Consider the following 72,089-nt stretch of genomic DNA (forward strand, 5'->3'; position numbering starts at 1 on the left):
ATACTGTAAAAAGCTTTATAGTGGATAACAACTTTTTACAGTATAAAGAAGTTGTTATCCATAAAATTGTCTATACCTTGTAATTCTTTCCTCTTTGCAATATGTTTTGCATTTATATATTGATTGCTTTACTGTTTAATATATGACGCAGTTGGCTATATTGGTATTCAATGCATAATACTATTACGAAAAAACCGTATTAAATATATTTTATAGTTCACATTTTGAGGAGAGTGGATTATGCGGATCTGTAGGGAACGATCTGTACACTGACACTTCTCAAGCAGTAATCGTTAATCGAGCGAATCTTTTAGAGTTATCTTCCCAAAATGGCTGCGCCCATGGAGAAGCATGAAGACAGAGACGGGTCATGTGCTTGAAGCACTGCCTGCAATTTACTCGTTTAGAATTTATTTTGATGCACTGAATGTGTTCTACGATATTGATTGCATCAACGATATGTACATGTTGTTGACTGGACTATAGACTGTCATTCTTAATTTCATCGATAATAAGGTCCGTGCTCCCGTGAACAGCTGATCATGAGTACGACTTTAGTGAACATACTGGTCCGGCGTCGACCCGGGAAGTCGCTGACAAGGTTGTGTGTGCCGTGTTTTCGGAAGCTCGTCAGCTATAAACATACTACTCCCTGCTATGTGACGACACCCATCTTTTATGTAAATGCAGGTAATTAACTTTCAGTAATCTTATTTAATATACCGTATTCGACGTAATAAGCGCCCACAGCGAGTTTTGCTAATATATTGGCTAGTGAACAATCCCAATTAGCACCCCTTCCGATTGATCAATGTACACAAGAATGATTTGTTCGCGTATAATACGTACTCATGTGTTATATGCACCCTTAATTATGGGCAATTAAATTCTGGAAAAATATATCTGTCGTATATAAACATTTCAGGCTGTCTGCATAAACCACGAAATTTACCTTTCAACTTTGTTTTTTTTCCACCAAAATAATGTTCTAATAAGAGTCCCCTATTTCTAATTTTGAAAGCGCCCGGGCGCTTACGTCGAATACGGTAATGATCGATCAATTGAATAATGCTTGAAGCATAAATTGAGTTAATGTACAAAACCTTTTTATCGGGCGCAAGTTACAGTTAGTGGACATAAGAAATTGTCAATTTACAAAATGTTCAGCAAAGGGTACACTAGGCATCCTCTCCAATATTGTCAATCATCAATGTCCTTGAATGGCTGGTACAGTCTCCAGATCTCAATATCATAGAGAACAGTTAGCTAAAAATCAAAAGAGATCTTCTATCACAGGCCGAAACTATCAGTCACCCTTTATGATCCTTAGAGTTAGTTGTTAGGTAGGATATTGGTTAGCTGTCTCTTTAATTCAGTGTAATTTGAGGATGCTCCATAGTTAGATTACTTATTAGCCTAGCTTATAGGGCTGGGACGAGTCCAAATTTACTACCCGGGTACCTCGGTTCTTGGACGATTTTCATTCAAAACGAAATAATTACTATATACAATTACCTGTTTATACAGAAATTCAGTTTCAGAAACCGGATGGTCATTTTCATACACAAAACACTGAAATGCACACAAAATTGTCTCACTTACCTGGACAATATACACTTCCGCTGGTGGAAATCCTTTGATTCGTGAGAAGTCAATTAACCAAGTGACACTGAGTTACGTTTGAGACGAGCTTGTTTATTGTACATGTAATCCCATTCGATAAATATGGCATCTGTGGTCAAAGTTGTGACTTCAAACTGTGAGTATGGCCTGTCAACCAGCGAAACGTAAGCGACACGCAGTTACAGCACACGAAAAAAGGGAAATTTGTCTGTGTAAGGAAAAACACCCGTCAGCAAGTTTGGAAACCACCAGTAAGCATTATGGCACTGAATTTGGACATACCATAGGAAAATCGACAATTGGTGACATTTTAAAAGACAAACAGAAGTGGAATTATTGTTTAAAATTCAACCCTCAAAATGTGGTAAAGTTCAAACTTCCATGACAGATTTTTTTAAACGTGTTGAGTTGCATAATTGAAGGGAAGTAACTCTTCCAGTAAGAAGCTGGATTCAGTTATAGTACGGGAATTTGTTTATACAGATGAATTGTGAAATGACGCAAGTGTCCGTATAAACGAGGCACGACTGTACCCGACCCCTATTACCCGACCGTACCCGGGTACCCACTGTAGGCCTCAAGAGATAGGTACAAAATGTCCGATTGGGATTTTTTTTACCATAGCCCTGGCAAATCATATTTAGACACATGTATTAAACAATCTGGTCACGCATACACTGAAGTTTACTTAAGTTATATCTTTATTCAACCATATGAACAGGTCAGAAGGAATGGGTGCATAATTTTTGTCATTCAACAATATATCACGTAACTAACCACGGGTCAGGGTTGTCCTGTGGGTACCCGGGTTCTACTCAGTACCCACCCGACCCGGATACCCGAGTTACCCGTCCCAGCCCTAATAGCTTAGCTTCAAGCCGTTAATGAGAGTTCGATCCTCCAAGCCGTGCTTATTGAATCTGAAAACATGCAAACAAAAGTGCAATACTCACGATCCCTTACCATGATTACCTGGAAGAATTGCATGTCATAAATGAAAAAAGATGGTTTAAAATTCACACAGTATGTAGTAGCTGTGCCGACAACGAACCTAACAAATTATTGTGGATAGGGATGTATATACCATGTATACAATGTTTGAAAATCCTTGTATTAGAAAGTGCCGCAAATCATGATTGCAGTTAAAATATCCTCCCAGTGCCTTAAACATGAAAAGAGCGCTTTTAGCAATTTTAGCAATTACTTGCTTTAAAAATACCTCAATTTTTGTGAATGTTTGTCATATGAATTCATTTATGATTGTACTTTCGCTCACTAAAACTAGACAACATGGGAAAATTAATGAAAATTTGAACACGCCTACATGCTCATTTGCTGGTTGAACACAATTTTAAATAACATTCATTTCCTTTTGATTTGTTTGTTTATTGTTTAACACCGCACTCAGCAATATTCCAGCTATATGACCGCAGCCTGTAAATAATCGTGTCTGGACCAGACAATCCAGTAATTGCTAATGTGGGCAACAATCTGTGCATCAGTCTACGATGACTAGCAACCAACCAATTCACAATGTCGACCGCCTGATCCGTTTTGTCCCCTCTTACAACCAGCATAGTTTGCTGGGTATTGACTAATTCTAACCCGGAATCATCAAGTTTTTATCCAATTTTGTAAAAGTTGTCTTCTTGCACACTTAAGGTCTCTAATGAGTGGCCTGTGGCCAGCTTGAAAAATACAGCATTTCTACATGGTTTGAGCACCAGTGAAGATCGGGAAGAGAATAGGTCTTCAGCAACCCATGCCATAAAAGGCGACTTTGCTTGTCATAAGAGGCGACTAACAGGATCGGGTGGTTTATTTGATGCATGTCATCGATCCCAATTGCGTAGATCGATGCTCATGATGTCAATCACTGGATGGTCTGGTCTAGACTCTATTTTTTACATACCACCGCATATGACTGGAAATTGCTGAGTACAGTGTCAACAGGGATGAGAATCTTCCGCAGATCCTAATATTTCTGTGAATTTTAGTGACCAAATTTGTTAAAATCTCATTGTGTCCCCCTAACCACCCGAAATTATGGACCACGCTCCATTGCACAGATGTTTCAGTTGAAAAGGTAAATATCCATTCTCATCCCTATGTTAAGCAACAAACAAACAACGTAATTTGAGTAAATTAGGATGTGACTTCTTCTCTGTATGTTTGATGCAATGCAGCCCTGTGTTTCAGGCCCCCACATCGGCCACCTGTATACAGTTCTTCTGGCAGATGCTCATGCTAGATGGAACAGACTGAGTGGTCGAAATGTCCTACTCTCCACGGGGACAGATGAACATGGCCTCAAGGTAAAGCAAGCCTCTTTGGGCTCACCTTGACATTGTCAGTATCCACTCATCAACAACATGCTTGTCATATCTTATCATGTCTTATCTATCATATACACTATGCTACCTGTGACGATCCGGGGAAGAATAGGTCTTCAGCAACCCATTCTTGCCAAAAAAGGCGACTATGATTGTTGTAAGAGGCGACAAATGGGATCGGGTGGTCAGGCTCTCTTACTTGGTTGATGCATGTCATCATATCCCAATTGCTTAGATCGATGCTCATGATGTCGATCACTGGATTGTCTGGTCTAGACTTGATTGTTTACAGACTGCGGTCATATACAGCATTAGGAACTAACAGTTTTCTTCCACTAATCCTTATAATGATAACATATAGCAAAACCCTTAAAAATGGCAATTTTCTACTAGTCCTTGTGATACCTTTACCATTGGGCAGTTTTGCAAGGACTTTAGGACTAGTGCCAATTTCTAACCCTGCATACATGTGGAATATTGCTGAGTGCGGCGTTAAACAACAAAGAAACAAACTATGCTATGCTATGCTATGCTAAGTGAAAAAAGTAGGACATATTTTGTTTTGAGGTGAAACTACAGGAAAATACACAAATGTCTGGACATGAAAGTAAGTGATTGACTTGGCAAGAACGTTTCCGAAGACATCAAGCTCCCAAACACAACCTTGTGACAGGCATGAAGCATGTGACCTTGGTCAAGGGTTGCTACGCCACATTTACCATTGTCACTCCGATTCAGCTGTGAGCAGACGCATATTGTTTTCTTGGAACCAAACGCTCAAAGACACTTTATCAGACACATTTAATCATTTATGAAGCAACGGCATTGATCATGTGACGTTTGCAACTTGCTGAATCTTTAAGTGTGTGTCATAGGCATTTTCAGGTAGGCACACGTCCGAATATTGTTGCCAAAACACTGCATGTTTCTCATTCTGTCAGCAGCAGATTGTGGGCCCGATACCATTTAACTCATAACGTCGATGGTAAACACCGCTCTGCACACCCAAGGGCAACAACTCCAGCCCAGGACAGATTAGTCAGAACGATAGGATTAAAAAATCGATCACAAACTGCCACTCTGATGAGACCAGATTAGGGCCGTTACGATTCACTCACATATTTGGTGAATTGAACCGTATCCATTCATGAATTGAATTTGTTATTCGTTGCCACTAGAATCAAATATTTATGAATATGCAATCATGTGCATTTCATACCCTGTATCTAAAATGTCCATAAGAACATATGATATGCATACATTTCTTTAAAGACAACACTCTTATAATATTTAATTTGACAGGAATTTGCTAACTGGTCATTGTAGCATTTGAGCAGATACTAAGACTAAGTAACTTGACAATGTACCTGTAAATGTATGATATAGATAATTAATGTCAAATAATTTATGTTGTTGTTGCCTCACTGAACATGCTGAATATGACAAATAATACATCAACTGCTGACTTGTTATTGTATTCGTGAATTAATATTCGTATTCATTACCCTATATTCGTGATACAAATCGTATGCGCCTCATCGGTTATTCGTTGCAGCCCAAGACCAGATGCATGAGTACATGCCCAGACGGTGCACAGTCGTCTGCACGGATGGCATTTGAATGCACAACATCCATGCATCATCCTATCATCATTAGGCATTTAGAATGCAGATTACTTTGTAAATACATCTATATGTTTAAAAAACATAATATTAAGAGATGGTAGATCTGCAAGTGGTTTTCTGATCATTATTCACAAAATCGTTCTGTGATGTTCGACGCATGTTTTCACAATGTAAATTAGCAATGTTGTTATTACGTTGTGGAATAACGTTACAATGTAACGTAATACCAACGTTGTTATAGACAGATGCAATTATTTTGGAGATTTTAGTAATAAGAGAAAATATCCAAATGCTGAATATATAGGAAAGTACTGCATTGCTGCCTTGGTATTATAACAAAATCAAGTTGATTTTGTTGAAGCAATTCTATTCTTATATGACTATCAAGAAGCAAATTGTTACAGTTACAGAATGTTGTGTGATGTGCAATCTTCAACGTTTTTCTCGACGTAAATGTGCAACGTTGTTATTACGTTGTGAAAAAACATTAAACAGTCACGTAATAACATTGTGTGTTTGCTAGGTATACAACACAGACAAGAACTTAAGGGTTTATGGGTTTCAACACCTCCAGGGATGAGGCAACAGACTTTAAGGGTTTACTGGACAAATATGACAAGTCCTTCCTGAACTGAACTCGCCTTGACCTCTCAAACCTGGAGTTTGATGCATCACTTCCAAAATGACTTTATGACTGATGTGCCTTTGCATTAGATTGTTTAAATTACAGGACAAATTGCATTTTTATATCAACCATATTTCTCAGAAATAATTTTTATTTTTATTGACAACATAAAGTTCTGGGTAAGAGTTGAATATAAGATGCCAGGGATGTCGAGTACTGTAAAAAGGACTCTTGTGGCTATTGTGTCAGTGGGTCCTCCAGGGTCCACTTGCACAAGGCGATCTTAGTGCTGAGACTGTTGTAAGTCTATGTTAAAGTATGGGAGTTACAATCATCTTAGCGCTAAGACTATTGTAAGCCTATGTTAAAGTATCTGAGTTACAATCATCTTAGTGCTAAGACTATTGTAAGCCTATGTTAAAGTATCTACGTTACAATCATCTGAAGCTAAGATTGCCTTGTGCAAGTGGGCCCTGGTCAGTAGGGCTGTGGGTAGCCTTGTGGTCATTTTGAAAGACATAAAAAACGGTACTTGTTGTTACCCTGCCTTGGGCTCAGCATTGAGGGGCTAAAACGAGGACTGTTTGGCTCGGAGTCAGTATACTGTGTTTGAGTGGGGTATCCATGATACACTGTTACATGGTATGGTATCTCATCGGGCTATCACTTTCAACTGGCATTAGTCCGGACACACACACTGATTTTGAACAGCGCAGCACTGAACAAAACAGTAGGCTGCGCATCTGTCAGAAGCTAGAATCAAACATCTGTCCTGACACCAAGTGAGACGGGTCTGATAAAGTCTTATGACGTCATTCTTTTATCAATTGGCACCAATGACGTCATATTGCAAGGGGCATAAGCCATGGTGTGTTTATTATGGAAATAGAACTCTCAGTGAAAAAGGTCTAATAAAGTCTTATGACGTCATTAATTTATCAATTGGCACCAATGACGTCATATTGCAAGGGGCATAAGCCATGGTGTGTTTCTCATGGAAATAGAACTCTTTAATAATATGAATCAATTTAATGAATAAAATAAATTAGTTACTTTATATTTGAATTGTTTTGGCTGTGAAACTACTGGGTAAATACTCTCCATGTTGAAAGTGTACAAGAAAAATAGGTTCAGTTTCGTGTGAACTTTCCCTTCAATGATGATAAACCACATTCCACATCGCCTCACATGAAGGAAAAAGCATGTCTTAAAATATTAATATGTTTATGGTATTTATCCTTGCCTTCCTTTGTTTCATGGCTTGGTTAGTGTTCATCCAGGTGTGAATGTCATTGGAATTGATTGAGGGGAAGATGGATGGGATGGGGTCACTCTTGCAGAAACCTTGCTTCATTCCAAACACTGTAAAATTTATGAAGCCTTACTTGTGTGTGTCCCTGCTGTTGTCCTGGCCTTCTCACACTATCACTCCATCCCTACTCACACTATCACTCCATCCCTACTCACACTATCACTCCATCCCTACTCACACTATCACTCCATCCCTACTCACACTATCACTCCATCCAACCACACAGATTTACCTGCTTATCTAGTCACTAGTCCGGACAACTCTCGGTTATAAGTCTTGGTGAAGGCATGAACATTGGTTCCCAGAGTGACGACATGTAGCACGACCCGTGAAGATCTTGGCTGACAACATGTAGCACGACCTGTGAAGATCCTGGCTGACGACATGTAGCACGACCCATGAAGGTCCTGGCTGACGACATGTAGCACGACCTGTGAAGATCCTGGTTGACGACATGTAGCACGACCTGTGAAGGTCCTGGCTGACGACATGTAGCACGACCTGTGAAGGTCCTGGCTGACGACATGTAGCACGACCTGTGAAGATCTTGGCTGACGACATGTAGCACGACCTGTGAAGATCTTGGCTGACGACATGTAGCACAACATGTGAAGATCCTGGTTGATGACATATAGCACGACCTGTGAAGGTCCTGGCTAACGACATGTAGCACTACCCGTGAAGGTCCTGGCTGACGACATGTAGCACGACCTGTGAAGGTCCTGGCTAACGACATGTAGCACGACCTGTGAAGGCCCTGGCTGACGACATGTAGCACTACCTGTGAAGGTCCTGGCTGACGACATGTAGCACGACCTGTGAAGATCTTGGCTGACGACATGTAGCACGACCCGTGAAGATCTTGGCTGACGACATGTAGCACGACCTGTGAAGATCCTGGCTGACGACATGTAGCACGACCCGTGAAGGTCCTGGCTGATGACATGTAGCATGACCTGTGAAGATCTTGGCTGATGACATGTAGCACAACATGTGGAGATCCTGGTTGACGACATGTAGCACGACCTGTGAAGGTCCTGGTTGACGACATGTAGCACGACCTGTGAAGGTCCTGGTTGACGACATGTAGCACGACCTGTGAAGGTCCTGGCTGACGACATGTAGCACGGCCTGTGAAGATCTTGGCTGACGACATGTAGCACGACCTGTGAAGGTCCTGGCTGACAACATGTAGCACGACCTGTGAAGAACTTGGCTGACGACATGTAGCACGACCTGTGAAGAACTTGGCTGACGACATGTAGCACGACCTGTGAAGATCCTGGCTGACAACATGTAGCACGACCTGTGAAGAATTGGCTGACGACATGTAGCACGACCTGTGAAGATCTTGGCTGACGACATGTAGCACGACCTATGTAGCATGACCTGTGGAGATCCTGGTTGACGACATGTAGCACGACCTGTGAAGGTCCTGGTTGACGACATGTAGCACGACCTGTGAAGGGCCTGGCTGACGACATGTAGCACGGCCTGTGAAGATCTTGGCTGACGACATGTAGCACGACCTGTGAAGATCCTGGCTGACAACATGTAGCACGACCTGTGAAGAACTTGGCTGACGACATGTAGCACGACCTGTGAAGATCTTGGCTGATGACATGTAGCACGACCTATGTAGCATGACCTGTGAAGATCCTGGCTGACGACATGTAGCACGACACGTGAAGATCCTGGTTGACGACATGTAGTATGACCCGTGAAGATCCTGGTTGATGACATGTAGCATGACCCATGAAGATCCTGGTTGACGACATGTAGCACGACCCATGAAGATCCTGGTTGACGACATGTAGCACAACATCTGAAGATCCTGGCTGACGACATGCAGCACGACCCATGAAGATCCTGGCTGATGACATGTAGCACAACATGTGAAGATCCTGGCTGACGACATGTAGCACAACCCATGAAGATCCTGGCTGATGACATGTAGCACAACATGTGAAGATCCTGACTGACCACACGTAGCCTGTCCAATTTGACCATCTTTCCGACACAAGGGATGTAACTGACTATTAAAGTCCAGTTTCCACCCTTGCCAAACTAGGCTGGATTTTCCATGGCTCAATCGTAGCGCCACCAGTGGCTATTATGAGTTATGTCCCTTGTATGTCCCTTTTACCATGTTTACTGACCAATCAGATTCCACTTCTCTTATCACTTGCATTTGCTTCAAACAAAATGGCGGCACTCAGTCATGACTATCTGATCAATAATCAAGATGTATATTTTAATAAAACGGGTCTTAACGCCGATGTTTGAACAACAAAAAATATATAAGGTTCTTTTTTTGCCGGTCTACAGGGACTGACAGTCACATGAATTACCGGTCCAAGCCTAATTTTACCAGTGAAAAATATTGTAATTACCGGTAAACAAGAACACTTGTCACCTCACCTCACCTCACCTCACCTCACCTCACCTCACCTCACCTCACCTCACCCTCACCTCACAGAGCAACAATTCATCATCTCGGTTATTGTCATGTGACTGGCAGTTTATCAATTTATATGATTTTGGTTGTTTCTGTGGTTCTTGTTATTTATATTTTATTTTATTGGTATTATTATTTATATAGAAATTGTTATTATTATTGTTGTTGCTGTTGTTGTGATGATGATGATGATGATGATGATGACGATGATGAAGACGATGATGACGACGATGATGAAGATGTACTATGTTGTACTATATTTTCAGATTCAGCAAGCAGCATCCCGAAGTGAGCGCTCACCACCAGACTACTGTGATGAAGTGTCCCAGCAGTTTAAGGTGGAGTTGATGTTTAGGATAGTTATGGATGTTGTAATAATTTCCAGCTGCTGTGGAGATTCTGAGTTTGAATTGGGTCCCAGCAGCCTATGCTTGTCATCCATGAGGTGACTTCATGGATCTGGTGGTCAGGCTCTGTCACATGGCTTGTGGTGTGTCATTGTGCCTGACGGCACGGACCATGGCTCATAATGTCAAGCACTGTCAAGCACTGTCAAGCACTTAATCATTATAGGGGGGTCGGGTAGCCTAGTGGTTAAAGCGTTCGTTCGTCACGCCGAAGACCCGGGTTCGAATCCCGACATGGGTACAATGTGTGAAGCCCATTTCTGGTATCCCCCGCTGTGATATTGCTGGAATATTGCTAAAAGCAGCGTAAAACCAAACTCACTCACTCACTCACTTAATTATTATCAAGCCGAAGTCATATGGTCTGAATATTGCTGAGTTCAGCATTATACAAGAAACAAAACAATCTAAATACCAACAACTTTCAGAGTCTTAACTTCTTACAGTCCTTGATAGAGCGTCTGCCCAGAGAGCTGAAGGTCGTTTTTTTTACGACCCCCGTCCAAATCCTACCAAAAGACGTTAAAAGTTGGTACTTCTTGTTACTCTGCCTGGCACTCAGTAAGGCATTAAAGGCATTAAGTAAGGACTGATTTGCTCAGATTCGATAGGCAACTATGCTTGTCGTAAGAGGCGACTAACGGAATAGGGTGTCAGACTCACTGACTTGGTTGATGCATGTCATCGATCCCAATTGCATGGATCGATGCTCATGATGTCAATCACTGGATTGTCTGGTCCAGACTCGATTATTTACAGCCCACCATCACATATCTGGAATACTGCTTAGTACAGTGTTAAACAACAAACAAACAAGCTGTGTCTGAGTGGGGTATCTATGTTAAACTGTGGCATGGTATCTCAGTGGGCTAGCATTATAAAACCAGCATTAGTCTGGACAAGTACAAGCAGCCACACAGACACACACCCAGGGGGATTCTGGGCTAGAATTGCTTCCCAGTAACCTAATGTCATAAGGTCAAGCTCAGTGACTTGGTTGTTGGCCAATTAGGATTTAAACGAACAAAGGTTTTCAACATTGATAAGTTTGATTACCAGATTTGTTGATGTTCTTTACTATATTTCACAACAAGTTGTTGATTGGTAATATTGTACAGTGATCCAATTCACTGTGCAGAGTTGCCTCCCTTGGGCACGCCAGAAATCTATGATTGTGGGTTTGAATCCCGGTTCGCCCTAATTACGTTTCTGGGTTTGTCAGCACCATACCCGTGTTTGTGGGTTTCACCGAAGTGGTAAACGTCTGAGACCTGCATTACTGCTTTCCTCCCACATTAAGCTGACACGCTGTGATATAACTGGAATACTGTTTAAAACAGCATAAAACCCAACTCACTCACTCACTCCTGTCTATTATTACTCATGTTAACTGTTTATGCAATAATTATTAACATAGCTACACATCCAGTCCTGAGATCCTAGATGTTGTTTAAATGATGACCATGTTGGTTTGATGCAACTGCATGACACTTAGCTCACCTGACCATTGCAGGTTTTGTTTCAATCAGCCAACATCCAATACGACGACTTCATCAGAACTACCCAAGATAGACACCGGAGGGCAGTGCAGAGGTTCTGGGTAAGAGAAAAACTCACTATTAGGATATAAAAAATAATGCTCTTGGTTCTCAGCCACCGCCCGCTTCATCATAAAGTTTGCAGCGCGTTTTGTTTCTATTTCCATTTCTAAAAAAAACAAAAAAATCTTTAATAAGTCCAACTGTAGTCAAATACTGTATTCCAGTAATTTTTTTACTCCTAAATGCATTCACTGCTTACCTTACGACAACATGGGATGGTGCACGGTGATGGTTTTGGGTGAAGAGGGAGCACGAGTGGCCCAGTCGTCTAAGGCACCGCGATTCGCTGTGCAGAGTTGCCTCCCTTGGGCACGCCAGAAACCTATGATTGTGGGTTCGAATCCCGGTTCACCCCTATTATGTTTCTAGGTTTGTCAGCATCATACCCGTGCTGGTGAGTTTCACCGAACTGGTAAACGTCTGAGACCTGCATCACTTCGGGCTTTCCTCCCACATTAAGCTGACACACTGTGATATAACTGGAATACTGTTAAAAGCGGCGTTAAACCCAACTCACTCACTCACTCATCTTGGGTGAAGAAATAACGTTGTTTCACATTCCAATCCCTTTAATTTATACGGACCATCGTCGCTGTCATGTGACCTTGATAATAAGTCACCTTCCTCACATCACTGCCTGTGGCGATACAGCAAGGACATCTCTCAGCAGAGCTCTTCAAATGGGATAATTTTAGACCTTCAGTTTCGGCTGTAATTCTTAATTTTACCTGCAATGGGTGATGTATTCTCTTCATATTATTTTCACTAAGTTGTGTATTTTTGTGTGGGTTATTTAGACGTAAAAATAATTTGTCTTTTTTCCCGCCACGTGCTTGTTTCTCGCCATTTTGAATTTGTGTTACAATTGTTTGCCTGCAAGGGTAGTCAAATTGTTTACAATTCTCAGCTTCGTATGCATAACATATTCATGTGTTTTTAAATACTAGTAGCTTTGGCGTTACAAAGAGTTTGCGTGTATCAATATTTGTATACACTTTCAACTCATAAAAATATCTGCTGATAGAATATTGTTTAATTCTATGGCAATCTTCCAACTCCGTCTCATCAGCAGTTCTCTATTATGCTTGCACGTTGTGGAAAAAAATCTACCCAGGATCCTCAACCATGTTGTTTGGCATGCACGCAGATTTGCTCTCCAAACTTTAAATGTAACTTTTGTGCACCTCTCTCTCCAGCGAGACAGGTCATTCACAAACGTATTTTGCAGCAGTCCCGTCGAGTGGCGAGGAAGATGTCACAATCGCTAGAGGTAAGCGACAGACATTCTTCTGTCATTACTACGCAGCCGTTATTTTCAGTGGATAATATGGCTTCAATCATTGTGATTGCAGACGTTCATCCTCTGCCGATATCAACAGTACCTGGGGCTATTGTGAGTATCGTACTTGCTCCAAATTTTCAGGCGCCTCAGACATACAGTACTACTATCCCTGCGATGCCGGTGCGTGAGTTTCAAGACGCCTTGATGGTCGTAGCACAGGCTCAAGCCATGATCCAGTCATCACCGATTAGCATTGCATCTCAAAGGCCTGCAGGGTTGTCGGGGTTCGATTCTCGACATGGGTACAGTGTGTGAAGCCCATTTCTGGTGTCCCCCTAAAAGCGGCGTAAGACGATACTCACTCACTCAAAGGCCTGCACCAAGCGCAGCGCCTGTCTACGACCAAAGCACCTCTACAATTACATCAGCCCCAGGGCTTACAGTGTACCCTGTTATGCAGGCAACGCATGATCAGCTTAGAGCTGTTCCAACGACTTATCCAGCGCAGCAGATGTACACTCTGGTGTCAGCACCGTTCCAGAACACAAGGGGTCACGGGTGGCCCAGTCTTCTAAGGCGCCGCGATTCGCTGTGCAGAGTTGCGTCCCCTGGACACGCCAGAAACCTATGATTGTGGGTTCGAACCCCGGTGCGCCCCAATTATGTTTCTAGGTTTGTCAGCACCATACCCATGCTCGTGGGTTTCAACGAAGTTGTAAACGTGACCTGAGACCTGCATCACTTGGGGCTTTCCTCCTACATTAAGCTGACACGCCGTGATATAACTGGAATAATGTTAAAAGCAGCGTTAAACCCAACTCACACACTCCAGAACACAAATTGGATGCAAATCTTTATGCAGTCCATTTGGCAGCAGTCTATGGCACACATGTATCCTGGGCTTACACCTACACCTATCTAAGAGACGCCTGCGTCAGCTACAACTATGGCACAAGTGTTAGCGCCTACACCAGCGCCTAACGTATACCAAGTACCCCTAACAGACCGTCTTATGTCAGTGGCACCCTCCCCTGGTAACGGGTGGATCAGAGGGACACCATATGGTCACATCCTGAATTGATTCTGGTGGATCCGATGTTGACAGACATTATGCACTTGCTCCGTCATTTGAGCCTATCCAAGTTTTGGAATGATAATTTTCCTATCCATGCTTTGCGGTAGCAGACCAAGCTCATAGTTTGAATGAGGACATACAAAGGATGACAGGCTCGTCAAGGCCAACCACCCCCAAGGTACAAGATTCTAGATTTGCATTCATAGAAATGGAAGTCAGGCATGTACTGAAACCTTTTTCAGCACTAGCGTCGTCACCTCGTGCGGTGGATCAGGATCTATCAGAGATTACCGTCACATGCAGACTTGGTTATTTCGCGCTTTCCGACTGGGACTCTGAGTTCAAACACAGACTGCTACGTCAACCTTGGTCATCTACTTCTCTGTTCAATAAACAGATCGCAGACACGCACGCCAAAGTTACCAAATACGCTAGGGATGAGACCTTGCTCAAGGCTCTAGAGCACGTCTCTCACAGTTTATCCCAGCGGGCTGGGATCAGGCAATTATAAGCCTAGACGCGCATCTCTCAAGGAAGGCCAAGGCAGAGAAAAACCTCAAGGTTCTTAACAGTCGGGTCGTGGTAAATACCAAGGCAGGGGAGGTGATAAGAGGGGTTAACACTGAAGTGTTGGACAGTCACGTCTGGGAACTCCCGCCCCCAGTCGTCCCAATTGTCGATTACCCCATAGGCAGGACACTGAATCTGTTTTGGAATAACTGGACCATTCTCAAGGACGATTAGATACTCAACATACTACGTTAGACGTAGAGGTAACCCCATCGTTGACCATAGCTCCTCTGCCTTGGAAATATTCAAGGAAGCAACATCTGCTATTAAAATATTTTTCTATTAAAATCCAACATAGACATAACGTTGGAGAAAAGAGCTGTAGATATTGTACACCCCACAAAGTTAACACTGGGGTTTTATTCTCGCATCTTCCTGGTACACAAGAAGGACTCAGACCAGATGAGAATGATCCACAATCTCTCCGTGTTTAACGAACGTTATCTGAAGCATCCACCTTATTTGAGACTGCGCAGAACCAGCATCAATGCGTTAGATTCCTTGATCACTCTCGACTTGCAGGATGCTTACCTGCATATACCTATCCATCCCTCAGACCGCAGGTTCCTCGGGTTCCAGTTCAATGGAGTTCACTACCAGTGCTCCCATTTGGCATTTCAGTGGCCCCGTGGCTATTTAGTATTAACATGAATAATGAAGCTAATAACTGCGTTTCTGCACCTGAAGAACCTTTGGTTGGAGTCGTATATAGATGACTGTCTCCTGTGTCATCAACACATACCGACGTTAGTATGCCATCGGGTTATTGACATACCCGGTACATGTGTCGTTGTTTTGGGGTGTGAAATATTATGTGAATTATTATGTGAATTGTCTTTTTGTTGTCATAAGGTTAGCAGTGAATGCATGAAGGAGTAATGCAGGATAAGTATACAAATGTACAAAATATTTAGATTTTACAAATTTTTTGCCTGAGAACCAAGACTTTTATTTTTGTTAGCCTAACAAACACTGGCAAAAATGTCTGCCATGGCCAATAATGACTTTTGTACATGAACATTTATTTCCTCTTGACATATTTAATTTGTCTTTCATCCAAAATGTTTTGGTTAATGTTTAATGATGCACGAATGCTGTGTTGTTGTGGTGATTCTCATTTAATATACTATTGATCATTGGAGTGTGTGCTGCAATATGATTGGTTGATAAACATAGTTGAATACAATTGGATCCCAGAAATCTTTTAGAATTTTCAGTACAAATGAATACTTTGCTTGATGCATCCATATTTTTTCTCAATCGAAAATTTGGAAAAAGCAAGTACCATTTGGCTTGGCAATATGGATATGACACAAATACAATATTATTTTAACATTTGATACTGCTAGCTTAGGCCATTGGTTCTGGACATCGAATAGACAATAACACGTGAAAGTCTGAAAAGAAACATACCATAATTAAAACTAAAATGTTTTTGATAATAATTACTGGACAATTATTAGGGCTGTGTATTGACCAGGATTTTGTATTGCATAATATTGCCATACTTTAACCTGTATTGCGATACGTATTGCAATATCTTGCCGAAGAATCGCCAGACATCAGCCTTGGCTCGCTTATTTTGGACGATGTCGAAATTATCTGCCATTTTGTATCCCAGCAACAATCAAGGGAGATAATACTGTCACATGGGATCAAGCTCCTTCCCAGCACGTGACACCTTCGTTATACTCTCAGTATAGAGAGCTCCGCGAACGGGCAATCGCTGTGAGGAGCTTGAGGAGCAAATTGATAAAAAGATCGTCAGAGGCAAGTTGTATCAAAAAGATACTATTTTCCATCTCCATAATGATTAGGAACATATAAATATACCTATTTATATTTGCCCCAATATATTGCTACATTTACAAACGTATCGCAATACGCATTGCTGAAGATTTGCACCACAATATACCGGTGTACCGGTAATACCCCGCACCCTTTACAATTATATACACTTTAGGGGTGGAACAAGTCAAAATTTGCTACCCGGGTACCCACACTTCTATTGCCTGACCCAAGCCGGTTACCTGCTGTAGGTCCCTAGAGATAGGTACAAAATGTCCAATTGGGAAACGTTTGACCATACTCCTGTCCAAATGTATTTAGATACATGTATAAGCCGATCTGGTCATGCATACACAGAAGTTGACTGAAGTTTTATCTTTATGCAAACATATAAAGTCAGAAGGAATGTGTGCTTAGTCAGAAAGGCATTTGTCACTTATAGTGTAACCATAGAGTTCTAGGTTATTTTTGCCAGTAAACAATATTATCATGTGACTAACCACGGGTCAGGGTAGTCCAGTGGGTACCCGGGTCCTACTCAGTACCCACCCAACCCGAGTACCCAAGTACCCCGTCCCTACCCAATTACATATTCTACACTGCTGTTTCTGTGAAAAAAACAATCTGTAATAAACACAGGAAATTATGGATTGTCATTTAAAAATTTTTTAATTACAATTGGAGGGAGCGCTTATACAGATTAGGCCTTATATGTTTATTTTGTTTGTCTTCAAGAATGACAAACATAAAAAAAACCATGAAAATAGCAAAAAAATAAAATTATTTTGTAGGGTCTTAATACGGCAAATATTGTAATGTTTACCTCATTAGTCCTCTTCCTACAAAAACTCATCTGAAGGAATGAATCAGAAGTTGATTATTTGTTCACATTGTTTCAATAGACAAACTGTTCAACATAGTGACTCTGTCTTTCAAGTTTCCCCAATGCAAATCACAATAGTACTGAAATAGCTTTTTTGTAAATAAGGCTTAAGAAAATAAAAGAATTGGTTCTAAGGCAATGACTTTTGAAAATATAGTGTGGGCGGACAGTGTTATTATTAATTTTTTTTACCTTGTTTAAACTAGTATGTAACCAAATAAACAGATGTACCATCGACCTGGTAAAGGGCCTAAAAACAGATGTACCATCGACCTGGTAAAGGGCCTAAAAACAGATGTACCATCGACCTGATAAAGGGCCTAAAAACAGATGTACCATCGACCTGGTAAAGGGCCTCCCTACATAAACAAGCATACAAACTCCTATTGCCGCCATGACCATAACACGAGATGCGCAGTAAGGCAGTGTGCATGTAAGGGGAAGTAACTGTGTGCTACATTGGATCGCATTGTTTTTAAGTATTAGAATTTTTTATATTTCTTTTTAAAATGGAAAATATGATGAAAGGTGCGGCAGACTTTATGATGATGCGAGCGGTGCCTGATAACCAAGAATTGATTTTAGCCTAAACTTTATCCTAATATTTTCACAATCGAATCTCTCATACTTTCTGTTCAAGAATCTAAAATGGTAACAGAAAATGTTCACATTGTCGGCGCCAAAGTCTTGGATATTGTGGTTTACAGTAACACAGTGTGAAGTAAGGAGATTCCACTGTACCACTATATGCTTAGCGTTACACAGTTACGACCTAAGACTGCGAATATAACCACACAATGCCAATCAATACAGGCAGTTTACGCAAATATTTTCTGATAATCTAAAAATATTTGCTCACCTTTTGAAACACTGACATAAAAATGTCCTGACAATTTGTCATGTTTAAACAACCCTAATGCTCCTAATTAAGTTGCATATTCAACCATCCTCTGTATCTGGTGACTCCTCATAAATGTTTGCTGCCCGTTTGGGGCATGCTTCTGACTGTTTAATGTGTGGGTAGCCTTTAATTTGTGGTTAGGCAAATAGCATGTGACTGTTGACCCATTTGTTTTCCAAACTGACAGCAGTCACCTAAGATGAAAATTAAAGTCTGTTTACATTAGACAACATATGTTGTAATAATATGGCTATTTTACAATACAACACATGCTTTTTTTCATCAAAACATTGAACCTCATCAGAAATATGGAAGATATGTTGATAATTGGTGGCCATATTGGATTATGCAAATTAGACATATTTCCCAAACTGGGATTGCTTGGGACTTTTAGTATGTTGTTTTAGGGACCTTGTAGAAATGCATTGTGGTGAAATAAATTCTGTTGCAATTTTGTCCAAGTTTTTGTCTGGGCTATTGAGGTGTTCTGACAAATTAGGTTGGTTGGTTGGTTGGTTGGCTTGTTGTTTAACGCTGCACTCAGCAATATTCCAGCTATATGACGACGGTCTGTACATAATCGAGTCTGGACCAGACAATCCAGTGATTAATATCATGAGCATCGATCCATGCAATTGGGATCGAAGACATGCATCAACCAAGTCAGCGAGCCTGACCACCCGATCCCGTTAGTCGCCTTTTACGACAAGCATAGTCACCCTTTACGGCAAGCATGGGTTGCTGAAGACCTATTCTACACTGGAATCTTCACGGGGTCTGACAAATTAGGATAGATACAGAAACGCTTTATGTGTTGCAGGGTTTTGCTTAAAATAAATGCCAAGGGCCTGGTAATTTATTATTGGGTATTTTTATATGGGGTAGGGATATTCTCTCCTTTTACTTTGTCAGACAACTAATTCCTTGCTGATAAGGTTGATGGGGACATGGGTCATCTCCCTTAGTCATGCCAGGATCTGCTGCTGATGTGTGTGAATCCATGATTCACCCGGAATAAAATGCTTGGTCTGTCGGTACCATATCGTGTGTCATCAAATTTTGTATGTGTACACTCTGTGTCACTTTGGGCTTTCTACCAGCTTGAGTGAGTGAGTGAGTTGGATTTAACGCTGGTTTGAACATTATTCCAGTTATATCACTTCGTGTCAGCTTGATGTGGGAGGAAAGCCTGAAGTGATGCAGGTCTTAGACATTTACCACTTTGGTGAAACCCAGGAGCACGGGTATGGTGCTGACAAACCTAGAAACATAACTGGAGCAAACCGGGATTCGAACCCACAATCATAGGTGTCTGGAGTGCCCAAGAGAGGCAACTCTGCACAGAGAATTGCAGCACCTTAGATGACTGGGCCACCCGTGCCCCCCTGCCAGCTTGATCCTGAGGTGCTGAGTTAGTCTTCTCTCAGACCCCAGAGAATAAATTAGAAAAGGAGTACAACTCAAGTCCAGAATGATTTTGCAAGTCTAGATTGCCCCAGCTCTGAAATTAAACATTGTTCCGGACTCCATTTGAATTTTATTCTTTTTATTTTTAAGATATATATTTTTAGATGAGATAATTTTATTCTTGTGACTAATTGTGAGTCAACTGGTCAGTGGTTAAAAGCCCCTTGAAGATCCTGATTAGACTTGGTCTTCAGCAGCCCATGCTTGCTGTAAGAGTTGACTATGCTTGTCCTATGAGACGACTAATGGGATCAGGTGGTCAAGCACACTGACTCGGTTGATGCATGTCATCGATCCCAATTGAGTAGATCGATGCTCATGACATCAATCACTGGATTGTCTGGTCTCAACGCGATTATTTACAGGCCTTCTAGCATGGGTTGCTGAAGACCTCTTCTAATCCTGATCTACACTGGTTTGTAGGAAATACTACTGTCAGTATAGTTAATAAGTACCAATATGAGTGCAGCCTGGTTTAGTCTGGTGCAACAAGGTTTTGATGTCCATACTAGGTGCAAGCTATATCTAGTTCCCTACATAGATAGAAAGGATGGGACAGTGTTGTGCTCTTCGTAACATTCTATAGATCTAGTATTCCAAAATATTATTCAACTTTTGTTTCTCCTTTGTTGCTAAGAAATGGTGTTAAATTAGGCCACTCATATTATTTTATAGATCTGCAGATATATTTTGGAAAAAAACAACCTGTTTTTTTTTTTTTTCTTATCACCCTCAATGCACTGTGAAGGGATTTACCTGGGTATATATATTTTCAAATATAAGATAGCTACAATATATATAGAAAAGAACAATGAAGAACAAAGCATGGTTTATTTCACAATGTTCTGGAGATTTGAATAAACACTCGCAACTTGATGTCATTTTTGGACAACATTATTTTTGATAGGGAAGTGTCTTGTAAGTTGTTCCCCATGGATGTAGCTGAGCTACGCAGGTAAACGCAGTGGCTGAACGATCACATCCAAAAGTGGGAGAGATATGGTAGTCAGTATTAGGAGAAAAGGTACAGCTAATCAATGTGAGGATTGTACGTGAACTACCGGGTAACCCACCTGGACTTGTCTGACATTTCCAAGGTCGGATTCTATTCAGGGAGTCATCATTAATATAATCTGGGTATATATTTTTAAAACTTGTTCATTTTATCAACATTCTTAAAGAGGCAGTACATAATGTTCAAATCTGATATAAGAAATAAACGACTCATGGTCGTTGTTTATCGTACCAGAAAACACTGCAGGGGGAACAAACCACTTTGGGCTGCACCCCTCATGGTTTATTCTTTCTGCTGTGTTTTTTTTTGTATGATAAATAACTCCCACTCGTCGTTTATTTCTAAAAAACAGGGACTCTTTAGGGGATCCAAGACATAAGTATATGAATCCCAAACTAGCTCTATGGCACACTTAGGGGCGGTCGGGTAGCCTAGTGGTTAAAGCGTTCGCTCGTCACGACGAAGACCCCGGTTCGATTCCCGACATGGGTACAATGTGTGAAGCCCATTTCTGGTGTCCCCCGCCGGGATATTGCTGGAATATTGCTAAAAGCGGCGTAAAACCATACTCACTCACTCACTCACTATGGCACACTTCACTTGATTTCCAAGAATTTTGGGGGCGCAGGTGGCCCAGTCGTGTAAGGCGCTGCGATTCCCTGTGCAGAGTTGCGTCCTTTGGGCATACCAGAAACCTATGATAGTGGGTTCGAATCCCGGATCGCACAATTTATGTTTCTAGGTTTGTCAGCACCATACCCGTGCTCGTGGGTTTCACCGAAGTGGTAAACGTCCGAGACCTGCATCACTTCGGGCTTTCCTCCCACATTAAGCTGGCCGCCGTGATATAACTGGAATACTGTTAATAGCGGGGTTAAACCCAACTCACTGTAGGGGGAATAAAACACTTGGCGCTGCCCCTCATGGTTTATTCTTCCTGCAGTGTTTTTTTTTTGTATGATAAACAACTCCCACTCGTCATTTGTTTCTTAAGTACAGGAACTCTTTGGGGGATCCAAGACATATGCATATGAATTCCAGACTAACGCTATGGCACACTTCACTTGATTTCCAAAAGTTTTACTGATGTTCCATGCTGGCACAGAAGTTTAGAAGCCTTAAGTCTGCAATAGATGGGGATTTCAATTACAGATTCAAGAAATTCCTGAAATTTGTGAAGTACACACTAAAATTAGTAATTGGTTTAATAGCAAAAGGTTTTATCTTTATGATATTCTGTTTGCAGGAACAACTTGAATCGAACGGCCACATCTACCGCGGCAGTTACGAAGGGTGGTACTCTGTGTCTGATGAAGCATTCCTCACATCAGATGAAGTGAAGGATGTAACGACACCTGACGGAAGCACTGCCAAGGTAGATAACTCTTACAGGGCTGGTGATTTATATTCTGAAACGCAATCCAACACGGTGATTTCAAGTGAGGGAGTGTGTAAGGTTTGACGCCACTTTTAGCAATATTCCAGCAATATCATGGGTGAACTTCACCCAATGTGCCCAGACCCTTGAAGATTCCGGGATAGAATAGGTCTTCAGCAACCCATGCTTGCCGTAAAAGGTGACTATGCTTGTCGTAAAAGGCGACTAACGGGATCGGGTGGTCAGGCAGTGTAAATCTGCGGGTACAACAACGTAAGTCGCCTCACTGAAGCTGTGATGTTTGCGTTATAGCAGTGTAAATCTGCGGCTACAACAACACAAGACGCCTCACTGAAACTGTGATGCTTGTGTTGTAACAACGTAAGTCTGCAGGTACAACGATGTAAGGCGCCTCACTGTGGCTGTGATGCTTGTGTTGTAACAACGTAAGTCTGCAGGTACAACGATGTAAGACGCCTCACTGAAGCTGTGATGCTTGTGTTGTAACAACGTAAGTCTGCAGGTACAACAATGTAAGACGCCTCACTGAAGCTGTGATGCTTGTGTTGTAACAACGTAAGTCTGCAGGTACAACGATGTAAGACGCCTCACTGAAGCTGTGATGCTTGTGTTGTAACAACGTAAGTCTGCAGGTACAACGATGTAAGATGCCTCACTGAAGCTGTGATGCTTGTGTTGTAACAACGTAAGTTTGCAGGTACAACGATGTAAGACGCCTCACTGAAGCTGTGATGCTTGTGTTGTAACAACGTAAGTCTGCAGGTACAACGATGTAAGATGCCTCACTGAAGCTGTGATGCTTGTGTTGTAACAACGTAAGTCTGCAGGTACAACGATGTAAGACGCCTCACTGAAGCTGTGATGCTTGTGTTGTAACAACGTAAGTCTGCAGGTACAACGATGTAAGACGCCTCACTGAAGCTGTGATGCTTGTGTTGCAGGTGAGTGTGGAGAGCGAGCAGCCCGTCACCTGGATGAAGGAGGACAACTACATGTTCCGCCTCTCCACCTTCTCCCCCAGACTGGAGCAGTGGCTCGACACTGGAGGTAACGTGGGGGTAACTTGTGGTACTGGAGGTAACGTGGGGTACTGGAGGTAACGTGGGGTACAGGAGGTAACTTGTGGCACTGAAGGTAACATGGGGTACTTGAGGTAACGTGGGGTGCTGGAGGTAACGTGTGGTACTGGAGGTAACGTGGGGTACTTGAGGTAACGTGGGGTACTGGAGGTAACGTGGGGTACTGGAGGTAACGTGGGGTGCTTGAGGTAACATGGGGGTACTAGAAGTGACATCATCATGCTGTTTTTTTGGAAGACTTGACATACATCGGTAAAATGTGTTTTTTAGATAATTGCATTTTAATTTTCTGAGCTTGAGAGCATTATGTTCCTGTTTCAGACAACAAATCTTATGTGGAAACTAATCGAAAGTTTATAATTTGTTTGATTACAGCTGTGAAACCATCCAAGTTTGAGACTGTGATTAGACAGTACCTGCAGGACCTCCCGGACCTGTCAGTATCCAGGCAACGGGAGAGGTTGCCCTGGGGGGTGCCAGTTCCAGGAGATGAGGCTCAAACAGTAAGATCAGGGTTAGAATAAGTCTTGGCAACCCATGCTTGCTGTAAGAGGTGACTATGCTTGTCGTAAGAGGCATCTTAACTTGATCGGGTGGTAAGGCTTGCTTGACTTGTTTGATGCATGTCATTGTATCCCAGTTGTGTAGATCGATATCAGAACAGGTCACCAGTACCTCTCACTGGTTTTGTTTGTTTGTTTGTTTGTTCTTTGATGCCTCACTCAGCAACATTCCAGCTATATGAAAACAGGGGGCGGTCGGGAAGCCTAGTGGTTAAAGCCTTCGCTCGCCAAGCCGAAGAACCGGGTTCGATTCCCCATATGAGTACAATGTGTGAAGCACATTTTCTGCTGTTACCCGCCGTGATATTGCTTAAATATTGCTAAAAGCAGCGTAAAACCATACTCACTGGACCAGACAATCAGGATACACTGACACGCACGCCATCTACCAAATCACCAGACGTAATCCATCAAGTTGCACAACCAACATACTTTGTTTGGGACATATCATTATCTCACACTTTCATTAGAGCTGACTAAACGTCATCAGATGGTCAGATTCTGACTCTGTCCTGACCATGTGAATCTGACATCTGAGTATATGACCATTTGACTCTTGTCTGACCAACTAACTCAGATCTGACCATCTGACTCTGATCTAACATCTGACTCTGATCTAACATCTGACTCTGATCTAACATCTGACTCTGATCTAACATCTGACTCTGATCTAACATCTGACTGATCTGACATCTGACTTTGATATGACTGATCTGACCATCTAACACTGATCCGACCTGGCTAATTGCGTGTCACTGTCTGCGAGGATGTGAGACATTTCTCCTGCTGTCAATCTCTAGCTCACCTGGCCAAGGCTTCTGACCAAGTGACTGATCTGACCATCTGACTCTAATCTGATTGACCTGACATCTTACACTGATCTGACCATCTGAATGATCTGACATCTTACACTGATCTGACATCTTACACTGATCTGACATCTTACACTGATCTGACCATCTGAATGATCTGACATCTTACACTGATCTGACCATCTGAATGATCTGACATCTTACACTGATCTGACCATCTGACTGATCTGACATCTTACTCTGATCTGACCATCTGACTGATCTGACATCTTACACTGATCTGACCATCTGAATGATCCGATATCTTACTCTCATCTGACATCTTACTCTCATCTGACCATCTGAATGATCTGACCATCTGACTCTAATCTGATTGACCTGACATCTTACTCTGATCTGACCATCTGACTGATCTGACATCTTACTCTGATCTGACCATCTGACTGATCTGACATCTTACTCTGATCTGACCATCTGACTGATCTGACATCTTACTCTGATCTGACCATCTGACTGATCTGACATCTTACTCTGATCTGACCATCTGACTGATCTGACATCTTACACTGATCTGACCATCTGAATGATCCGATATCTTACTCTCATCTGACATCTTACTCTCATCTGACCATCTGACTGATCTGACCATGTGACTCTGACCATCTGACTGACCATCTGACTGACCATCTGACTGACCATCTGACTGATCTGACCAAGTGACTGATCTGACCATCTGACTGACCATCTGACTGACCATCTGACTGACCATCTGACTGATCTGACCAAGTGACTGATCTGACCATCTGACTCTAATCTGACATCTGACTGATCATCTGACTGATCTGACCATGTGACTCTGACCATCTGACTGACCATCTGACTGACCATCTGACTGATCTGACATCTTATACTGATCTGACCATCTGACTGATCTGACCATGTGACTCTGACCATCTGACTGACCATCTGACTGACCATCTGACTGACCATCTGACTGATCTGACCAAGTGACTGATCTGACCATCTGACTCTAATCTGACATCTGACTTTGATATGACTGATCTGACCATCTAACACTGATCCGACCTGGCTGAATGCGTGTCATTGTCTGCGAGGATGTGAGACATTTCTCCTGCTGTCAATCTCTAGCTCACCTGGCCAAGGCTTGATTGTATACAGGCTGCCATTAAATGCCTGGAATATTGTGCTGCAGCAGGTCAATGAATACCCAACTCTGCAACTATCATGTCTGTCTGCCTGTAGATCTATGTCTGGTTGGACGCCCTCATCAACTATCTGACCGTGGCTGGTTACCCTGACAACCTAACAACATGGCCACCTACGTCTCAGATCATTGGCAAGGATATTTTAAAGTAAGTGAGACTTGTATCCTTTCACTGTCCCAAATCATTGGCAAGGATATTTTAAAGTAAGTGAGACTTGTATCCTTTCACTGTCCCAAATCATTGGCAAGGATATTTTAAAGTAAGTGAGACTTGTATCCTTTCACTGTCCCAAATCATTGGCAAGGATATTTTAAAGTAAGTGAGACTTGTATCCTTCCACAGTCCCAAATCATTGGCAAGGATATTTTAAAGTAAGTGAGACTTGTATCCTTTCACTGTCCATAATCATTGGCAAGGATATTTTAAAGTAAGTGAGACTTGTATCCTTTCACTGTTCCAAATCATTGGCAAGGATATTTTAAAGTAAGTGAGACTTGTATCCTTTCACTGTCCCAAATCATTGGCAAGGATATTTTAAAGTAAGTGAGACTTGTATCCTTTCACTGTTCCAAATCATTGGCAAGGATATGTTAAAGTAAGTGAGACTTGTATCCTTCCACAGTCCCAAATCATTGGCAAGGATATTCTAATGTAAATAATTATGATTAGGTATCCATGGTAACAAGCTACTTCAAAATGGTATAACTTGTTGGAAAGGTAACAGGACAGTTGTGTATTGCAACACAGTTTTCTGTGACAAGTTGCCTCCCTGGGCTGTTTAAGGATCCACTGGTTTCACATTAAATCACATTCCTTTCCAATAAATATCCCTTCACAATAAAGCTTCACTGAAATCGTAAGTGTCTACACATGTGCCTGACCTGTGAAGATCCCGTCTTCAGCAACCCATGCTTGCCCTAAAAGGTGACTATGCTTGTCGTAAGAGGCGACTAACGGATCGGGTGGTCAGGCTCGCTGGATGATGCATGTCATCGTATCCGAATTGCGTGTATCGATGCTCATGATGTCAGTCACTGGATTGTCTGATCCAGACTTGAGTATTTACAGACCGCTGTCATATAGCTGGAATATTGCTGAGGGCGGTGTTAACAAACAAACAAAACACATGTGCCAAAAGTGAATATTTGGCATTACCTGCTACTTTTACTGACACACCAAGAACTAAATGAATTACACTTCAAATCACCCTGTGAAGATTCGGGTTAGAATTGGTCTTCAGAAACCCATGCTTGTCATATGAGGTGACTAACACGATCAGGTGGTCAGCCTCGCTGACTTGGATGAAGCATGTCATCGTATCCCAATTGTGTGGATCGATGCTCATAATGTCAATCACTGGATTGCTTGTTTTCTGTCTGCTTGTATTTCACCTTATGGGACAGCTGACACACATCAGGCAGCACATGAATAGAAGAATTTTATATATTACCTGGTTTAAAAAATACTCATAGACTGGGTGGAAGGGAATATATATGTATTTCATATGCAAAGAAAAGTCTCCAATATTAAGTGTATTGATAGCATCTAAATAAATAAACAGTGGTTTTAAAAATTATCTGGAGTGCTAAACCTTGGCTGTGCATGTGTACATCTTTCTCCGGTAGGTTCCATGCAGTGTACTGGCCTGCGTTCCTGATGGCCGCTGACCTGTCCCCTCCGACACGCCTGCTGTGTCACTCCCATTGGTTGGTAGATGGTAGAAAGGTAGGTACATGGTCAACCACAACTACCCTTGTCCAACGCAGAGATCCCACTGTCCTCCTTCCTAGAGATCCCACTGTCCTCCTTCCCACAGATCCCCCTGTCCTCCCTCCTAGAGATCCCAATGTTCACACTCTTTGAGATCCCCTTGTCCTCCCTCCAAGAGATCCCACTGTCCTCCCCAGAGATCCCACTGTCCTCCCTCCTAGAGATCCCACTGTCCTCCTTCCCAGAGATCCCACTATCCTCCCTCCCAGAGGTCCCACTGTCCTCCCTCCAAGAGATCCCTTGTCCACAATCCTAGAGACCCCCCTGTCCTCCCTCCTAGAGATCCCCCTGTCCTCCCTCCCAGAGATCCCTTGTCCACACTCCTAGAGATCCCACTGTCCTCCCTCCTAGAGATCCCACTGTCCTCCCTCTCAGAGATCCCTTGTCCACAATCGTGGAGACCCCCCTGTCCTCCCTCCTAGAGATCCCCCTGTCCTCCCTCCCAGAGATCCCACTGCCCTCCCTCCCAGAGATCCCTTTTCCACACTCCTAGAGATCCCACTGTCCTCCCTCCTAGAGATCAGACTGTCCTCCCTCCCAGAGATCCAACTGCCCTCCCTCCCAGAGATCCCACTGTCCTCCCTCCCAGAGATCCCACTGTCCTCCCTCCTAGAGATCCCACTGTCCTCCCTCCAAGAGATCCCACTGTCCTCCCTCCCAGAGATCCCACTGTCCTCCCTCCAAGAGATCCCACTGTCCTCCTTCCAGAGATCCCACTGTCCTCCCTCCTAGAGATCCCACTGTCCTCCCTCCCAGAGATCCCACTGTCCTCCCTCCCAGAGATCCCACTGTCCTCCCTCCTAGAGATCCCACTTTCCTCCCTCCCAGAGATCCCACTGTCCTCCCTCCCAGAGATCCCACTGTCCTCCCTCCTAGAGATCCCACTGTCCTCCTTCCTAGAGATCCCACTGTCCACACTCCAAGAGATCCCTCCTAAAGATCGAACCGTCCTCCCTCCTAGAGATCCCATCGTCCTCACTCCTAAAGCTCTTGTTTAAAATTAATATAAAGAGGTATCTACTCAACACTGGGACTACATCAAATTTCAAAACACAGTAGGTTTACCTCCTAATTACACACTGGGATATTAGCTGGCGTGTGGCATCACAGAACACACAAACAGAACATAAAATGATCGAGACTCCTTTGCACCCATTCTCAACTTTTATGCACTCTGTATGCAATATTTTTCAGGTTACAATATATTTGCTCCCATTAACAAATAGTGGTAAAAAGGATTGTAGTACATAATGGCACGGCAGGACATGGGGGCTGACCTTGTAGTGCTGGTCAGTGTTGACCGTGTGGGTTTGTGTTTCACAGATGTCCAAGAGCCTGGGGAATGTGGTGGACCCCAGTGACCGCATGGAGCGATACAGTGTGGATGGCCTGAGATACTTCCTGTTGAAGGAGGGGACTCCACACTCAGATGGAAGTATGTCCTGCTTCGTACACAATGATGGTGATGGATGATGATGATGGATGATGAATGATTATGATGGATGATGATGATGATGATGGATCATGATGTTATATGATGATAGATGATGATGATGGATGATGATGATGGATGATGATGATGGATGATGATGATGGATGGTGATGATGATGGATGATCATGATGATGGATGATGATGATGATGATGGATGATGATGATGGATGATGATGATGATGGATGATAATGGATGATGATGATGATGGATGATGATGATGATGGATGATGATGATGATGATGATGATGATGGATGATGATGATGATGATGGATGATGATGATGGATGATGATGATGATGGATGATCATGATGATGGATGATAATGGATGATGATGAAGATGATGATGGATGATAATGGATGATGATGAAGATGATGATGGATGATGATGATGATGGATGATGATGGATGATGATGATGATGGATGATGATGATGATGATGGATGATGATGATGATGGATGATAATGGATGATGATGAAGATGATGATGGATGATGATGATGATGGATGATGATGATGGATGATGATGATGATGATGGATGATGATGATGATGGATGATGATGATGATGGATGATGATGATGATGATGATGGATCATGATGATGGATGATGATGATGATGGATGATAATGGATGATGATGATGATGGATGATGATGATAATGATGATGATGATGATGGATGATGATGATGATGGATGATGATGATGGATGATGATGATGATAATGGATGATGATGGATGATGATGATGATGGATGATGATGATGATGGATAATGATGATGATGATGGATGATGATGGATGATGATGATGATGATGGATGATGATGATGATGATGATGATGGATGATGATGATGATGATGATGATGATGATGGAGATGGATGATGATGATGATGATGATGGATGATGATGATGGGTGATGATGATGATGATGATGATGATGGGTGATGATAAGGGATGATGATGATGGGTGATGATGATGGGTGATGATGATGGGTGATGATGATGGATGATGATGATGGGTGATGATAATGGATGATGATGATGGGTGATGATGATGGGTGATGATGATGGGTGATGATGATGGATGATGATGATGGGTGATGATAATGGGTGATGATGATGGATGATGATGATGGATGATGATGATGGGTGATGATAATGGATGATGATGATGGGTGATGATGATGGGTGATGATAATGGATGATGATGATGATGGGTGATGATGATGGGTGATGATGATGGATGATGATGATGGGTGATGATAATGGATGATGATGATGGGTGATGATGATGGGTGATGATAATGGATGATGATGATGGTGATGATGATTGGTGATGATGATGGGTGATGATGATGGATGATGATGATGGGTGATGATGATGGGTGATGATAATGGATGATGATGATGATTATGGATGATGATGATGGATGATGATGATGGATGATGATGATGGATGATGATGATGATGATAATGGATGATGATGATGATGATGATGATGATGGATGATGATGATGATGGATGATGATGATGATGATAATGGATGATGATGATGATGGATGATGATGGATGATGATGATGATGGATGATGATGATGATGATGGATGATGATGATGATGATGATGATAATGGATGATGATGATGGATGATGATGATAATGGATGATGATGATGGATGATGATGATAATGGATGATGATGATGGATGATGATGGATGATGATGATGATGATGATAATGGATGATGATGATGGATGATGATGATAATGGATGATGATGATGGATGATGATGATGATGGATGATGATGATGGATGATGATGATAATGGATGATAATGGATGATGATGATGGATGATGATGGATGATGATAATGGATGATGATGATGATGATGATGATAATGGATGATGATGATGATGGATGATGATGATGATGGATGATGATGATGATGGATGATGATGATGATGATGATGATGATGATGATGATGATAATGGATGATGATGGGTGATGATGATGATGATGGATGATGATGATGATGGATGATGATGATGATGGATGATGATGATGATGATGATGATGGATGATGATGATGATGGATGATGATGATGATGATGATGGATGATGATGATGATGATGATGGATGATGATGATGGGTGATGATGATGATGATGGATGATGATGATGATGATGGATGATGGATGATGATGATGATGGATGATGATGATGATGATGATGATGATGATGATGATGATGGATGATGATGATGGATGATGATGGATGATGATGATGATGATGGATGATGATGATGGATGATGATGATGATAATGGATGATGATGATGATGGATGATGATGATGATGATGATGATGGATGATGATGATGGGTGATGATGATGATGATGGATGATGATGATGATGATGGATGATGATGATGATGATGATGATGATGATGATGATGATGGATGATGATGATGGGTGATGATGATGGATGATGATGATGATGATGATGGATGATGATGATAATGGATGATGATGATAATGGATGATGATGATGATGGATGATGATGATGGATGATGATCATGATGATGATGATGATGGATGATGATGATGATAATGGATCATGATGATGGATCATGATGATGGATGATGATGATGGATGATAATGGATGATGATGATGATGATGGATGATGATGATGGATGATGATGATGATGATGATGGATGATGATGATGATGGATGATGTTGATAATGGATGATGATGATGATGATGATGATGATGAATCATGATGTTATATGATGATGATGATGGATAAAGATGATGCTGGATGATGATGGATGATGATGATGATGGATGATGATGGATGGTTATGATGGATGATGATGGATGATAAGGATGGATAAGGATGAATGATGATGGATGATGATATTATATGATGATGGATGATGATGATGATGATGGATGATGATTGATTATGATTGATTATGATGGATGATGATGATGATGATGATGGATGATGATGATGATGATGATGATGGCTCGGGTGCCAGCCTTGGGCATGGCCTAATAACAGTTTACCAGGACAAGGCTGGATTTTTATCATTATTAGGCTAAAAGAAATAATAGTCTTGGTGCTCAGGCACTGCCCACATCATCATAAAGGTCATTGCACATTTCGTTTTTGTTTCCATATTCATTTTTTTATTGTGCATTGTATTAAAGTATTAGCTAGCTTTGTGGAACAGTCCTGCATAATAAAGCTCAAACTTTGTTGACTGTGGCATAAAACAACATTGATTCACTCAATCACCGATCTGGAATTACGTTTTTCTCATTCACAAATTACTCCCCAGATTACACTGACCGGAAAGTGACGGAAACAATCAACAGCGGCCTTGTCAACACCCTGGGCAACCTACTCCACCGGTGTACGTCGACCAGCATCAACCACGCCCAGGTGTTCCCTCCCCTAGATCCCCAGGCCATGGACACCCACTTCTCTGCAGAGGAAATACACATGTACAGCACACTGAAGACCCTGCCTGGTAGGTCGGACATGTTCACTGCAGAGATCTGTGTTCTTAATTACAGGGTTGCTGGTCAAGTTTTACATAAGCTCTCATGTTATTTGTTTCTTGGAATTTGTTATTTAGAATGTGGCAGTCATCCTTAAAAAAAATAGACTTTTGAAAAAATATGCCAAGTGATCTATTTAATTTATCATATAATGGGTAGGTTTCTCTGCAGGATAAAGCCAACGGATAAAAATGATATCCGTGGGGGTCATATGCGGATAAAGATGCAAATATCAAATGTCAAGTAGGGACTTTCAGTGTTTACAAACAAACACGGCAACACCCTTGTCATTCAGCAATCGAGTCAGAATTAACCATCAGGAATCTGGTGAAACTCCTGGGATAATTGCTAACATTATCAAAAATATAGTCCAATATACTGAAACTCAGTGTCAAACTGTGACGTAGCTTAGGCATTTTAAGGAGTTACCTTGTTTTGTTTTCTCACTGTATGTACATCTGACGGCACTTTGTAAGGTTATGACAGGACAGCAGACTCTAAGCAAACGTGACGTCTCAAGGACTAGGGTTATAGTAGCTTCTCTTTGATAAAGGGCAGTTAATCTAGTGCTAAGGCTTGCTGAATACAATGTTTATTCCTAATACAGGATATATACCACCCCAAAAACACTCATTTGATAACTTCTATGTATTATCAATGAGGGGAAACAAAAAAAAGAAAAAATATCAAGACAAGGATTTTTAAAAAATAAATGTTCACCTATGCATTGGCCCCTTTTAAATATTGTTATTACTGAAACTGGTTGTTTTTTGTGTAGATAGACGCGGGTTAGAATAGGTCTTCAGCAACCCATTCTTGCCGTAAAAGGCGAATATGCTTGTCATAAGAGGCGACTAACGGAATCGGGTAGTCAGGCTCGCTGACTTGGTTGAAGCATGTCATCGATCCCAAATGTGTGGATCGATGCTCATGATATCAATCACAGGATTGTCTGGTCCAGACTTGATTATTTACAGACCGCCCTCATATAGCTGGAATATTGCTGAGTGCGGTGTTAAACAACAAAGAAACAAACCACCATGGCCTGCAAGGAATTGTGATTGAATTTCATGTCAATATCTGCTGTGGAGGTCAGTTTTGGATGATGAATAAATATTTTTGTGTCTTGTTTTCAGATTCGGTGGACGAACACTACCAGACTCTGACAATATACAAAGCTCTTGACCAGCTGATATCTGTGCTCCATCAGGCCAATGCAATGTTTGACCACCACAAGCCATGGCAACTGGCCAAACAGATGGACCAATCAGAACATCTGAACACTGTTTTACATGTTGCTATGGAAACACTGAGGACTTGTGGGATACTTATGCAACCTGTGATACCAAATATGGCCGACCAGCTTTTGACTAAACTTGGCATAGGTGCTGATAGAAGGACAATTGATTGTATTTATGAGGACTTTGTGAAAGACAAAGCAGTGAAACTTGGAACAGATACGTCTGTGTTGCTGAAAAGAGTAAAGTAATTTAGGAATTAGTGTTTTTGTATCAGGGCCCACTTGCACAAAGCAAACTTAGCACCACGATTATCATAAGGGACCAACTATTTGATATTCTGAGTGGGTGTGGGGGAACTAGGATTTTGTATTGAGACCACATATTTTCTCAGCTACAGCTTCAGATATTTTTTTTAATTTGCTGAAAAAAACATTGCAACAATGTAATTTTTGTGGCTGACAATTTCTATTCTGTTTTTTTTTCAAACAATTTGAATAATAATTAAAAAAATTCAAAGTGTGACAATATATTTTTGTCCATAAAATCCCAGCCCCACTTCCCAGAATTATCAAATGGTCAGCCCCTAAGCCAATGTAAAATTATTGTGTTTAGATCATTGTAGCTCCATGATCGCTTTGTGCAGGCGGACCTAGGACTGGTTTTATACAGACTGTGAAGTGTCATTTGAAATAAAATGTTTGTATACTGTCCCAGTTTGATTTGCTGTCTTTGTTGACCCCACTAGTATGACACAAAGAGAAACTCACCCAAGTGTCAGTTGATATCAAATATATCAACACTAGTCGATAAATGTTTAAAATACAAGGCTTGCTGAGGAGCTTTTATTATCCCACCAGAATATAAAGAGTTGGGATATACTGATATACTTCAGTCAATGCCTCGTCTGTCCGTCTGTCCCTCCGACCATCTCACCAGAGGGATATGTCATCTCCTGATGATGATTGTTGTTATTCCCCTGGCATATAATGTTGATATAGTGTTGGTGCCTCATCTGTCCATCATCCAAACAACTCATACACTCACTCACTCACCCACTCAACTATATACTCATCCACTCACTCACTCAACTATATACTCAACCACTCACTCAACCATACTCACTCACCCACTCAACTATATACTCATCCACTCACTCACTCAACTATATACTCAACCACTCACTCAACCATACACTCACTCACCCACTCAACTATATACTCATCCACTCACTCACTCAACTATATACTCAACCACTCACTCAACCTTACACTCACTCAACCACCCACTCACATAACCATACACTCACCCACTCACACAACTATATACTCAACCACTCACTCAACCATACACTCACTCACCCACTCAACTATATACTCATCCACTCACTCACTCAACTATATACTCAACCACTCACTCAACCAAACACTCACTCACCCACTCAACTATATACTCATCCACTCACTCACCGAACTATATACTCAACCACTCATTCAACCAAACACTCACTCACCCACTCAACTATATACTCATCCACTCACTCACTCAACTATATACTCAACCACTCACTCACCCACTCAACTATATACTCATCCACTCACTCACTTAACTATATACTCAACCACTCACTCAACCTTACACTCACTCAACCACCCACTCACATAACCATACACTCACCCACTCACTCAACTATATACTCAACCACTCACTCAACCATACACTCACTCACCCACTCAACTATATACTCATCCACTCACTCACTCAACTATATACTCAACCACTCATTCAACCAAACACTCACTCACCCACTCAACTATATACTCATCCACTCACTCACACAACTATATACTCAACCACTCACTCAACCATACACTCACTCACCCACTCAACTATATACTCATCCACTCACTCACTCTACTATATACTCAACCACTCACTCAACCATACACTCACTCACCCACTCAACTATATACTCATCCACTCACTCACTCAACTATATACTCAACCACTCATTCAACCAAACATTCACTCACCCACTCAACTATATACTCATCCACTCACTCACACAACTATATACTCAACCACTCACTCAACCATACACTCACTCACCCACTCAACTATATACTCATCCACTCACTCACTCTACTATATACTCAACCACTCACTCAACCATACACTCACTCACCCACTCAACTATATACTCATCCACTCACTCACTCAACTATATACTCAACCACTCATTCAACCAAACACTCACTCACCTACTCGACTATATACTCATCCACTCACTCACACAACTATATACTCAACCACTCACTCAACCATACACTCACTCACCCACTCAACTATATACTCATCCACTCACTCACTCAACTATATACTCAACCACTCACTCAACCATACACTCACTCACCCACTCAACTATATACTCATCCACTCACTGAACTATATACTCAACCACTCATTCAACCAAACACTCACTCACCCACTCAACTATATACTCATCCACTCACTCACACAACTATATATTCAACCACTCACTCAACCATACACTCACTCACCCACTCAACTATATACTCATCCACTCACTCACTCAACTATATACTCAACCACTCACTCAACCATAAACTCACTCACCCACTCAACTATATACTCATACACTCACTCACTTAACTATATACTCAACCACTCACTCAACCTTACACTCACTCAACCACCCACTCACATAACCATACACTCACCCACTCACTCAACTATATACTCAACTACTCACTCAACCATACACTCACTCACCCACTCAACTATATACTCATCCACTCACTCACTCAACTATATACTCAACCACTCATTCAACCAAACACTCACTCACCCACTCAACTATATACTCATCCACTCACTCACACAACTATATACTCAACCACTCACTCAACCATACACTCACTCACCCACTCAACTATATACTCATCCACTCACTCACTCTACTATATACTCAACCACTCACTCAACCATACATTCACTCACCCACTCAACTATATACTCATCCACTCACTCACTCAACTATATACTCAACCACTCATTCATTCAAACACTCACTCACCCACTCGACTATATACTCATCCACTCATTCACACAACTATATACTCAACCACTCACTCAACCATACACTCACTCACCCACTCAACTATATACTCATCCACTCACTCACTCAACTATATACTCAACCACTCACTCAACCATACACTCACTCAATCACTCATCTATATACTCATCCACTCACACAACTATATACTCAACCACTCATTCAACCAAACACTCACTCACCCACTCAACTATATACTCATCCACTCACTCACACAACTATATACTCAACCACTCACTCAACCATACACTCACTCACCCACTCAACTATATACTCATCCACTCACTCACTCAACTATATACTCAACCACTCACTCAACCATACACTCACTCACCCACTCAACTATATACTCATCCACTCACTCACTTAACTATATACTCAACCACTCACTCAACCTTACACTCACTCAACCACCCACTCACATAACCATACACTCACCCACTCACTCAACTATATACTCAACCACTCACTCAACCATACACTCACTCAACCACTCAACTATATACTCATCCACTCACTCACTCAACTATATACTAAACCACTCATTCAACCAAATACTCACTCAACCACTCAACTATATACTCATCCACTCACTCACACAACTATAAACTCAACCACTCACTCAACCATACACTCACTCACCCACTCAACTATATACTCATCCACTCACTCACTCAACTATATACTCAACCACTCACTCAACCATACACTCACTCACCCACTCAACTATATACTCATCCACTCACTCACTCAACTATATACTCAACCACTCATTCAACCATACACTCACTCACCCACTCAACTATATACTCATCCACTCACTCACTCAACTATATACTCAACCACTCACTCATCCATACACTCACTCACCCACTCAACTATATACTCATCCACTCACTCACTGAACTATATACTCAACCACTCTTAACCATACACTCACTCACCCACTCGACTATATACTCATCCACTCACTCACTCAACTATATACTCAACCACTCACTCAACCTTACACTCACTCAACCACCCACTCACATAACCATACAATCACCCACTCACTCATCCATACACTCACCCACTCACTCAACCATACACTCACCTACTCACTCAACAACTCACTCAACCATACACTCACTCACCCACTCAACTATATACTCATCCACTCACTCCCTCATCTATATACTCAACCACTCACTCAACCAAACACTCACTCAACCACTCAACTATATACTCATCCACTCACTCACTCAACTATATGCTCAACCACTCACTCAACATTACACTCACTCACCCACTCAACTATATACTCATCCACTCACTCACTCACTCAACTATATACTCATCCAGTCACTCACTCAACTGTATACTCAACCACTCACTCAACCGTACACTCACTCAACCACCCACTCACATAACCATACAATCACCCACTCACTCAAACACACACTCACCCACTCACTCAACCATACACTCACCCACTCACTCAACCATACACTCACCCACTCACTCAGCCATACACTCACTCATCCATACACTCACCTACACACTCAACCATACGCTCACTCAACCATACACTCACCCACTCACTCAACCATACACTCACTCAACCACACACTCACACACTCACATAACCATACACTCACCCACTCACTCATCCATACACTCACTCACTCATCCATACACTCACCTACTCACTCAACCATACACTCACCCACTCGCTCAGCCATACACTCACCCACTCACACAGCCATACACTCACCCACTCACTCATCCATACACTCACCCTCACATACCCATACACTCACCCACTCACTCAACCATACTCACCTATTCAACCATACACTCACCAACTTACTCAACCATACACTCACCCGGTAACTCAATCATACACTCACCCACTCACTCATCCATACACTCACCCACTCACTCAGCCATACACTCACCCACTCACTCACTCAACCATACAGTCACTCAACCACACATTTACCCACTCTCTCAACCATACTCACCTTCTTAACCATACCCTCATCCACTCACTCACTCACCCATGCATAGAGCTACAATGATTAACCTGTCCAACAGTTTTCAAGGTATATGTAATATGATTTATTTGTTTGTTGTTTAACGCCGCACTCAGCAATATTCCAGCTATATGTCGGCGGTCTGTAAATAATCGAGTCTGGACCAGACAATCCAGTGATTGACATCATGAGCATCGATCCACGCAATTGTGATACGATAAGATGCATCAACCAGGTCAGCGAGCCTGACCACCCGATCCCGTTAGTCGCCTTTTGATAAGCATAGTCGCCTTTTATATCAAGTAATATGAGACATGATCAAGCAAGCCTGTCAACCCCCCTCACCCATACTTGCCGTAATTTTTTTTAAAGGCAACTATGCTTGTCGTAAGAGGCGACTAACGAGATCGTGTTGTCCGGCTTGCTGACTGATGCATGTCATCGATCCCATTTGCGTGGATCGATGCTCATGATGTCAGTCACTGGATTGTCTAGCCCAGACTCGATTATTAACAGACCGCCGCCATATAGCTGCAATATTGCTGCATGAGCGTGGCGTTGAACAACAAACAAACAATACATTCATCGCGATAGCGTAGCTCGTTGGCTATTCTCTAGATGCTGCAGCTGTCGAATTGGGCTGGAGAGTGCGGCGTTAAACCAACAACCAAACAAACAAATCTTAAGACAAACATAGGCTGTAGGGACCCATTCAACAAAGTGATCATAGCTCCACGATGATCGCAAGCTTATGTTAATGTACGGGAACTAGATCACCTTAGTGCTGAGATCTCTTTGTGAAACGGGGGCACGGGTGGCCCAGTCGTCTAAGGCGCCGCAATTCGCTGTGCAGAGTTGCGTCCCTTGGGCACGCCAGAAATCTATGATTGTGGGTTCGAATCCCGGTTCGCCCCGATTATGTTTCTAGGTTTGTCAGCACCATACCCGTGCTCGTGGATTTCACCGAAGTGGTAAACGTCTGCGACCTGCGTCACTTCGGGCTTTCCTCCCATATTAAGCTGACACGCAGTGATGTAACTGGAATAATGTTAAAAGCGGCGTTAAACACAACTCACTCACTCACTCTTTGTGAAACGAGCCGTGCCAATTAAAAATCCCAAGGGGGGGATAATTTTCATGAACGGCTGTTGTTGAGATATTTTTCTGCCGCTTCAGTCAGTTTATCAGTCAGTGATATCACGAAAACAAATGCCACGGAGCAGTACCATTTTCCCAGCGGCAAACAAAACCTTCCAACAAAAACATGTGGCATGCGGATAATACATGCAGTCCAGGGCAGACAAACAAGTGGGCGATAGCATGAGCAAGAATCCCTGCCTGCATGGTGTTTTGTTTGTTTGTTTGTTTGTTTGTTTAACGCCGCACTCCGCAATATTCCAGCTGCATGACGGCGGTCTGTAAATATTCGAGTCTGGACCAGAAAATCCAGTGACTGACATCATGAGCATCGATCCACGCAATTGGGATCGATGATATGCATCAGCTAAGTCAGCGAGCCTGACCACCCGATCCCGTTAGTCGCCGCTTACGACAAGCATAGTCGCCTTTTAGGCCATATAGCTGGAATATTTCTGAATGCGGTATTTAACAACAAATAAGCAAACAACTTAGTATACGACAATACCGTAATATAACGTTACTGATAATTAGGTCCGTGTTGTGGCCGACCAGAGGGAAGGTGATGAAAAAACATTGTCCTAAGTTTTTGGGCAGATTCTACATATGGGGCAGGTTTTTGGCGTATACTCAGATCTATGGCAGATTCCACATATGGGGCAGGTATTGGCGTATATTCAGATCTATGGCAGATTCTACATATGGGGCAGGTTTTGGCGTATACTCAGATCTATGGCAGATTCTACATATGGGGCAGGTTTTGGCGTATACTCAGATCTATGGCAGATTCCACATATGTGTGCAGGTTTTGGCGTATACTCAGATCTATGGCAGATTCTACTTATGGGGCAGGTTTTGGCGTATACTCAGATCTATGGCAGATTCTACATATGGGGCAGGTTTTGGCGTATACTCAGATCTATGGCAGATTCTACATATGGGGCAGGTATTGGCGTATACTCAGATCGATGGCAGATTCTACATATGGGGCAGGTATTGGCGTATACTCAGATCTATGGCAGATTCCACATATGGGGCAGGTTTTGGCGTATATTCAGATCTATGGCAGATTCCACATATGTGGGCAGGTATTGGCGTATACTCAGATCTATTGCAGATTTCACATTTGGGGCAGGTATTGGCGTATACTCAGATCTATGGCAGATTCCACATATGGGGCAGGTATTGACGTATACACAGATCTATGGCAGATTCCACATATGGGGCAGGTTTTGGCGTATACTCAGATCTATGGCAGATTCCACATATGGGGCAGGTATTGGCGTATATTCAGATCTATGGCAGATTCCACATATGGGGCAGGTATTTGCGTATACTCAGATCTTGACAGGTTATCATACAATATTAATGATTATCGCATAACAATAACAGTGTCTTTAGCCCTAAACGTCGTATATATTCGTGTATAGGGGCACACTTACGATGATCAATATATTGTGATTTCTCTGGAATATTTTTATCATTTCACCCTTTGAACAGCATCGTCTGTCCAGGGATTGCACATCGGTACTTTTTCCCCGTTTCATCGAAGAAATAATTTTCTTAGACCTTTCCCACCATCCTCTCATTTGTCGGAGTTGATAAAATTTCTGAATATTTTCACGCTTCTTCACATCTGATTCAGAGCCTTTACACGAGAAACTTCTTACATTTTTTGAAAAATCATTAAAAAAATCGGCATTAGGGTCTACCGATACTGGTTTCTTCCTCCGTCGGTATGAATCCCTAATAAGAAAACCTTCATTTTCTTTGGGGGGCGGTCGGGTAGCCTAGTGGTTAAAGCGTTCGCTCGTCACGCCAAAGACCCGGGTTCGATTCCCGACATGGGTACAATTTGTGAAGCCCATTTCTGGTGTCCCCTGCCGTGATATTGCTGGAATATTGCTAAAAGCGGCGTAAAAGCATACTCACTCACTCATTTTCTTTGGTTTCTTGCTTCATCGTTTTCGGCTGATCACTGTGTCTATCGGTAACGGACGTTGGAGTGAGTGAGTTAAAACTTAACGTCACATCGGCAATATCTCACCCATATCGTGACGAGAACTTAAGACATATAAAATAAATTAAAATATAATTCGATTAAAAAAAACATGTGGGCGATGGACAGGATGATAACCAGAATATCACACTTTCGATTTTAAAATTAATTGAGAACATTTAAAAGAATAAATTATTATTCAACAGCACAATATAAAAATGGGCTATAGATCGCCCAGCAACCAAAGTGGGGTTACCTTGCTGGGGGCAGCGGGAAATTAACGATACTTCTGCTATCTTTAGCCATCAAAGTTAAATGACAAATTCACTACTTTTATAATTCTGGCATGCATAAAAATACTTTGAATGAGGGGACAATACTTTTACGTTACGTCAACCCCCCTCGATGGTAAAACCACTAACAATCTAAGTTACTGATAAGCACTACTTATTTATAAAGAAAATACTCTTTGTAAATCAAAATGTATGGAGTAATTCTATTTCTTTTAAAAACCACACTAATAGATAAGAATTGACATGACTAAAAAAGTCCTTGACACTGAAATATTTATCCCTTGTGGTTGAAAAATCAATACAATCAAGCAGGGCATGCTTGACTGTGATTCCTTCATCACAAGGGAGGCCAAACGGAGGATCACCACCTTTCAATAAATATTCATGAGTATATCTGCAGTGGCTCATACGACATCGTCGTAAAATGACCTCTTCAAATCTGGACTGACATCCCAAGTAGGTGTAACCGATATTTGGTTTAATTTCATGTAATTTCTAATTACCTAAATGGGTATCCCACTTCTTTAGCATCAGATCTCGGATGTAAAATCTAACTACAGGTTTATAATCACTGTGTGGGATAAGAAGTGGCATCACGAATTTGTTGAGTGCGGCCTTTGCAGCAGCATCGACCATTGTGCTACCACTGATACCAACATGAATGAGTAACCAACATAAGACGATATCACATTTGCCAGTAGCAAGACCATTAAATAATTCAGGAATTTCGATTAAAAGAGGATGTTTACATGACATATTTTAATAGCCTGAAATAGGCACGAAAGAGAATCGGAAAAAACCAATGAATTGTTTATGTTTAGATTGGTTATTGATATAGTTTAGTGCTGTTAAAATGGCGTTTGCTTCTGCTTTGAATATGGAGCTGTTATCTGGTAATCGCGAAGGTACTGTTCTGGAACCAATGACAGTGGCACTAGCAACTGCGCCACCATCCTTAGATCCATTTATAAATATAAATTTGTAAGTGTCATAAGTGTTTCGTAATTGATTGTATTCTTGTTTATAAATTTGTGGGTTTGTGTCTGATTTCTTAAGTTTAGTTAATGTCAGGTCTACCTCTGGCTTTACCATTTGCCAAGGAGGCGATGAAAATAGTTGAGTGGGAGCTATATATTGTAGTTTAATATTAGAAGCAGAAATAGCAGATTTGATTCTGATTCCGAGTGGTGGAACAAGAAATGATTTCTTATTGTAAATATTGTATAATATAGGATTAAATACGCAATAAACAGCTGGATGTGACTGATAAGATTATAATCTGGCAATGTATTGTAAGGATAATTTCAGACACCGTTGTTTAAGGGGGGGGGGGGGGGGGGGGGGCTGATCTGTCTCAACACACAGAATGTGAATAGGAGAAGTCCAAAAGGTTACAAGGCAAAGCCTCAGGGCATGGTGATGGATAGTATCTAGTTTGGGTAAATTACTTTTACATGCTCCACCATAGTCGATGGAGCCGTAATCAAGTTTGGAACGGATCAGTGACCTGTATAAGTGTAGGAGGGTTGCCTGATCTCCTCCACACTTTGAAGTAGATACAACTTTCAACAAATCGAAAGCCTTTAGACATTTAGCTTTCAATGATTTAATATGTGGTAAGAAAGATAAATGGCTATCAAAGATGAGTCCCAAAACTTTGGCCCCCTTTTCAACCTTGATAGGTGTGCCATTCAAAAATGATTCAGGGTCTTTATGTGGCTTTTTTCTGCTGAAGTGTGTACAGTTAGTTTTGTATTTAGACAATTTAGACCCGTTTTTAAGAGACCACTTATGAATTTTGTTTAGACAGATTTGTAACTGCCTCTCTATTGTAGACATATTTCTACCACGACAAAAAATATTGAAATCATCCGGGAAAAGTGATACATCTGCTGAATTATTTAAAACCTTGGACAGACTATTTATTTAAATACCAAATACAGTGACAGAGAAAATACTGCCTTTCGGAACACCGTGATCGTGATTATAATGGTCAGACAGGGTTGTACCCACTCGGACTTGAAATTGCAGGTCTGTTAAAACTGTGATATGAAATGAGGTAACCGACCTCTCAAGCCAGAATCATTTAAAGCCTTTAAAATACCGTACTTCTAGGTAGTATCGTATGATTTCTCAAGATCAAAGAAAAATGACACTACGTGTTGATTATTTACTATAGCATTTTTAACATTTGTAACATCTAATCATACAAAATGAGTCTCGAAACCACATTGAATATTTGTGAGAAGATTATTGGTTCCCAAATACCAGACTAATCTATTAGTCAGCATTCGTTCAAAGGTTTTGCAACTGGTTAAGGATGTGGGGCGGTAATTTGTGGGACCTTTATTATCCCGGCCAGGTTTTGCTATGGGGACTATAATGGCATAATGCCACGAAAGAGGAAAATTCCCTGAAGTCCATATTATACAGTGGCGAAGGAACATATACGCAAAACAACAATTGTTTCTACTTGCATTTCGCGGCAATCCATCGGTATGTCCGCTAGAGTAACTGCCCTTTGTCAAAGGGAAGCTACTCTAACCCTAGTCTATGAGACGTCACGGCCATGTTCAGACGCTGTTGACAGTCGGCCTTTCCTGTCATAACGTTAAAAAGTGCAATCAGATGTACACACAGTGACAAAACGAAACAAGGTAACAATTCAAACATTGTTTTATTTTTTATTTGTGTAAAAGGTTTCAAGCCGCAGAGGTCTACAAGCACAGTTATGGCTACTGATCCCGCTTGGCTAGGCCTAGTGCCCTCGCAAAATTGTTTCGAAATTTATATCTCCAAAGTTGCCAAAACGTATAAAATGCCTATGCTACGTTACAGTTTGACACTGATTTTCAGTATATTAGACTGTTCGTTTAATAATGGTAGCAACTATCTCATTCTCTGTGGTTTCTCCAGATTCCCGATGGTTAATTCTGACTCGATCGCCGAATGACAAGGGCGACGCCATGTTTGTTTATAAACACTGAATGTAGTCCCTACTTGACCTTTGATATTTGCATCTCTATCCGCATATGACCCCAACGGATATCGTTTTTATCCGTTGGCTTTATCCTGCCGAGAAACCTACCCATTATATGATAACGTTACATATCAATCTGCAGTTTTAGGAAAGTGTCAATGGTTTGATATCATTCAATAACCATTAAATAGCCAATTTCCTTCCACTGATTTATCCCGCTGAACAAGAAATAAAGGAGACCAGCGAGACCGCCTCGTCTGTTTCATATGTAGATCTATGAATAAAGATTCAGAGTGACAAAAAAACTCTCCACACGACTGTATGTCAAGAGGGTTGATTTCAACTTTTCAATCGTTTACTTTACCGTTACGTCGAACTATAGCCCAGCATATCAACCCCGGGGTGTAGACCTACATGTCACAACTTTTGAACTACAATCGAGCATGCCCTTTTTACCAAGATATTAAAGAGTGTCATTCGATGCTTGTTCAAAAAGTGTATGACCAAGGTTACTTACATTCAATGTCTCAGTTAAACTATCAAACAGTTTATGGTAGACATGTGGAGAACATTTCCAAATTTGACGCACCAATGACAAAAATTATGTCCGCTGCAATTCCTTATTTCGAATTGTACCATATGTTCCTGTGATCTTCTGGTGAATAATTGACTTGCCTTTGCATGTGTTTGTGATCACAGTGTATACGTATAAGGGCAGAAAGAGGTGGGCAGTATAAGCTCACCCTTTGGCGGACACCTGGTGTCATCCAAGTTTAAAAGTGATATCCGAAATGGTAAATAACCTTCTGAGGCATGTTTTTCTGGCTCAAATGTTATACCCTTGTAAAGTTACAAACTAGCTGAACTTTTCCTATGACAATCAAAATAAATGCATTTTGAAAATCGCTATAATGAAATATTTACAGGGATATCAAGTTTGGAAGTCGGGCTTTGAAATTTAAAGTCACCGTATCGAACAGATACTGCCGGTAAGATGTTAAGTATTAACTCGTTCACTCATTCCTCTTATACATTTATGACTAGTCTTGAAAACTGTGCAATAAATAACAGGAAATTGATATAAGATAAGCCAAATAACACATTATCTTAAAACATTAATATATATTCATAAATATCTATAAAACATTCCTTATGAAAAGTCAAAAGTATTAAGACAGCTATTTTGAACCCAAAACGATCAAAATATTGTATTTACACCTCCTTAATTATATTGATTTTTATACATTTATAAAAAATATAGGGCAAATGCGTTGTAGCTGTCCTCAACCTAAATCTAATGGTTTGAACAAAGTGTGGTTTCCTCATAAGGAGAAGCATACATATCAAAATCCAGCCCCCTCAGGCAGGCAATATCATAAGAATGTGTTTATGAATCACTGTCAAGTAGTGATATCAGGGACCCGTGAAGATTCGGGGTAGAATAGGTCTTCAGCAACCCGTGCTTGCCGTAAAAACCGACTTTGCTTGTTGTAAAAGGCGACTAACGGGATCGGGTGGTCAGGCTCGCTGAATTTGTTGCTGCATGTCATCGATAACAACTGCGTGAATCGATGTTCATGATGTCAGTCACTGGATTTCTGGTCCAGACTCGGTTATTTACATACCGCTGTCATTCAGCTGGAATATTGCTGAGTGCGGCGTAAAACAACAAACCATCCACCCAATCAACCAAGTGATATCAGGTGTTCACTAAAAGGAATGCGTATCCCGCCAACGGGTGGCCCCCACTAAAATACATGCAAAGACAAGACAATTATTCACATGAAACAAACAAAATGAACACAATTTTCCACACGTCTACTATAAAATATTTTAAGAGCTTTAATGAGGTCATGGATGTTGCAACCCTGAACGAACAACTTTTGAGCAGAAGTCGTATGCCGCTCCTTGAAATCTTCGTAGAAAGAACTTGCACCTCAAAAGTTTTGAAATGAAGACAACAAAGACTGGAGCTGCTGGAATAGTGCCTGACAGATAGATATAGTTGAGAGAAACAAGGTGACCCCAATTTTCCCTTTGAAATAAAACATTTGTTATCAAACACGACTTAGGAGATGACATCAGTCCTGCTGGGGAACTGTGCACGTAGTTGACTGTCAATTCCAGTGGTCCCTGGTGAGGTGGCCTAACTGTGGTTGCTGGTGATCTAAAGCCCATTTCTATATTGTGTCATCAGTCCTGCTGGGGAACTGTGCACGTAGTTGACTGTCAATTCCAGTGGTCCATGGTGGCCTAACTGTGGTTGCTGGTGATCTAAAGCCCATTTCTATATTCTGTCATCAGTCCTGCTGGTGAACTGTGCACGTAGTTGACTGTCAATTCTAGTGGTCACTAGTATGGTGGCCTAACTGTGGTTGCTGTAGATCTATAGCCCATTTCTATATTGTGTCATCAGTCCTGCTGGTGAAATGTGCACGTAGTAGACTGTCAATTCCAGTTGTCCCTAGGATGGTGGCCTAACTGTGGTTGCTGGTGATCTATAGTCCATTTCTATATTGTGTCATCAGTCCTGCTGGGGAACTGTGCACGTAGTTGACTGTCAATTCTAGTGGTCCCAAGTATGGTGGCCTAACTGTGGTTGCTGGTGATCTATAGCCCATTTCTATATTGTGTCATCAGTCCTGCTGGGGAATTGTGCACGCAGTAGACTGTCAATTCTAGTGGTCACTAGTATGGTGGCCTAACTGTGGTTGCTGGTGATCTATAGCCCATTTCTATATTGTGTCATCAGTCCTGCTGGGGAATTGTGCACGCAGTAGACTGTCAATTCTAGTGGTCACTAGTATGGTGGCCTAACTGTGGTTGCTGGTGATCTATAGCCCATTTCTATATTGTGTCATCAGTCCTGCTGGTGAAATGTGCACGTAGTAGACTGTCAATTCCAGTTGTCCCTAGGATAGTGGCCTCTGTGGTTGCTGGTGATCTATAGCCCATTTCTATAGTGTGCCATCAGTCCTGCTGGGGAATTGTGCACGTAGTAGACTGTCAATTCCAGTGGTCCCTAGTATGGTGGGCTAACTGTGGTTGCTGGTGATCTATAGCCCATTTCTATATTCTGTCATCAGCCCTGCTGGGGAACTGTGCACGTAGTTGACTGTCAATTCCAGTGGTCCCTGGTATGGTGGCCTAACTGTGGTTGCTGGTGATCTTTATCCAATTTCTATATTGTTTCATCAGTCCTGCTTGGGAACTGTGCACGTTGTTGACTGTCAATTCCAGTGGTCCCTGGTATGGTGGCCTAACTGTGGTTGCTAGTGATCTATAGCCCATTTCTATATTCTGTCATCAGTCCTGCTGGTGAACTGTGCACGTAGTTGACTGTCAATTCCAGTGGTCCCCAGTATGGTGGCCTAACTGTGGTTGCTGGTGATATATAGCCCAAGTCTATATTGTGTCATCAGTCCTGCTTGGGAGCTGTACACGTAGTAGACTGTCAATTCCAGTGGTCCTTAGTATGGTGGTCTAACTGTGGTTGCTGGGGATCTATAGCCCATTTCTATATTCTGTCATCAGTCCTGCTGGGAAACTGTGCACGTAGTTGACTGTCAATTCCAGTGGTCCCTGGTATGGTGGCCTAACTGTGGTTGCTGGTGACCCTAATCCCATTTCTATATTGTATCATCAGTCCTGCTTGGGAACTGTGCACGTAGTTGACTGTCAATTCCAGTGGTCCCTGGTATGGTGGCCTAACTGTGGTTGCTGGTGATCTATAGCCCATTTCTATATTCTGTCATCAGTCCTGCTTGGGAACTGTGCACGTAGTTGACTCTCAATTCTAGTGGTCCCTAGTATGGTGGCCTAACTGTGGTTCCTGTAGATCTATAGCCCATTTCTATATTGTGTCATCAGTCCTGCTGGGGAACTGTGCACGCTTTAGACTATAAATTCCAGTGGTCACTAGTATGGTGGCCTAACTGTGGTTGCTGGTGATCTATAGCCCATTTCTATAGTGTGCCATCAGTCCTGCTGGTGAACTGTGCACGTAGTAGACTGTCAATTCCAGTTGTCCCTAGGATAGTGGCCTCTGTGGTTGCTGGTGATCTATAGCCCATTTCTATAGTGTGCCATCAGTCCTGCTGGTGAACTGTGCACGTAGTAGACTGTCAATTCCAGTGGTCCTTAGTATGGTAGCCTAACTGTGGTTGCTGGTGATCTATAGCCCATTTCTATAGTGTGCCATCAGTCCTGCTGGTGAACTGTGCACGTAGTAGACTGTCAATTCCAGTTGTCCCTAGGATAGTGGCCTCTGTGGTTGCTGGTGATCTATAGCCCATTTCTATAGTGTGCCATCAGTCCTGCTGGTGAACTGTGCACGTAGTAGACTGTCAATTCCAGTGGTCCTTAGTATGGTAGCCTAACTGTGGTTGCTGGTGATCTATAGCCCATTTCTATAGTGTGCCATCAGTCCTGCTGGTGAACTGTGCACGTAGTAGACTGTCAATTCCAGTTGTCCCTAGGATAGTGGCCTCTGTGGTTGCTGGTGATCTATAGCCCATTTCTATAGTGTGCCATCAGTCCTGCTGGGGAACTGTGCACGTAGTAGACTGTCAATTCCAGTGGTCCCTAGTATGGTGGCCTAACTGTGGTTGCTGGTGATCTATAGCCCATTTCTATATTCTGTCATCAGTCCTGCTGGGGAACTGTGCACGTAGTTGACTGTCAATTCTAGTGGTCCCAAGTATGGTGGCCTAACTGTGGTTGCTGGTGATCTATAGCCCATTTCTATATTGTGTCATCAGTCCTGCTGGGGAACTGTGCACGTAGTTGACTGTCAATTCCAGTGGTCCCTGGTATGGTGGCCTAACTGTGGTTGCTGGTGATCTTAATCCCATTTCTATATTATATCATCAGTCCTGCTTGGGAACTGTGCACGTAGTTGACTGTCAATTCCAGTGGTCCCTGGTATGGTGGCCTAACTGTGGTTGCTGGTGATCTATAGCCCATTTCTCTATTGTGTCATCAGTCCTGCTGGTGAACTGTGCACGTAGTTGACTGTCAATTCCAGTGGTCCCCAGTATGGTAGCCTAACTGTGGTTGCTGGTGATCTATAGCCCATGTCTATATTGTGTCATCAGTCCTGCTGGGGAGCTGTGCACGCAGTAGACTGTCAATTCCAGTGGTCCTTAGTATGGTGGGCTAACTGTGGTTGCTGGTGATCTATAGCCCATTTCTATATTCTGCCATCAGTCCTGCTGGGGAATTGTGCACGCTTTAGACTGTAAATTCCAGTGGTCCCTAGTATGGTGGCCTAACTGTGGTTGCTGGTGATCAATAGCCCATTTCAATATTGTGTCATCAGTCCTGCTAGGGAATTGTGCACGTAGTTGACTGTCAATTCCAGTGGTCGGGTAGCCTAGTGGTTAAAGCGTTCACTCGTCACGCCGAAGACCCGGGTACAATATGTGAAGCCCATTTCTGGTATCCCCCGCCATGATATTGTTGGAATATTGCTAAAAGCGGCGTAAAGCCAAACTCACTCACTCACTCACTCCAAGTGTTCAGTTCAGTTGCATCTCGAACGAACCATTTCACTCCAACATTGTCTGTTACTTGTCATGTGTTGCATGTGCAACGGTAAAACCACCCGTTTCGCTCAGGTGTGTGTATTTGATCGCCCCTTTCGTTATTTTTATTAGACTTTTGTCTAGTTTCAGAAAAGCATCCAATTAGTGTGGCAGAGCCATAAAAAAACATGTCATTTCTGTTCCAAAGTTTTTTTCGACACCGATCGGCAAACTCCGGCAGGCGTCATTGTACAGGGTGAGATCATATTGTGTTAGAAAATAAATGGCCCGACTTTTCCTTTCTCTTGTGATCTAATGACACTCTCATGACTGGATGTATGTTATCTCTTATTTCTTACACACCTGTGGGTGAGAAACCCATTTGAGATTACTGGTATCAAACATATGTGTGAGATCGAATTCCAGGCCCGTGATTGCCTACTCCATGGTGATGACCTGGAGTCAGATGATGACGGACTACTTACTGAGTGTAAGTCATTCAAAAGTTGCTCGTGCTTCAGTCGAATGTAGGCCTCACACTCCGTCGCAGTGGTGACTCAGCATAACACCACTGTCACAGGCTAATTTGCATATCACGTGACCGGACTTTTCTCTTGCTTGTAAACAGACGCGCTTTTTCAGAAATCAGTATAGAACGGACTAATGCAAGTATTTGGGGGCGCTTTACATATTGTTTTGCATAACTATATAGATATGCTACTACAACTGCGACAGTGAGTTGCATGACAATATATATTTATGCATCAAAGTGACCGTGTCGCTAGCTCTCCGTTGGGCTTCGATGACAGCACGTGGAGCCGTACAACCAATGTAAACATAGGATAACTACGCAAAAACAAGTAGATATTTACGTATTTGCATACTTTCTCAATGAAAGTTAACCATTCTTTGACATTTGATTATGAAATTGTGTAGACTTGTCAAACATGAAACGGATGAAAAGCATATGCAATATCTTGAATGGACTGTGAAAGATGTGACGAATCGTCACATGGCGCTGGCCTGTGGCAGAGGTACTATGCTAGCTGGCTCCCGGCCGCATGGAACTCTGGGTAGGAGAGTGTGTTCGCCTACGTCTGTATTGAACAACAGTACCGTGTAATTAATTATAAAAACAAACAAACTCGAAATCGTCTGCGAGTTTGTTTGTTATAATTATCAGATACATTATCTGTTGTTATGTCAACATTATCGTTTTTTCAGAGTGTAAACCCCATGGATGCCACAGCCACACATATGTCCCTACTCTTCAACCCTCACTTCGAAATCGAATAAAATTCAAAATACGCAGACACTTCACAGTTTTGAATTCCCCCTTCTGTTTATCATTTACTGTCATTTTAGGAAAATTCAAAATTACTGAAAGTGCCTGAAAGTTAGGTACATTGTAAATCTCGCCAAATCACAATTCACGGCGTTATTTACTGTGTGTTTAGAGATCTAAAGATCGGATATTTACTCGAATAATTAAAGTAGAAAAATAGCATATTAGCGATCACGGGTATCAAATCACTAATGATAATTCTGAAACGTTGCTGATAAGCCTAGAATCGTTTAGAATGTTTTAGAAAATACGCATACACGAACGCCGAAGTGTACGTTCCGCCATATTGGATTGTGTTTACAAAATGCCGGTTATGAGACGCCTATTCGATCAGGTATATTTCAAACTCAGCTGCTATACATGCATCCCTGAATACATAAATTGGCTCGATCACGCGTTTGAGAATATTCATGGGAAGAGTGTGTTGCACGTATTATGGAATTACACTTATATACATTACAATGATTTCGTAAATTCAACGGAAGCCGTAAAAGTTTCCGTCCTGTGTGTCGCCATGACTGACGCTAAATCAGGCACAACGATGTCGGTAGTTATCTGCATTTCTGACTTATTCTCTTTGTTACATTGGAAAACATGGTAAACAAATAACAGTACGCAGATTGTCAGAATGTTTCTGATTACTTACGTGACACATTTATGTGTATACGATTCCTCAATCAACGAAAACCTCCTCTGAAAATCCCGCGTACTGTTGTCAGTGAACACGCCATTTTGTAAAAGTCGGTCACCGGTAGTGATGTCATGCGGAAATAAACACTGTTGTACATATTTGGTAATTTCTTTGAGGTGCAAACATTCAACTTGGCATCCATCGCCTTGACAATCCACAGATATTACGGAAACCTTTTGGAGTAGGGTCACATTATTGATGAGTACAAAGCAGCACATAGGATGACGTCACTTATGACAGTGGTGTTATGTATTAATGCGCTACTGCAATCATGAGAATAGACAAAATTCGTCGGTTCGATGCTAAAAAGGTGCGATTTTAGGGTGTGTAAGAAACAGATTACTGCACTCGTGCCTGTCAGATACCATCGATCTTACAACTCGTTGTTACAAAGCGTATCTAACTGGCTTTCGCTCGTTAGATACGTTTTGAAACAACTCGTTGTAAGATCAATGGTATCTGACAGACACTCGTGTAGTAATCTCCATATGTTGGCTACCATATTCTTGTATTGAAAATGTTTTTGTTTTTAAGAATTGCAAACATTATCTTATGTTCAGCCCTTCATTTTGATACTTACATCTTCAGTGTATATACTGTGTATAGTTGTTAGTTTGCTATAGGTGTTTTCCCGGTGTTTAGAAACACACGTTGGATAGGCGCCCCCGTCAGCTGTATTTCCCAGCGGTTCAGGAGAGGATAGCACATCCAACGACCGCGCGCAGTGTATATATATAATCTCCAGACTTTGTCCAACAGGAGGGATTGTCTCGCTACTGGAGTGGTTATTGTCGAAACTCAGGTTTCGTCAGGAGCTTTGTCGATCTAGATTCTGACTTAGTCTGGTTATACTGAACTAAACTTAGTTACTAGGGTTTATAATACCCCATTTTGCTTTGCTTAATTATAGATTACTATATTCCACGTAACTTGGAACTTACACGTCACATCAGTATTACAAACTAAAAGACCCTCAGGAAATTTCGCCTCCGAATGTTTCAGTACCGGTGGCTTTGGTAGTTAAACACTTTGTATTAGCTAATGACATTTCATCCTATCCCTATGTTGATCGTTTGCTTCTGACTCAATTAGATGGTCATGGACGCGTGAAGATGCGGGCTAGAATAGGTCTTCAGAAACCCATGCTTGTCATGAAAGGCGACTATGCTTATCGTAAGAGGCGACTAACGGGATTCGGTGGTCACTGCTCGCTGACTTGGTTGATGCATGTCATCGATACAAGGGAAAACATCACATATATCAGCTTCTGAAAGCGTTGAATGATACTTTGCGACCTAAAATGTGAGCGCCTTTTGGTCGAGATCACACTGAAGGTCATCAGTAAATGTTGTTTGCCATTGTCTGCAGTAGTATGACAATCTTTTCATATCGGGAAGGTCACAGTGACATATTCTCAAAGAGTAGTACAAGCAATATCAATTTTGAAACCACATGCTGCTTGGAAAATTCAGGGATATGATATTACATATGTATCCTTATAACCAAGGGAAATCCTTTTGGCACATGTCGTGTCAAAGTCTTCCTACATATCATAACCGTAATAAACCTTTGTTTACCCGCTAACGTTAAACAGATTTGCTGGTCACCTAAGGGCGGGGCCCAGATCAGAAACACTTGCGAGTGACCTAAAGTCAAGGTCGCATTGAAGGTCATTCGTAATTAATCCCTAATTCATGTATCGATGTGTGTTGTGGTTCTCGTATATTAATGTACCGATGTCATAAGTGATGACGATCATATTGTATTTACTATACTTTACTTTATTTTCAGTACTTGTAGGCCACGGGCCTTTTTGTACAGACGAAATACAATTAAGGTGCAAACAGTATAAGATATAATACACATTTCTTTGTTTTTTAACAAAAGCAGTTTTAACATAATTGCACATTATACGTGTTGGAGGATTTGTGTTCTTACAACATTGGCATAAAATAAGTACTTTGCTGTATTCATATTGATAATAGGGTCTTGCGATGGCAACAGTTTTAAACTTCAGAATATTTGGAAAGATGTAAAATTTAGATTTTATGTTGGTTGGTTGGTTGGTTTCTGTTTAACGCCGTACTCAGCAATATTCCAGCTATATGACGGCGGTCTGTAAATAATCGAGTCTGGACCAGAAAATCCAGTGATTGATATCATGAGCATCGATCAACGCAATTTGGATCGATGACATGCAGCAACCAAGTCAGTGAGCCTGACCATCCGATCCCGTTAGTCTCCTTTTACGACAAGCATAGTCGCCTTTTACGGCAAGCATGGGTTGCTGAAGACCTATTCTACCCCGGAATCTTCACGGGTCTGTCTTTATGTAACTTTGCCTAAGATGGCCATTGCACAAGATATTGTAACATTTTTGGGGTAAGCTGGATTCCTGCATATTTAAAAGAGACAGCCATTGTTTGACACATTTCAAGACAGCAAGCAACTGGATAGAGTATCTACAACACTCGCCTAACACCCCATTATTTGAAGTTGATAACTTTACATTTAAAAGACGCTTACGGGCATACAATTGAACTTTTTCTAGTGGTTCTATGTCACTGAACCCCTAAATTTTAAAAAGTATTGGTGTTATCTTTGCATCAAATAATTTGAAGTAAAAGTGAGGCGAGTATGGTTTTAAGGAATTATACTACTTAAAAGGAACACCTTTCTTGTCTGAATTGCAATATTACTTAAAACTTTCGACCACAGTAATCTTTTGCTAAAATACAAACCAAGATAACTGTATCCGTCATAATACCATTTTTCATAACGTGATAAACCTCCCCCATTTTTAAAAACAACTATTTTTGTTTTCTATAAATTCACTGACATTTCCCATTTACAACAGTAATCATGCAAGATATTTACTTCATTTGTAAGTTGTTGACAGTATTGCCAAACACAATAAGATCATCCGCAAATAGAAGTAGAAAAATATGAATACATTGCGGATGTAACTGAACACCAAAACGACAATTTTGTTCCATTTCTGTAAACAATTCATTTATAGAAAACTGAAACAAAAAAAAGGACTAAGCATACACCCTTGCCTCACTCCCATGAAGCAATCAAATGTACCAGATACTCTGTTGTTTGAACGAACACAAGCTTTTACAATACAGTAGATGGATTGTAACATTAAGGAAAAACGCCGTTTTGATAAATGCTGTTAAATATCATTTCTAAATAAGGTATTATAACAGCGGACGAATATTTTAGATATTCACTAAGAATGTCGTCAGGACCAGCTGTTTTATTACTTTTCAGGGCACTGATACTATCATAAAGTTCGGATCTGGTGATTGGAGAGTCTAATATGTCAAGTAGTAGTTCTTGCACATATTCTGGACATGTCACTATGTCCTCCACCTCACCAAGATCATCCTGAATACCCATCAGTTCGGAATACAGCGACGAGAAATAGTCCCCCCAGTCTTGTATATCAATATCTAATTGTATTAGTGGTAGGTAATTGTGGCCTACGTTCAATGACTAGTACATGATTTTTTTCACATTGTTAGTTTGATCTTAACCACAGGACATATATATCTATATTTGGTTCACATGTTGGATCAATTCACTCCCAAGATCAAACACCCTAATCAAAAAGTTATGTTATTACTGGAGACTAAAATTAATTACATTTCTGCAAACGCCTACGTTACTTTGAAACTTGTTTGGTTACAGGAAGTGTTCCCCTAATCTACTGACAATAACTTTGACATTTATTTACTCCGATGAATTGAAATATTGCATAGAACTTAATTATTTTCATTTTTTCACTGTTTTTGCTTCATTTACCATAAACCCAAAAAGCTGATCATACACAATTTAAGGTGAATCTGATTACTTCTAACAGACATAGTTCAAAGTAACTGACTACCTCGTCAATATTCCTTTGTCAGCGGTGCGGTGCGGTGCTGTGCGGTGCGGTGCGGTGTGTGTTGATATACCACTTAAATAAAGTATTCAATTACTGAAAACAGAATGTCAAAATCTGAAAAATATAAAATCTCGATGCAAAATCACACACGCGCGCAAACACACGCGCACGCACGCACGCACGCACGCACGCACGCACACACACACACACACACACACTAAATTCGTGTTATACCATTCACACAATGGTTAAGTTTTTGGGTCATGTGGTTCTTAATACCGTTTAAAATTTTGGAAAATATGATCTGTTTTGACCGTCAGCTCTCCACAGCAAAGAACTACACTATCCTCCAACGTTAAATTCATTTAACTGAAAAATATAATCACATTGACTTAACCAAGATAAGATGTCTTCATGAGAAGGAAGCTGTATACCAACTGAAATTTGAAATATATTGGAGTCAAAATAAAGAGTAAACAAATGGTATCTTCCCTGGAGTGAACGTGATAGTGAGCCAAAGTAGAACAGCCCATCAAGACATTGGGAACATTGGATAAAAGGTCTGAATGGGATTATGAATTAACTGTCTGTCATTTTTATTCTCACTAAATCACAAGTACATTTTACTCACATTTAGATCATTTGTTGGCAAGTAAGTATGGATATTGCGTAGATACATGTCTTGAAGTTGTTTCTTTGTTGTTTAATATGACGTCAGTGTCTATAGCAGGACACTGGGGCAGACAAATCCATTGATTGACAACATGAGCATCGAACTACGCAATTGGAATAACCAACCAACCAAGTCAGCGAACCTGACCACCCGATCCCATTAGTCTCCTCTCACAACAAGCATGGGTTGCTCAAGATCAGTTCTAACTCGGATCTTCACATCCTTTAAAGCCGATTCCTACCCAGTGTGTAAGAATGGTTCAAAAGGGGCATAAGTCTCGTGCAAAGGGTGAAAAATGCTATCATAGAAATTAAGACGAAAGTAATCGGTTTCATTGTATCTGTACATGCCCACCACAAAGAATTGTGTATTATACCCTCCAAACCAGGGAATATAGTCCGTACTTGTTTCCTCGTAATGGACATTTAGTTTGCGTCTTTTTCCCGATGTCATGTTATAGGCTATGATGTCCACATCATTTCTGCTCCAGAATAATATCATGTCTTCCGTGATGCAAAGACCTGCCGTCCAAGATCCCTGCTCAACGATTGTGATGTTCTCGACGGACAAAGGTTCTGATTTGTTGTACTTGGCCACGCTGTATGTGATATACCGGTTGGAGTCATTTACCATTTGTTCTGAAAGGCATATCATCATGTGTGACTCTGTATGTCCTGCACATGGAACAGTGCCAAAGTTTGATGCAATCACAGACGTCTTACATTCGGTGATGCTGAAAACATGCACTTGTTCCCCTTGAGTGTAATACAGATGTTTAGTTGTCTTATCATAGTGGATGAAATGTGGTTCCATACTCGTTTCCAGAAGTGTTTTTATAAAGTGTCCATTCCAGAGACAGCGTTGCTCGAGATTGTAATTTTTTTCTCCTTCATAGCCTCCAATGGTAAAAAGCCAGCAGGAATCCGAATCCGGTAACCATTCTTCATTCTCGGGTAATTTGTACATTTCTGTAAATGTCTGTGTGTCATAATTGAGATAATACATGACCATATCGCTTGATTCTGCAAACAAGAGAGTGCCGTTGCTTTGAGCCAGTGCAGGAAAGTTGCACGAACATGCCTGGTGTACGTCCGTTTTGTATTCATTTGATGTATCATGCGAAAGGGTGTCTGATTTGTCCACAACAAGAACACAGGATGTCACATAGGAATTGTCCTGACATAGCCATTCTTCATTGCCTGCTTGATATAGAACTCCATCTGTGTCATGATCAGATGAATCTCTCTTCCAGGTTACAAGTATTGGTGGATTTGTCAGGCAAGAATGAAACAGGATAGAACAAAATGTTATTGTTCTTAACATCGTATATTGCTTGCGTTTTACAATGTAGCTTACCATTCGAGAAGCTCGGTCGGTGTGCCTTAAACTTTTTCGAGTATCATTAAGATATATATATATTAAGATTCTTGAGAATATATAAGTATTAAGCTACCAATATATCATTGCATATCTAAATGTGGTTGTACATTAAATGATTTAAATTAAAGATCGATCTGATAAGTGAAGGACAATTAATATTCAAGGGTGAAATCTGAATGTGAAAGGATAAGATATAGTTTTAATGAAACTCCTATTAAATATTCTATTGGGATGTTTGTAAATTAACGGAAACGTCTATTCTTATTTTGTTTCTTGTTTAACGCCACACTTGTCTAGCTATTTGAGTGTGGCCGTGACAATCCAGTGATCGATATTGAGAGCAATGATCCACGCCATAGGTGTCCGGGGACAAATCTAGCTAGTCACCGGGGCCGACCACCTGATATATTTGGGCGCCTCATACAACCACAATGTTTTGCTTGGGATCGCTTCTAAACCAGAATCCCCATCGGATTCCTATTTGGTATATGTGGTGACGGCCAAGGATTGAATAGTCCGTTTCATGTTGATACATGATAAAAGACTTAAAATACAACTAAAGAGGAATTTTGTAGTCATACCTTAGCACAAATAGTTGAGCAAAACTGAATTTGGAAAAAGGGAAATAGCGTAACACGGACGACAAAAAACGACAGACGAACAGCGCATTTTCAATGATTCTCTCCAACAACCTCCATGATTTCACGAAAAGATAACAAACAGAAGCAGTCCACATTCGCCGCCACAAGCCATCAATCAACAGAGATCAAGGCTATTTCATTCCGTCCGCCTACTATGAACTCGTTAAGCAATAATCACCCAACTAATGTATACTTAGATACAAGAATACTAAACAAGCTCCCGTGTAATACCAATTTTATGAAACGAGTGAATAGTTCTGGTATCTGACGAGCGAAAGCGAGTCAGATACCATAATTATTCACGAGTTTCATAAAATTGGGTTTACACGGGAGCGAGTTTAGTATTTTATTTATTACTGGCCATGTAATGTTTAATGTATACTTAAATATAGAATACTTAACTCATGAATAGTTATGGTATCTGACTCGCTTTCGCTCGTCAGATACCAGAACTAGTCACTCGTTTAATAAAATTGCTATTAAACGGGAGCGAGTTTAGTATTTTATTTATTACTGGCCTTTTGTAACGTTTTTAGAATTATACTGTTGAGTGTGAATAGGCTGACACCTACACGATCCACGGCATAATCCAACTGAGTTGAACACAGTAATACTTCAAATACGTCAAAAGTTGAAACCTATGAATTTAATACCATCCAACGGTTCACCTTTAGAATTCAGGTGTCCGTTCCAAAAATTTATCGTAGCGTTAAGGTTATCGCAACTCATATACTTTAACTTAGACCAACAACTAGACCGGCAGCCCAGAGCCCTTTGGTCAATCAATCAATCTTTATTCATGGTACTTATGAGGCCAAAGGCCTATAGTACAATGTGTGGGGAGTGTTACAAATTCATACATTTTCTTAGTTTCATGGCATGATAAATGAACATTGATAGATTTCTAATAGTTACTGTACAATCACAAGTCATTAATTTACAAAATTTGTTACCGTTTGGGTTGCGGTAGATATAGTTATTTAGATATTTTGCTCTTAAATCTTCATACACTGGACATACACATAAAAAGTGATATTCATCTTCAGTACAATCAGTTTTACAAATCCTACAAAGTCTGTGTTCTCTTGCAATACCTTCATATCTGCCTGTTTCAATAAATAGATCATGTGAGCCACAACGGAATCGAGAAAGAGCTGTTCTAAACTTATGTAAATTTACACTTAATAGATAAGGTTCTAGTATAATAGTAGTCTTAAATGTAGTGTAGTAGTTTGCTTTGGTCAAACGAACAAGGTACCAATATCCGAACACACGAACATTTACTGTGTAACCCAACATATTCATATATGGATGTCTGCCGGGGAGCCCCTGCTGCGTGTGGCCCCTGGCCCCCCAAAAGAAGGGACCATTCAAGGGCTGGATCAAACATTGGAGGTACCAAATGAAAGTAAGTGTAAATGAACTGGTTCATCTCACAGAGTACAGAATGGGCCACGCCAGACAAATCTTCCTCTGCATAAGGCCTGCCAGACACCCCCAGAGAGGGTCCCAACATTTGGGCTGGGTTAAACAATGGAGGTACCACATGAAATCAACATAAAATGAACTATTACACTCTACTAAGTATAAAATACCCATTGCCAGACAAATCGTCTGCTGCATAAGGCCCGCCAGTCACCCCCAAATGTTGACCCTTAATGCACTCAGTGGACACTCTGGTAAAATTTGACTAGAGTATACATTCAAAGTACCAGATGAAAGTAAGTTTAAATGAACAGGTACATGTTACTGAGTACAACACGGCCCATACCTGACACATTTTCCTCTGCATAAGGTCCGCCAGACCCCACAGAGAGGGTCCCAAAATTTGGGCTGGGTTAAACCAACATAAAATTAACAATTGCACTCTACAAATTGCACAATACCCATTGCCAGACAAATCATCTTCTGCATAAGGCCCTCCAGACACCCACAAAAAGTTGACCCTTCAGGTATACACGGGTAAAATTGGTCTGGAATATATATCGATTGTACCACATTAAGGTAAGTTTAAATGAACAGGTTCATATCACAGAGGTATCACATGGAACCAACATAAAATGAACTATTACACTCTACTTATTACAAAATATCCATTGCCAGACAAATCCTCTTCTGTTTAAGGCCCGCCAGACACACCCTCACCCCACCCCACACAGTTGACCCTCTGTAATCCCAGTGTGCATAATGAAACATAGGAGGCAGAGGAGCATTGGACATCAGCTCTGAGAGTCAACAGATGGTCAAATTTATGTTTTGTTCTTAAAGATGGAAGGATTTTATTGAGATTAAAATCACGTATTTATAAAAATCAGGTCTCTGAATACTAGTATTGATATCATAGATTAGGCCTATCGTTGAAATATAATGAAAATGGCATGAATCTGATTCTTGTGAATATATATCTGATCAGCTATGAAGTCCTGAAAGCCTGCTATAGCCTGATAGCTTGGCTATGGATTCCTATAAGCCAGATAGGCATATAATGCTATGTGCCATGATTTTTATATACTGAACAACAAAAGTTCCTGTGACATTGAATAAGATTTAATGCAAAGTTATGTTTTTACCAAATCTGAAACAATTTCGGTTTGCAACAGATAAAAGACTCCTGTAAGTGTTCAAATGGTTTTAATTTGTCATACTGACTTCAGATTTTGATCTTCTGATTTCATAAAAAAAATCCATGAACATGCAAGAATGTCAATTTACAAATCAATAGCGTGTGTTTCCACCTCTGGTTGCGATGCAAGCAACACATCTTCGTCTCATGGAATGGACCAGGCGTTGCACAAAGTCCTGTGGGATATCTGTCCAAATCTGCTGGAGCATGTTTCGAAGTTCCTGGAGTGTCTGTGGAACACGTGGTTGACGTCGAAGGCGCCGATCCATCTCATCCCACATGTGCTCGATTGGTGAGAGATCAGGGGAGCGAGCCGGCCAGGGGATGACTTTCACGTTGTTTTGTTGAAGAGAATCCTGAACAAGTCGAGCAATATGAGGCCGGGCGTTGTCATGTTGAAAGGTAATGCCTGGGCCATGAAGACGCAAAAACGTTAGAACAACAGGGCCGATGAACTCGTCGCGGTAGCGCTGTCCATTGAGATTTACCTCTACCCCTATCAAACGGGTCCTCTGTCTTGCTGTAATCCCTACCGATACCAAAACGCTGCCGCCCCAGAACCGATCTTCTTCCATGACACAATGATTGACGTAACGTTCACCTCGACGTCGGTACACTCGAATCCATCCATCGCTGTGGCTGAGGTGAAAACGAGACTCGTCAGTGAATAGAATTTGTCCCCACTGTATGACCGTCCAGCGTAGACGCTGTCTGCACCACTGTAGACGTGCTTGACGGTGGTTTCCTGTCAAAATGGTACGTCCGGCGGGTCTTCTGGTGACAATCCCTGCACATCTAAGGCGGCGACATACGGTTTGTGAAGATATTCGTCGAAGGCCAGGGATGCTTCTTGCAGTCACTGTTGCTGGCTAGAATCGATTTCGTAGGTGTGTTGTTCGAATCCAGTTGTCTTGTCGATTATTGGTTACGCGTGGCCTGCCACTCCGAGGATGGTCTCTGACTGCATTCGTCTGTTGCCAACGTTGCCATAAACACCAAATGGTGTTTCTGTTGACGTTAAATTGTCTTGCAACATCAAGTTGACTCGATCCTTCTTCAAGCATACCAATGGCTCGCAGACGCTCATTTTAGGACAAGCGTGGCATTTCATAATGTTGAATAATTGCGTAATTTTGTTGTTTTTCTGAGTGGTTGTTGTCAGCACGATGCTAAACAATGCATATTGAATCCCGTAAACGCACATGTTTTTATACCCATTCTTGGGTAGTGAAATGCATGGGGCTTGCATAAAAGTCAACTTTTGCATGGAATGCATGCTTTTCTGTAGCATTTGCGCTTTTATGGCTTGATTCCATACATGTACTACAATAATGAAAACCAAACTTTACTTTTTTGAAAAATACACTATACACTTTTGTTGTTGAGTGTTGCAGAATGGTTAATGATAGCCCCTAATACCACTTGGAAATGTTTTAGGACGATAATCTGGAAAATCTGGGTGATAATTGTGTTTAATAAACTATGATCTCCATTTATTTAGCAAGTTTTATCATCTAAAAATCTGAATTCAGGCCAAATATATCTCCATATTTATCAATTTTCCATAGACGTCTTTTCTTCGTGGTATCATTAGACTTATATCAAAGGCTAGGCCTATCGAGATATCGAGATTAGACTAGCTCACTGTATCAATGGATGCTGCATGGATAAAACAATGCTTGATGACACATAACCTGCAGGAATGTCAACACAAAGGAGATCTGACTTGAACTTTTTGAAAGAAACCTTTTCGCCACGATAAAAAGAAAAAGCGTTTTCTAAAACCTTTACCTTATTAATTTGCGCTCTTCTTCTGAAGCTTACTCGTACGAACGTATTTGTGAACTTTCAAGCCATTTTCATATTTGTGCAACAAGGTAGGTCTACGATCGAGCGAGAACTATGCAACCAATCATTTACATTTCATTAGTTAGAGTTGACCTTTCTGACGCAATAGTATCTCGTCAACGAAGAGAGGACGTCTATGTAAAATTGATAAATATGGACATATTTGGCCGGAATTCAGCTTTTTAGATGATAAAACTTGCTAAATAAACGGAGATCATAGGTTTTTAAACACAATTATCACCAAGAGATTTCCAAATGGTATTAGGGACTGTCATTAACCATTCTTATAGCAGGCTTTGAGGACTACCTAAGCATATTTGGGTTTGTAGGAATCCATAGCCAAGCTATCAGGCTATAGCAGGCTTTGAGGACTTCATAGCTGATCAGATATATATTCACAAGAATCAGATTCATGCCATTTTCATTATATTTCAACGATAGGCCTAATCTATGACATCAATACTAGTATTCAGAGACCTGATTTTATAAATACGTGATTTTAATCTCAATAAAATCCTTCCATCTTTAAGAACAAAACATAAATTTGACCATCTGTTGACTCTCAGAGCTGATGTCCAATGCTCCTCTGCCTCCTATGTTTCATTATGCACACTGGGATTACAGAGGGTCAACTGTGTGGGGTGGGGTGAGGGTGTGTCTGGCGGGCCTTAAACAGAAGAGGATTTGTCTGGCAATGGGTATTTTGTTATAAGTAGAGTGTAATAGTTCATTTTATGTTGGTTCCATGTGATACCTCCAATGTTTAAGCCTTATGCAGAGGATGTTTTGTCTGGTGTGGCCCATTCTGTACTCTGTGATATGAACTTGTTCATTTAAATTTACCTTAATGTGGTACAATCGATATATATTCCAGACCAATTTTACCCGTGTATACCTGAAGGGTCAACTTTTTGTGGGTGTCTGGCGGGCCTTATGCAGAAGATGATTTGTCTGGCAATGGGTATTGTGCAATTTGTAGAGTGCAATTGTTAATTTTATGTTGGTTTTATGTGGTACCGCCAATGTTTAACCCAGCCCAAATTTTGGGACCCTCTCTGTGGGGTCTGGCGGACCTTATGCAGAGGAAAATGTGTCAGGAATGGTCCGTGTTGTACTCAGTAACATGTACCTGTTCATTTAAACTTACTTTCATCTGGTACTTTGAATGTATACTCTAGTCAAATTTTACCAGAGTGTCCACTGAGTGCATTAAGGGTCAACATTTGGGGGTGACTGGCGGGCCTTATGCAGCAGACGATTTGTCTGGCAATGGGTATTTTATACTTAGTAGAGTGTAATAGTTCATTTTATGTTGATTTCATGTGGTACCTCCATTGTTTAACCCAGCCCAAATTTTAGGACCCTCTCTGGGGGTGTCTGGCAGGCCTTATGCAGATTTGTCTGGCGTGGCCCATTCTGTACTCTGTGAGATGAACCAGTTCATTTACACTTACTTTCATGTGGTACCACCAATGTTTGATCCAGCCCTTGAATGGTCCCTTCTTTTGGGGGGCCAGGGGCCACACGCAGCAGGAGGTCCCCGGCAGACATCCATATATGAATATGTTGGGTTACACAGTAAATGTTCGTGTGTTCGGATATTGGTACCTTGTTCGTTTGAACAAAGTGCTCTGGGCTGCTGCTCTAGACTGTCGTCGCGCTACCGTACGATCGCCTTGTGGAACGGGGCCTTGCACCTCAAAGTTTACAATCACGTCACAATACCCGATGACGTAATTTGTGGAATTTTGTTGCAAGATCCTTCGGCGAAACAATGTCTCCACACGCAATGTCGTTGAATAAGCCAAGGGATGTTGAGAGCTTTCAATATTTGTTCGTGAAACGTGTTCCGAGAGTACATAAGCACGCGTTTTGGTATTACACAATGTGTAATACAGCTGTGTGTTTATTAAACGGATGATCTCTTCACGGACAAGTAATAATCCTGTTTAATTGGCTTCCGCATCATGTGTTCCCTGCCCATCATGTTATTACAGTATTATCCTTCTGTTGTCATTACTTAATCTCTCTCTTGTATGCAACACCGTTATCAAGCAAGTGTTAGAACCTACACTGAAACGTCGCTCTTAATTGTAATAAAGAAGTTGTTCATCCAGAAATTCTTATCCTTACTTAATACTCCAACTTCTAAATGCCTATCAAAGAAGTTACTCCTATACGTAGTTGACACAACAAAGAGAAATTACCTTTTGTAAAAGTGAGTGAGTGAGTGAGTAAATATTGCTTTAAGCCGCATACGCAATATTCCACCCATTCGCGGCTTGAAAAAACACAACTTTCAAAGGAGTTTTGTCAAAGAATAACAAAGGGTAATGCAAAAATAAACACAACATGTATTGGCTTTGGAACATCTTAAATCATGTTCAGGGGGCGCTATATATAAAAGTCATCAACAAACAATGACCAATCAATATTTTCAGTTAAAACCTTTGCAAGGCTATTTATTTTCAAACCTAAAAAGACGAACTGATAAACTGTTCCTTTGCAGATTATTCCTCTGATAATTTTGCATCTTTATTAAGGGAAGTACGAGTATTTATTTTGGATACAATCCTTCTCTTACTTTTTTCGTTTAATGTCCTTTTCAGTTCTTTGGGGGTAATATCATTGAACGAACATTTTTTCGAAGCAAGTCCTTCAGCACTTTGTCATTTAGACTTGTTGAACCCCATAATAGATTGTGACCATTTAAGGCCCCTGACAGCAAGAAAGGCTTAGGGAGCTGATCGACAACATTATTGATATCCTTGACGCGAAGAGCTGGAAGTGGAATGTGTAATGAAGATAAAGTCATGGCAACATGTAGAGTTAAACGTACCGCCACTGCCTGAAGGTTTGTATTTACCGAAATAGGAATGTGTATTGTTCCATGTTTAACAAAAATTGCCGAACCACCAGATGCCTTACCATTAAATGCTTTAAAATAGTAATTATACATATTACATTGACGTAAAGTCAGTATATCATTTTCTTTCAAATATGTTTCTGGGAAGCTATTGCATTATAGGCACTTGCTCGAAGCTTAATCCCATCGAAATAAATTTGCCCTTAACATCGACAATTCCACTGAATTGATGACTTTGTGTTACTCACTTGTTATATAAATAAAACCGTGAAGAACCGTGTTAGAATTGGTCTTCAGAAACCCATGCTTGCCGCAAGAGGCAACTAACGGTATCGGTGGTCAGGATCGCTGACTTGGTTGATGCATGCCATTGTATCCCAATTGTGTGGATCGATGCTCATGATGTCACTTGCTCGAAGCTTAATCCCATCGAAATAAATTTGCCCTTAACATCGACAATTCCACTGAATTGATGACTTTGTGTTACTCACTTGTTATATAAATAAAACCGTGAAGATCCGTGTTAGAATTGGTCTTCAGAAACCCATGCTTGCCGCAAGAGGCAACTAACGGTATCGGGTGGTCAGGATCGCTGACTTGGTTGATGCATGTCATTGTATCCCAATTGTGTGGATCGATGCTCATGATGTCAATCACTGGATTGTCTGGTCCAGACTCGATCATTTACAGACCGCCGTCATATAGCTGGAATATTGCTGAGTGTGGCCACAGTCTCCCGAAACCAAAAGGAAAGAGGGTAACATAGGTTTACTCTTGTTTACTTCGATTGGAAACTGTGTGTGATGGTTTTCATATTATTTACATACTGTTGAAGCTAAATGCATTCTGACATACATGTACCCTCAACCAAAGACAGAAAAAAATCAAAATTCAAGAATATTTTTGGATTATGACAATATAAACTTCAGCTCGATGGCATTGACCAGACATCACATCCGCCTGTTCACCGGAGAATTATTTGGAAACAATTTTCAAAAGTTCCGATACGGAAATACCTTCTTTCGACCTTACACTCCAGTTTACACGTCGTGGTAAACAAAACGGCATATACGGTCAACTTTCTTTCCTGCATCCACTGATGAACAGGGTTTGGGTTCATTGAAATCCTTCATGCCAAAGTCACAAAAAACACAAGGGGGAATATAAAATATTCTAATGGGCACAACACACGCATTCATGCAACATCTGATCAGTTCTGTCCTGTAGTATCATTAAGAAAATACATGTCTCTCCTTAATCCCACCAATAACCCTTTTTACCAGGCTCAAAAGAGACGAGTTCACACCGACACTCTGTATGGTAGTCCCCGAGGCCCCTTGGCGTAGATGATATTGGCAACATGATGAAATGAAAAAGTCATTAACGGTTAACTAAACCATTGTCTTTGGACAGTAATCATCACTTTGCTCTCAAACGCAGGCATTATCAATCAAAAGATTTGAAAAATAACTTCACAAGACCAATGAGTCGTTGAAATCGCATGGTCTCTGTCAAATGTAGAACTTGCCTACCACTGTTCGCAACTCCAATAACTAACTTCCAAGTTAATACTTCTTCTAATTCCCATAGTCTCGTACGCATGTGCAATTCTGACATAATCGTAAAAGTTGTTCCATCCCAATTAAGCTGCATGCCTACTCTCAGCTTACTCTCGCACACAGTTGCTTTATTTCGCTTCACCGCCTCAATTTCAGTGTCACATTCTTGGATAGGGATCACACAATATGTATATCTTCTTTCACTTTGATTATTTGTGACGGGTGCCACTGGTGGGACAGGATGTGCTTACCTTTTCGCAAATCATATCATCACTATTTCATAAACACATGCTCATGATATAATCGGAATCGGAATCGTACAATCGACTCTGCTTTTGGCAGAGATTTCTTATGACCATGGAAGGGTTTTGGCACTTATATTATCGACACAGATGTCATCGTATCCCATTTGCAATGATCAATGCTCATCGCGTTAACCACTGGATTATCTGGTCCAGACGTATTTACAAGCGGCCGCCATACAGCTGAAATTCTGCTGAGAGCGGCTAGTGTACATAAGAAGTTTTTAGGTTTCGAAGTGCAAATGTCGAATTATGGTAAATATTCTCACAAACGAAACGTGTGTGTAAAGCTAAAAATTACATAGCATTGCGAACACTGATGCCTGAGTAATGACCAATGATAACCTTTTCAATACGGTCGTCACGAACAATGAACGTCTTGAAAACATTCAGGTCTCAGTTAATTTCGTGGAATCAATCATGTGAAGTTCCAGCCGCAGTAAGTAGTGCAGTGGCTTCTCAGGAGATGTTCACGACATATGACCCGATCAAGATGCACTGAACATACTTGTTGCAGCGTACGGTGACCATCTCAACCATTAAGTTTCTAAAAATGAATTTTGAACATTTATGCAACAAAAATGGCTACCTGGCGACTGATAATAGTTTTCCACTTTTCACTTTACTTTACAAACAAATGTAAATAGGTGTTTATAATTTTCAAATTTCCACTTCACTTTTCATACGAATGTACATATATGTTTATAATTTTCCACTTTCCACTTCACTTTTCATACGAATGTACATATATGTTTATAATCTTACATTTTGTTGATATACTCAATCTGCACCATTGGCTCAAAAGGTAAAGTAATGTCATGTAACTGTTGGCACTCTATATCGTAGATGTACAACCGATAATCGTTGGCTTTACTTTTGGACTTTGGATTTATAAAAAAGCCAATCGAGTCATTTTTCTCCTGATGTTATATTGTATTTTACAATGCCAAGGAATAATAGCAATTTTCGGTTTATTCAGTGTAATAAGGCCAGAGGCCCAAGTCCATATACATGTAAAAGGTAGATTTACATTGTGACAAGAGACAAATGTTACATAACATCATACTCATAAAATAAACTTTTCTTGATAAATGTGACAAGCTTTTTCAACCATGTGATATTTCTTGTGTTGATCAAATTAGTGTAAATACGTTCATTTTCATATTCAATTGATAAAAAAACATAAATGATTTCTTCGCAGGGCAGCTAAACAGAAAATGTAGTTAATCCTCTATTTCACCAGTATAACAATGTTTACATTTTTTAAAGGAATAATCTAAGTGTGATACAATATTCAGTACAGAAAGTAGTTATAAACTTGGAATAATATTGCAATTTCCCAGAATCAAACATAGAAGAGTGAAGAGTCTGCCAGTTACAATATATTATTCGTTGCTTAAACATTGAAACAAAATGTTTTCCATCCCACACACACTGTGGATTTCATACATCACCAAATCCGTACATATAAACAGGATGTTTTGCACGAGTAGCCCACGTTCTTCTATCACTTTCATCCAGTCTTTTCATTCATTGGTTATCCATATGAACAATCATACACCAAAATTTAATACATTTTATATGATAAACAACAGAGAAATTGTTTCTTCCACACTCAAGCAAAAGTGCAGTACCTGATCCATGTTAACTAACACCTAATACAAGTTTACAAACAAAGTATAATATGAAATGATTCTATTGATTAATACATGTGCAAACCCCATATTTCCGCACCATATAAAATTATAGGTTTTATTTTAACATCAAATAACTTAAAAGAATATTAGAGGGTATATTTGGAAATTGATAGTACAACTTTTGAGAGCAAGCAACGCCTTATTTCCTTTATTAACCAACGTTTCCACTCATTTAGTCCAAGATAGTCTAGTTGAAAATATGACTCCAAGGTAATTGTAATAACTTGTTGTTTTGATAACCTTCCAATTAAAGTACCACTTCTCTGTCATTCGTAAATAACCTCCTCTTCTAAAAACTATCATTTCTATTTTATCCACATCTACTTCCAAACCCCACGATTTGCAATAACCCTCAAGGACAGCAATTTTACATTACAGTATCATCAAATAGGCACAGATCATCAGCAAATAGTAAAAGTAGAATTTCCAAATGTTCTTAACCGACATTTATACCCCAAAGATTAGAGTTTCGGTGATCATTCTGTAGTTCTGAAATAAATATAGTAAAATGAAAGAGGCTAACCAAACACCTTTGTCTTACCTCACTCAATGAACGAAAATATTCTGTGAGTGAGCTCCTGGAAACTTTTACAGCACAGTTTATTTTTACATACATAGCTTGTAGCACTGTCAAAAGATTCCCATGGATACCCTTCTTCATAACAGAATGCCATAAGTTTCTATTTATAGAGTCAAAGCTTTCTAAAAGTCTACAAAAAGGCAGTAGAAACGTCCACTGCGCTTTGGGAGATATTTTTCATTTAAACATTGTGAGGTAAATAAATTGTCCATTGTACTGTAGCCGCTCCTGAATCCTGCCTCTGCTTCATTGCTGATATCGGCAAATACTCGTAACTGTACTCATGATTTATAATTGACATAAGCAATTTACCAAACACATCCATTAAACCTAATCCTCTATAATGATTTACTTCATTGATAGAGCCTCTCTGCGGTAACAGTTGAATAATGCCATTTTCCACTCGTCTGGATAACTCCCAGTGTTCATAACGTGCTTAAATATGACAGTCAAATATGGAATGATATATGAGTCTTACAGGATATTAACTTTACCGGCAAAATTCCATAAGGCCCAACAGCTTTACCTGTTTTCAAACAATTAATGGCAATTTCTACTTCTTCATTGCTAATGTCAGCATTTAGAACTTCTATACAACTTTCGTTCACACATTTATCACAAGCATCTTCAGATTGGTTTATAATAAAAGCATCAACTGCAGCATTAAATCGACATGTCAGTTAAGTTCAACACGTGTTGGAAATATTCAGTCCATTGCAAGGACGATATTGCACATGGCGACGTATTACTACATTTCGTTAGATCTTAAACCTTCCTCCAAAAACG

General features: G+C 41.0%; 1 protein-coding gene across 1 annotated transcript; it reads left to right on the forward strand.

Annotated features, from left to right (window-relative positions):
• Nucleotides 1–337: 337 nt before the first annotated feature.
• LOC124144704 (methionine--tRNA ligase, mitochondrial-like) lies at nucleotides 338–34,828 on the forward strand. The gene is made up of 12 exons (XM_046514241.2): nucleotides 338–690; nucleotides 3,823–3,938; nucleotides 10,243–10,314; nucleotides 11,897–11,983; nucleotides 22,212–22,340; nucleotides 23,306–23,411; nucleotides 23,819–23,946; nucleotides 26,082–26,191; nucleotides 27,670–27,769; nucleotides 29,138–29,249; nucleotides 32,655–32,846; nucleotides 34,014–34,828. The coding sequence occupies exons 1-12, from the start codon at nucleotides 543–545 to the stop codon at nucleotides 34,364–34,366; spliced, it is 1,653 nt and encodes a 550-aa protein (XP_046370197.2). The 5' UTR covers nucleotides 338–542; the 3' UTR covers nucleotides 34,367–34,828.
• Nucleotides 34,829–72,089: the final 37,261 nt, after the last annotated feature.

Source organism: Haliotis rufescens, unplaced genomic scaffold (assembly GCF_023055435.1).
Source record: "Haliotis rufescens isolate VD_foot unplaced genomic scaffold, xgHalRufe1.0.p SCAF_9, whole genome shotgun sequence".
Taxonomy (NCBI): domain Eukaryota; kingdom Metazoa; phylum Mollusca; class Gastropoda; order Lepetellida; family Haliotidae; genus Haliotis; species Haliotis rufescens.

What these genes read in the sequence shown, in the direction of transcription:
- LOC124144704 (XM_046514241.2), top strand. Translation starts at nt 543, where the DNA reads ATGAGTACGACTTTAGTGAACATACTGGTCCGGCGTCGACCCGGGAAG. An exon ending in AAGTGTCCCAGCAGTTTAAG is followed by an intron (nt 10,315 to 11,896) that starts GTGGAGTTGATG and finishes TGACCATTGCAG; the next exon opens with GTTTTGTTTCAATCAGCCAA. An exon ending in CACACTGAAGACCCTGCCTG is followed by an intron (nt 32,847 to 34,013) that starts GTAGGTCGGACA and finishes TCTTGTTTTCAG; the next exon opens with ATTCGGTGGACGAACACTAC.